The sequence below is a fragment of the Marmota flaviventris genome, chromosome 2 (assembly GCF_047511675.1).
Source record: "Marmota flaviventris isolate mMarFla1 chromosome 2, mMarFla1.hap1, whole genome shotgun sequence".
Lineage (NCBI taxonomy): Eukaryota > Metazoa > Chordata > Mammalia > Rodentia > Sciuridae > Marmota > Marmota flaviventris.
This window is the reverse complement of record NC_092499.1, coordinates 158,088,008-158,160,096: the sequence shown is the minus strand read 5'-3', so window position 1 is coordinate 158,160,096 and position 72,089 is coordinate 158,088,008. Positions and strand designations below refer to the sequence as shown.

At 40.2% G+C, this 72,089-nt stretch overlaps 1 pseudogene; it reads left to right on the top strand.

Annotated features, from left to right (window-relative positions):
* Positions 1 to 30,756: 30,756 nt before the first annotated feature.
* On the top strand, positions 30,757 to 71,885 carry LOC114107710 (E3 ubiquitin-protein ligase TRAIP-like; annotated as a pseudogene).
* The last annotated feature ends 204 nt before the right edge of the window (positions 71,886 to 72,089 follow it).

The following is a 72,089-nucleotide window of genomic DNA, read 5'->3' as shown; positions in this document are numbered from 1 at the left end:
TCCAATCACTCCTGCAAGGTAGGCGGGCCTGCGACCCACTGGCAGAAGAGGAGCAGCCGCCTGCTGAGAGGCTGAGCCGCCCCCTCCCCCTGCGCCGGCATAGTAGAGGGAACTGTGACCAAACACAGAGCAGGCCCAGCGGCCTGCTGAGGGGCAGAGCCGCCCCCCACCCGCCTCGCCTGCCAGGTAGGGGAAGGGTGACCACCGACAGAAAAGGCCCAGTGGCCCGCGGCGGGACAGAGCTTCCAATCACTCCTGCAAGGTAGGCGGGCCTGCGACCCACCGGCAGAAGAGGAGCAGCCGCCTGCTGAGAGGCTGAGCCGCCCCCTCCCACTGCGCCAGCATAGTAGAGGGAACTGTGACCAAACACAGAGCAGGCCCAGCGGCCTGCTGAGGGGCAGAGCCGCCCGCCACCCCCCTCGCCTGCCAGGTAGGGGAAGGGTGACCACCGACAGAAAAGGCCCAGTGGCCAGCGGCGGGACAGAGCTTCCAATCACTCCTGCAAGGTAGGCGGGCCTGCGACCCACTGGCAGAAGAGGAGCAGCCGCCTGCTGAGAGGCTGAGCCGCCCCCTCCCCCTGCGCCGGCATAGTAGAGGGAACTGTGACCAAACACAGAGCAGGCCCAGGGGCCGGCTGAGGGGCAGAGCCGCCCCCCACCCCCCGCGCCTGCCAGGTAGGGGAACTGTGACCACCGACAGAAAAGGCCCAGTGGCCCGCGGCGGGACAGAGCTTCTAATCACTCCTGCAAGGTAGGCGGGCCTGCGACCCACCGGCAGAAGAGGAGCAGCGGCCTGCTGAGAGGCAGAGCCGCCCCCTCCCCCCCGCGCCTGCAAGGTAGTCGGAACTGTGACCACTATCAGAACAGGTCAGACCTGCAACCGAGAGACAGAACAGGCCCAGTGGCCTGAGGAAGGGTAGAGCCGCCCCCCCCCCCACGCCTGCAAAGTAGGCAGACCTGCGACCCACTGGCAGTACAGCCCCAGAGGCCTGCAGAGGGGCAGTGCCGCTGCCTGCGCCTGCAAAGTAGGCAGAACTGCGACCACCGACAGAACAAGCCTAGCGGCCCGCAGAGGGACAGAGCCGCCGCCCGCGCCTGCAAGGTCGGCGGACTTGCTACCGACTGGCAGAGCAGGCCCAGCGGCCTGCCGGCGTGGTAGGCACATTGCCCCAATTGGAGGAGGGGCAGAGCCACCGCCCGCGCCTGCGAGGGAGACTTTGCAACTATACAAGACCAATATAAATATATAGGGGGAAAATTCAACAGCACAACAGTTTCACCAAGTAGAAAGGAACGCGAACAGTATGAAGAGACAAGGAAAGAAAGGACCACAAGCATTGCAGGTCAACTCAACGTTAGAAGAGGTAATAGCTGCAGCTGATGGAATGTCAGATAAAGAATTCAGGATATACATGCTTCAGATGATCTGGAGTCTCAAGGAAGACATCAGACAGCAAAATCAGACAATGAAAGATCACTTCAACAATGAATTACATAAACAAATCCAAGAAGCAAAAGATCAACTATACAGGGAGATAGAGGTTATAAAAAACAAACAAACAGAAATCCTAGAAATGCAGGAAGCAATAAGCCAACTTAAAAACTCAATTGAGAATACTACCAGCAGAGTAGAACACTTAGAAGACAGAACATCAGACAATGAAGATAAAGTATTTCAACTTGAAAAGAACATAGACAGCTCAGCAAGACTGTTAAGAAACCATGAGCAGAACATCCAAGAAATATGGGATAACATCAAGAGACCAAATTTAAGAGTCATTGGGATACAGGAAGGAACAGAGTTTCAAACCAAAGGAATGAGCAATCTATTCAATGAAATAATACGAGAAAACTTCCCAGACTTGAAGAATGAGACAGAACCCCAAATCCTAGAAGCCTACAGGACGCCGAATGTGCAAAATCATAAGAGACCCACACCTAGACACATTATAATGAAGATGCCCAACATACAGAATAAGGAGAGAATTTTAAAAGCTACAAGAGAAAGGAAGCAGATCACATTTAGGGGTAAGCCAATCAGGATAACAGCTGATCTTTCAACACAGACTCTGAAAGCTAGAAGATCCTGGAATAACATATTTCAAACATTGAAAGAAAATGGGTTCCAACCAAGAATTGTGTTTCCAGCGAAATTAAGCTTCAGGATGGAAGATGAAATTAAAACCTTCCACGATAAACAAAAGTTAAAAGAATTTGCAGCTAGAAAACCATCTCTTCAAAACATCCTTGGCAAAACATTACAGGAAGAGGAAATGGAAAATAACAATGAAAACCAACAGTGGGAGGTAGGACACTAAAGGGGGGAAAATAATCAAAGTGGAAAACAAACCATGTTTAGTAACATAAATAAACAAATATGGCTGGAAGAACAACCCATATCTCAATAATAACCCTAAATGTTAATGGCTTAAACTCACCAATCAAGAGACACAGGCTAGTAGAATGGATCACAAAACAAGACCCAACAATATGCTGCCTACAGGAGACGCATTTGATAGGAAAAGACATACATAGGCTGAAGGTGAAAGGTTGGGAAAAATCATATCACTCATATGGACTTCGGAAACAAGCAGGAGTATCCATACTCATATCAAATAAAATAGATTTTAAGCCAAAGTTAATCAAAAGGGATAAAGAGGGACACTACATACTGCTTAAGGGAACCATACACCAACAAGACATAACAATCATAAATATATATGCCCCAAACAATGGTGCAGCTATGTTCATCAAACAAACTCTTCTCAAGTTCAAGAGTCTAATAGACCACCATACAATAATCATGGGAGACTTCAACACACCTCTATCACCACTGGACAGATCTTCCAAACAAAAGTTGAATAAGGAAACTATAGAACTCAATAACACAATTAATAACCTAGACTTAATTGACATATATAGAATATACCACCCAACATCAAGCAGTTACACTTTTTTCTCAGCAGCACATGGATCCTTCTCAAAAATAGATCATATATTATGTCACAGGGAAACTCTTAGACAATACAAAGGAGTAGAGATAATACCATGCATCCTATCTGATCATAATGGAATGGAACTGAAAATCAACGATAAAAGAAGGAAGGAAAAAGAATACATCACTTGGAGAATGAACAATAGGTTACTGAATGATCAATGGGTTATAGAAGACATCAAGGAGGAAATTAAAAAATTCTTAGAGATTAATGAAAACACGGACACAACATATCGGAATCTATGGGACACATTGAAAGCAGTTCTAAGAGGAAAATTCATTGCTTGGAGTTCATTCCTTAAAAAAAGAAAAAACCAACAAATAAATGATCTCATACTTCATCTCAAAATCCTAGAAAAAGAAGAGCAAAACAACAGCAAAAGAAGTAGAAGGCAAGAAATAATTAAAATCAGAGCTGAAATTAATGAAATCGAAACAAAAGAAACAATTGAAAAAATTGACAAAACTAAAAGTTGGTTCTTTGAAAAAATAAACAAAATCGACAGACCCTTAGCCATGCTAGCGAAGAGAAGAAGAGAGAGAACTCAAATCACTAACATACGGGATGAAAGAGGCAATATCACAACAGACACTTCAGAAATACAGAAGATAATCAAAAATTATTTTGAATCCTTATACTCCAATAAATTAGAAGATAGTGAAGGCATAGATAAATTTCTTAAGTCATATGATCTGCCCAGATTGAGTCAGGAGGATATAGACAACCTAAACAGACCAATATCAATTGAGGAAATAGAAGAAACCATCAAAAGACTACCAACTAAGAAAAGCCCAGGACCGGATGGGTATACAGCAGAGTTTTACAAAACCTTTAAAGAGGAACTAATACCAATACTTTTCAAGCTACTTCGGGAAATAGAAAAAGAGGGAGAACTTCCAAATTCATTCTACGAGGCCAACATCACCCTGATACCTAAACCAGACAAAGACACTTCAAAGAAAGAAAACTACAGACCAATATCTCTAATGAACCTAGATGCAAAAATCCTCAATAAAATTCTGGCCACTCGGATACAAAAACATATCAAAAAAATTGTGCACCATGATCAAGTAGGATTCATCCCTGGGATGCAAGGCTGGTTCAATATACGGAAATCAATAAATGTTATTCACCACATCAATAGACTTAAAAATAAGAACCATATGATCATCTCAATAGATGCGGAAAAAGCATTCGACAAAGTACAGCATCCCTTTATGTTCAAAACTCTAGAAAAACTAGGGATAACAGGAACATACCTCAATATTGTAAAAGCAATCTATGCTAAGCCTCAGGCTAGCATCATTCTGAATGGAGAAAAATTGAAGGCATTCCCTCTAAAATCTGGAACAAGACAGGGATGCCCTCTCTCACCACTTCTGTTCAACATAGTTCTCGAAACACTGGCCAGAGCAATTAGACAGACGAAAGAAATTAAAGGCATCAAAATAGGAAAAGAAGAACTTAAATTATCACTATTTGCAGATGACATGATTCTATACCTAGCAGACCCAAAAGGGTCTACAAAGAAACTATTAGAGCTAATAAATGAATTCAGCAAAGTGGCAGGATATAAAATCAACACGCATAAATCAAAGGCATTCCTGTATATCAGCGACAAATCCTCTGAAATGGAAATGAGGACAACCACTCCATTCACAATATCTTCAAAAAAATAAAATACTTGGGAATCAACCTAACAAAAGAGGTGAAAGACTTATACAATGAAAACTACAGAACCCTAAAGAGAGAAATAGAAGAAGATCTTAGAAGATGGAAAAATATACCCTGTTCATGGATAGGCAGAACTAACATCATCAAAATGGCGATATTACCAAAAGTTCTCTATAGGTTTAATGCAATGCCAATCAAAATCCCAACGGCATTTCTTGTAGAAATAGATAAAGCAATCATGAAATTCATATGGAAAAATAAAAGACCCAGAATAGCAAAAACAATGCTAAGCAGGAAGTGTGAATCAGGTGGTATAGCGATACCAGACTTCAAACTATATTACAGAGCAATAGTAACAAAAACAGCATGGTACTGGTACCAAAACAGGCGGGTGGACCAATGGTACAGAATAGAGGACACAGAAACCAATCCACAAAACTACAACTATCTTATATTTGATAAAGGGTCTAAAAGCATGCAATGGAGGAAGGATAGCATCTTCAACAAATGGTGCTGGGAAAACTGGAAATCCATATGCAACAAAATGAAACTGAATCCCTTTCTCTCGCCATGTGCAAAAGTTAATTAAAAATGGATCAAGGAGCTTGATATCAAATCAGAGACACGCCGTCTGATAGAAGAAAAAGTTGGCTACGATCTACATACTGTGGGGTCGGGCTCCAAATTCCTCAATAGGACACCCATAGCACAAAAGTTAATAACTAGAATCAACAAATGGGACTTACTCAAACTAAAAAGTTTTTTCTCAGCAAAAGATACAATAAGAGAGGTAAATAGAGAGCCTACATCCTGGGAACAAATCTTTACTCCTCACACTTCAGATAGAGCCCTAATATCCAGAGTATACAAAGAACTCAAAAAATTAGACAATAAGAGAACAAACAACCCAATCAACAAATGGGCCAAGGACCTGAACAGACACTTCTCAGAGGAGGACATACAATCAATCAACAAGTACATGAAAAAATGCTCACCATCTCTAGCAGTCAGAGAAATGCAAATCAAAACCACCCTAAGATACCATCTCACTCCAGTTAGATTGGCAGCCATTATGAAGTCAAACAACAACAAGTGCTGGCGAGGATGTGGGGAAAAGGGTACACTTGTACATTGCTGGTGGGACTGCAAATTGGTGCAGCCAATTTGGAAAGCAGTATGGAGATTTCTTGGAAAGCTGGGAATGGAGCCACCATTTGACCCAGCTATTCCCCTTCTCGGTCTATTCCCTAAAGACCTAAATAGAGCATGCTACAGGGACACTGCTACATCGATGTTCATAGCAGCACAATTCACAATAGCTAGACTGTGGAACCAACCTAGATGCCCTTCAATGGATGAATGGATAAAAAAAATGTGGCATTTATACACAATGGAGTATTACTCTGCATTAAGAAATGACAAAATCATAGAATTTACAGGGAAATGGATGGCATTAGAGCAGATTATGCTAAGTGAAGCTAGCCAATCCCTAAAAAACAAATGCCAAATGTCTTCTTTGATATAAGGAGAGTAACTAAGAACAGAGTAGGGTCGAAGAGCATGAGAAGAAGATTAACATTAAACAGGGATGAGAGGTGGGAGGGAAAGGGAGAGAGAAGGGAAAATGCATGGAAACGGAAGGAGACCCTCAGAGTTATACAAAAGTACATACAAGAGGAAGTGAGGGGAAGGGGAAAAATAATACAAGGGGGACAAACGAATGTCAGTAGAGGGGGCAGAGAGAGAAGAGGGGAGGGGAGGGGAGGGGAGGGGGGATAGTAGAGGATAGGAAAGGCAGCAGAATACAACAGACACTAGTATGGCAATATGTAAATCAATGGATGTGTAACTGATGTGATTCTGCAATCTGTATATGGGGTAAAAATGTGAGCTCATAACCCACTTGAATCAAATTGTGAAATATGATATATCAAGTACTATGTAATGTTTTGAACAGCCAACAATAAAAAATTAAAAAAAAAAATAAATAAAACCCAATTCCACTTAAAATAAATAAATAAATAAATAAATAAATAAATAAATACACCCAAACTTAGTGGCATGAAATGATCAATTATTTTGCTCATAGTTTCTAGGGGTTAGAGTATGAACAACTTGTCCCTGCTTCACAATGCTTAACATTTCAGCTACTCTTAATATTCCAAGGCTGGAGGCCTGAAATATCTTCAGACTTGTTCACTTGCACATTGATGTTTGATGCTAGCTATCAGCTAAGACCCTGGCTGGAACCATTGGCCAGAGAATCTCTATGTGGCCTATTCCTGTGTCTTGGGCTTCCTGACAATATGGCAGCCAAGTTCCAAAGGTTGAACCAGGGTTCCTTGGGTAGAACCAGATGGAAGCCCTAGGATCTTTTATGACCTGACTTTATAAATCACAGTGTCACTTCCCCCACACACACAATCTACTTGTGCCCAATTTCAAGAGGAGGAGAAAGGGATACCACCTCTTGGTGAGGGAAAACTTCCAGAAGGGTATGTAAGGCCAAAAATATGGCTTTGGTACGCTTTGGAAAATACAACTTTCCACATACTACTTTAGAAGAAATAAAGAAACAATAAGGTTTGGCTTAACAGGGAAACTGTAGGTTTACCAGCAAGGATACCAGAAAAAACTATGTAAACATCTGGATATAAAGGGGAAAAAATGGTGGAAATATACAGATAATATGAAGTATCCATATGTCTGTGACTGAGAAGTAAAACATTAAAGCAAGCTTGAAAACACCTAGACACTTGACTTTATGTAGATTACAGATTCCTAATTTGAATTATGGATGTAGCCTATGGAAGCAAATCACTCCGAGGAAGATACCATTCCCTGGCACAGCCTTTCCATTCAATCACAATGCTGTGTGAAAGAGGGAAATTTGGGGAGTATAAGGAAAATATTGTACTATGCCAATGGTAAAAGCCACACTTTCTCCTCATGGCAATAATGGTAGAGATGCACCAGCCATTCCCTCTGGGGCTAGAAACTGATGACATGTTTGTTTCTGCAGGAGAGACTCCCTGTGGCCACTCATATTGCCTCAGCACTCACCATTCCAGCAGGTGCTCTCCATATTGCTTCCTATTGTCAGCACTTAGGACTTTGATGACCAGTGAAAGCTATCAGCTAAAGCCCTCTCTGGCCCGGGAATTTGCTCATGGGGCAGGCCAGAAGTGTCAGGGAGTTAATGTCATGGGAGCAGCACTCAGTCCATTGGGATTTGGTGGGCCAACCTCTAGGACAAGTCTAAAGTGTGTTCCACAGAAAACCCCAGGGCTCCCAGCAAGATTGAGCAGCCCCCTTCCCTGGTTCACCTCTTCACTCCTCTCTCTGTCAGTACTATTCAGCATCATCTCCAGGTGAATGGCTTGCATTCAAATCCAAGGCTTAGGATGACCTTAGGCTTCCATGACCTTTTTGTTAACTGTCCTAAAACCTTTTCCATTCTATCCCTTGACTCCATTTCCATTGCTAATGTCTTTGTCTTGCCCAGACCAGCACAATGGCTTCAGTCTACAGTCAGAAGACATAAACTTCATCTGTTGTTTTAACAGAGAGAATTTAAACCCTTGTTAACTCTGCAACTAAAAAGGTTAAGTGTGAACTGTAATGGAATCACAAAAGTAGCCATTTCAGGAAGCAACTACCACTTCTAGGGCTTTTTATCCAGAAGCAAGAGGATGAAACTACTGAAACTAAAAAGCAGGGAGAAAAGGACCCCATGGAGCTGAAGCCCAGACCTCTACAGAAAAGCTCTGGCCAGCTTGGGCTGGTGTGTCCCATCAGAGGTATTAAGGTTAAGTCTAGGTGTGTTATAACACTGCAAATTGCTCTAGTGGAAGGAATTGCTGCTACTGTGGTGGTGGGAAAGTGAGGCTAGGGAGATGCTGCCAAGAACAGGAATAAAAATCAGGAAGCATGGCTCTGGTTGTTGGGAAAAGTATAACGGCAGCTGCACCCCAGAGAAAAACCCCAACATGGCGCCTAAAGGACCTCTTCTTCCTACCTTCTTCTTTTCTGCAGTGGCGCGAAAAGTCCCCGCCCGTGTGAACTCTCCCGCCGGCACCAATTTCAAATCTCGCTGGCGGGGAACCTTAGCCCCAATGAGAACTAATTCCTGGGCTCCGGAGCTGATATCTGAAAGAACTTGCCAATAAACGGGTTGCCTGCCATTTATCTAAGCCCTACCATCTCCCCCTTAGTTCTATATAAGCACACAGCTTTTTGCAATAAAATTGGAATTCTCCCGGCGAAGTGTCTTTGCGTAGGGAATTCTTTCACTGGTAATGTTCACGTGAACAGGAAACCAAAAGAAGGCATAAGTCCCTTCTCATTCCAGTCTTGAGGCCTCCTTCCGGGAACCTGTATTTTTAGAGCTCAGAAACAAGCAGGTGACAAAGCAGAAATGAGACTGCAGACTCCCGGAACTCAGATAACCAAGCAGAGTATAAGGGAATTAGTTTGGAGCTGAGACAAGATCTTAATCACTTGGTTCCTAAACAGTTCTGTTTTAGTCAGCTTTTTTGCAACTGTGACATAAAGATCTGACTATAAAATTTTAGGGGAGGAAAAGTTTATTTGGGGGCTCATGGTTTCAGAGGTCTCAGTCCATAAACAGAAGGCTCCATTCCTTGGAGCTCGAGATGAGGTTGAAAATCATGGTGGAAGAGTGTGGCAGAGGGAAGCAGTTCACATGATGATCAGTAAGCAGAGAGAAAAGGACCCCACTTGCAAATACAAAATATATACCCCAAAGCCATGCCTCAATGCCCCACCTCCTCCAGCCACACCCTGCCAGCCTTCAGTTACCACTCAGTTCATCCCAATCTGGGGATTAATTAAGTCACTGATTGAATTAAGACTCACAACCCAATCATTTCTCCTCTGAACCTTCTTGCATTGTCTCACATGTGAGCTTTTGAGGGATGCCTCACATCCAAACCATAAAAAGTTCCCACAATTCAATCCTCATTTTCCAATCTCTCTCCCATCCCTATGTCCCCCAAAATACCCAAATACATTTTGCCAACATCATTGGACCAATGAGGGACTGAGAGTTGTTCCAAAATGAAAAAGAGTGGGGTGGGGCGAGGATTTGGGTGTCTTGGAGTCCAGATTAGTTCAGTCATGCTGAAAAGGAAGATGATGTGCTGAATCATCTCTAAATAAAAAGGAGACAATAAAACACCATGTCTCTGAATATCCCCTTTCCAAACACCTAATAATCTCTGAATATTACCTTTCTCAAAACCTAGCCAAGTTAAAGGAACAATGAGAATAAGACTGGGCCAGAAAGTCCAGATATATATTATCTTGGAGGATACTGGCTTTCTCTTATGCATGCTGGGGCATATTAATATTATCTATTAAAAAAAAACTACTTTCTTGTATGTACAACAGGATATTTGCTCCTTGGGATGCTGGTCATATAAGCAAACTAAGCAAGCTAATGCTGATGACATCACTGCTCCTGCAACCCCATACATAAAACACCTCTCTGAGGTCAGGCATAAGACTGGGAGTGCTGTGAAATGGATATATGTCACTTGTTCAGCCAGCCACCACTGGGCAAAATTGTAAGGGAGAAGAGGCACTGCTGAGCCAAGCACCATGAGGAATGGAGTGCTCTCTATTCAGCCCCTGGCCACTTGGAGCAGTCACTGATCTCCTTAAGCTTTCCCCAATAAATCATCCGTCCTACATCTTGCCTCCAGGCACTTTCTTTCTTTCTTTCTTTCTTTTTCTTTCTTTCTTTCCTTCCTTCCTTCCTTCCTTCCTTCCTTCCTTCCTTCCTTCCTTCCTTCCTTCCTTCTTTCTTTCTTTCTTTCTTTCTTTCTTTTCTTTCTTTCTTTCCTTCCTTCGTTTTTTGGTACTGGGACTTGAACCCAAAGGGTGCTTACTCACTGAGCCACATCCCCAGCCCTTTTATATCTTTTTTTTTTATTTTGAGACAGGGTCTCACTAGGTTGCTTAAGGACTCACTAAATTGCTGAGGCTGGCTTTGAACTTGTGGTCCACAGGAGCCTCAACCTCCTGAGCTGCTGAGATTAGAGGTGTGCACTACTATGCCCTGCTTGATGTACTTTCTTTGGTTTTTCTGCAACTTACTCCACTGCCCTGGTACAACTGGGCTATGGATGTGGCATGCACCTAGTGGCCTGTATAATATTGATGTTGAGTGGAGATTTAGATTTTCCAAGACAATCCTTGATATTGAATTAACCTTAACAAGAGGTTGTTTTTGTATTTTTGTTGTTGTTTGTTTTGTTTTTGTTTTTTTTTGCTTCAATTTTTCAAAATCTTTAACACTTGCATAAGATTATAATCCTGAAAGGTTAATATTTGTACATTTTGCATTTGTACATCAGTAACAGTTTTATCATGTTAAAAATAAGTTATTATGGACGGGGTTGCTGCTCAGTGGTAGAGCACTTGCCTAGCATGTATGAGGACCTGGGTTCAATTCTCAGCACCACATATAAATAAATGAATAAAATAAAGGTCCATCAACATTTTAAAAATATTTTTTAAAATAAGGTTATCATAGGGATTCACAAGAATTTTTTTCCCTTTAGGACTAGGTCTGTGCGTTGCTCAAATGAATGAAAAGGAAAATGCCATTTGACTCCTAGCCAAGCAGTTTAGTAGCACCAATTTCATCATTCCCCAGCCTTATAAGGTAGAAAGATGAAAGAACCAGGAGCTGGTGTGAGGCAGGAAAATCAAATGTTGAGGCAACTGGATGACGGGCATGGATCCCTGAATCAGTGATTCAAGAAGGATAGAGGAGAAGTATATGACACTATTAGATATGACTCTGTGATTAGGAATGTGACTGCTATCTTCTGTCTGCATCTATTCAGTGAAGATACAGATGTACCCAGAGAACAGACAAAAATGATTAGGGACCATCAGAGAAGGGATACAATATGGCATTTGAGTTGAGCCTTCAAGATTGGAAAGAACTCAAGAAATGGAGAGCTGGGGTGAGGGTCTTCCACATTGAGGGGATGACATGAGCCAAAGATGAAGGAATGGCAGGGACCTGCCATCTGAAGGAGTAGGAGATGCCTGTTCTGTTACAGGGTGTGAATTTCAGGTAGAGGAATTGGAATTTTATTCTGAAATAGAGTTCGTCTTCTGTTTTCTCAAGGAGGAAGGGAGGACAAAAATCTGAATTTGCTATTATGGTTCTCTTTTGTTCATTGGAAAAAAATGAGAACCAGAGACACTGGTGGCACCCCAAGATCACTGGGCAATTTAAACAGGTGTGCAGAAGCTGCACCTGCCTTCTGATTCCTAGTCCACCCATGAACATCCCTTCTGTAACTATCTTACAAGCAGCTCAAGAAAACAGGGTTGGAGTTAATATTATGTGCCTGGCCCAACTCCCAAGCCAAATGCCTCATTTGCATATCTCTCTGCCCAACATGAGGGAATAGCCCACATGACCCCAGACACTGTTCTGGTAAAAACTGGGACTGGAGGTGTTCATAGGCCCCAGTTCATCTGGGAGATGTATAACCATGCAGCAATCCCCGGGCTGCCATTAGCGCTTTATCTGAAAAGGCCAAACAGCTCCTGCCCTGTAAATTATATCTCATTTCTTTAAAAAATGTGTATGGATGGAGAAGGGGCAGAGGGATGTAAGGGAGGGGAATAGGGAAGGAGGGCAGCCAGGAAGGGTAAATAGATAAAATAAATGGGCTTGGTGCATGCCTTTTGACCATTTTGCTTTAGTCTATTGATTTGGATTTTCCCCCCTACCCTGGGAGTAATCAGTTTTTCGGTGGATGGGCAGAATACAATAATTTCAAGCAAACTCTTCAAATGGGTTGTCATTAATTTGCCTTTTGCCGGTCCTTGTTCACTCGGAGTAAGACGTGTTCAGCTTTCTCCAAACACTATTGGAGGTAGACTCTGGGGATTTGCTGGGGCTGATTGGCACAGGGCAGGGAATGCAGACTGGGAGGGGCGAGGAGAGCTGGCGCGGACTAATGAAGGCACAGTGTTTGCTCATCTTTACAGAGTCACTTATTACTGCTAATTGGGAGGGACAGTTCAAATAAGCACAGAGGAGCAGTTGTCACACGAGCGTGACAAGGTTTTAAAGAGGCCTTCCTGACTCCCTGAACTCCCGCCACAGGCTGGCTGGACGCCTGGGCTTTGCAGCCTCCACAGAGTGAAGGCTTTGTCAGGTCACCCCCATAGAAGTCAGCAGTCTTAAGAAACCTGGGTTTGGCACATCATCGCAGAGAACCTCAGACAGACACGCAGCTGCCTGGGACACTTAGAAAGTCAACAGCTGACGGAAGGGGAGGACGCTGAGCTTGGCTGTAAATGGACTTGAAGATGTGATTGGAATTAATTTGCAGAACATAGTTAGAGGTTGTTTTCTTTAAAGGACCTAATTGGTTTTAAAGAACATTCATTTGTATGAGTGTTAAAATATTAATAACCCGACATACATCTCCTAGGGTTCTGCCACTTTATCTTTTGCTTATTTCCTTTATACGAAGACATTAATTTCCTCTCCATTCTATTAAATAGATATGAGTGACTGTACCATGCCCAGCCCACTGTATGGCCAATATTTCCAAATTATTTGGCTGCATGTGTGCCAACTACTTAGTCATTAGTCAATACTATCAAAAGTCACCTGGATTTCCCTGATCTTCAAAGGAAGGAATCACAACTATTATCAGTTCATTCATTCTTCAAAAATATTAAGTGCCTATAATGAGCCAGGAACCACTTTGGACACAGAGGACATAGCCATGAACCAAGTCCCTGTTGTTGTGTGCCGCAGTCTGTCTGGGCACAAAATAACCGAGCCACCACGAAAGCCTTGTAGATTCAAATAGCAACTCTTTATTCCCGAACTGTCACCGGCACTCTACACGCACGTTCTGGGAAAATTCCACCTCCACGGGGCTCTGCATCCCAAATACTCTCTGAATCCCGCGAGAACTCAACGGGAACTCAAGGAGCAGGCGCCTGAGGCAGCAGGATGTGCCCTATTCCCAGCAGGATCCACCCTAAACCTGGAACCACCCTATTCCCAGCAGGATCGACCCTAAACCCAGATCCACCCTAAACTTGGATCCGCCCTGGTCCTTGAGCAGGGTCACCTTTCTCAAACATTCATGCAATGTCACTGTAAATGACCTGGGTCCAAGGCAAGCCCATTTCCACAATGGAGAGTCCTCCCTCTAAGCAACATTGGGTAGGCTGACAAGGAAACTGCCATGCGTCATTCCTACTTGGCTATGGCTCTCAGCAGTTGTGAGTTTCCATTCCCATGGAAGGAAGGACACTGAGAGTGAGCAGTAATGACCAAGGTCATTTCAGAAAAGGACAAAAAAGCTGTGCTGTGTTCAGGCCAGTGTTTCCCTTGGCCTTTTAGACTCCTGCACTTATTGTTGTGGAAAACAAGATAAATCAATGCTGACAACAGGCCAGTGGTAGAGTTCATCCCCTCAAGGAATCTAACGTAAGTTCAGTTGCCTGGTTCTAGATAATGGGACTTTTTTTTTTTTTTACATTTATTCTAACTCCATCCTGGGGAATTATATGCAAGAGAGTCTAGTGACTTCTTGTGTAAATTGAGAAAATTTATCATAAGGCAATTTTTTGATGAAAGTAATTACACCTTTCCTTTTTATGACTCAGATTTTTTAAAATGTCACTGAAATGCATTTAAAACATTCTATTTAAAAGAAAAGTGTAAAAATCAAGGATCCAGACTAATAATTCTAAGAAACTTCAAGGCATATGGACTGTATCCATGGCTGGGAGTTTATAGATGGTTGAGATGGGAACCAAAAGGAGGCCTCGGTGGGACTCTGACTTCATCCTTGCTCTACCCTGGTTCATGGCTGTTCTTGTGGCAGGTGGCCTTGCCATCCTTCCACCCTTGCCTTGTGTCATCTCCTCAATTTGCAAAGCCCTCACCCCAGCTCTCCATTTCTTGAAATCTTTCCAATCTTTGAAGGTTCAACTCAAATGTCATATTGTTTTCCTCTCTGATGGTCTGTTCTCTGGGTGCATCTGCACCTTCACTGAATAGATGCAGATGGGAGATAGCCACATTTCTAAACACATAGGGTCATATCCAATGAGATCAAATGCTTCTTACCGGTTCTTTAAACATATGCATAGGAACATACATTAGCCTTACCATCTTCATCTCATACACACACAACCAAGTGGGAAATTGTAGCTAGAAGCACCTTGAAAGGAAATTTTTTAAAGTCCTTCCTTTTCTTCTGAGCACTGAAAATTGCATTATCTATTTGTGACACAGGGAATCTGGGCTTTCACTTTGAAAGTATTTTCAAGGAGGTGTCAGACCTTCCCCAGAAAAAAGAGCAGACCTAAAAAAGGAAAATCAGTTTTTGAAATTCATATAAAGCCATTCCTGCAAACCTTTGCATTTGTTTTGGAATTTAAATTGGAATGGTGAGCTGTTAAATCAGACTAGTGGGTAAGCAGTCAAATGCTTTTGTAGAGAATGTAAGCCTTGGTACTTAACAAGATATTAGGTTTGGTTTTCTCAGCATGGAAAATAGGAAATTATTTGCAGGGTGATACATTCCATTTTAGATTTCCTGTGATATATTAAGAATGAATTTGTTGTTCATTGATACCTTCCAAGAGACCCCAACATAGGGCAAACAATGCTCCCTTCACTTCTGCATGAATGCATTCAGTTCTTTTCTTCACATCTGGAAGTCATTTATTTTGCCCTGAGACATCTGCAGGGGCCATTGACATGTGATAGAGGCAGGGGAGCTGGCAAGCATGGCCACCCCTTGGACTGTCATCACTCTTGGTGAGGCCTGGCTTTGTTGGAGGCAAGAAGGGAACCCACTTCCCTACTGGGTGAAGAGTACAGGTTGACCAATTAAGAAACCAATTAAATAGCTTTAAGAAAAATTCTGGAAAAAAAGAATTTATGTTACTAATATGAATCCTTCATTTTGAGATCTAAAAGGAAAATGTCTGGCTCAGGTCTTTGTGGGATTTCATTCTTAATGGGCCTAAGCAGAAAATGTGTGTTTGCAAGCAGAAAGGTATATGTGTGCATGCATAGATGTATAACACTGAATATTCATTATTTTAAATACCTCCATGTGATGGCTCCTTGACCCCTTTGTATTCTCAGTGGTCAGAAGGTGTCCTTGAGAATCCACCACCAGAAAACACTTGAAAGTACATATCAGAAGCACCACACTGAGTGCTTTGGAAAGGCAAAGAACATTTGTTGATGAAGCCAACCAGAGATTCTTCCTCTGCTTTATCAAACAGAAATAAAGACTGAATGAAAGTAGCCCACACACCTATGTCACAGTTGGACCATAGGGCTGTAGAGGATGAGCACCAGGGCTCCAAAGTAAAATAAAGGATGCAGAAAGCCCTGTTGATCCCACACCAGCCTCTCACTCCCCAGCCTGAAAGGCCATTTTATGGGACTGGTCAGCACTGGCCTTTCCTGGCAGCCTTATTTAATATGCAAAGACCTGAGGGGCAACAGATATGAGGGGCAACAGGCTTGGAGTTGCAAAGAGTAGGTATCTCTAGTAATTAGGCAGCTTCACAGGAAGGAAGAAGGAGAGCATATAAAGGCTAGTTGGGGTGAGAGGTCAGTAAGGGATCACCACAGATTAGATTGATCAACTATGTAATTTTAACAAGGGCCTGCTCTGCTGAGGACCCAAGGAAGAACTTTGAGTGACTAAGGAGAAGGAACAGGAACATGACATGGGAGATCTGCCCAATAGAGCTGATCCTTGTAGGCTTTTATAGGGCATATTCAAGGAAGAAGGGCAAGGGGAAATGGTCCCTTGGAAAAGGCCAGGGAATACAATAATGGTGGTAGGATAGGGAAATAATTACAGCAGGGTCAAAGGAAGCCAGAGGGGAGAATATTGCACTTTGAGGAGCCAAGGGACGAGACATTGAGTTTGTTCTATGTGGTAAGAAGCATCCCATAGGCCTAAAGCTAATGTGATAAAAATAATAGTCCATAGTATTAATAATTTAAATCTTTTACTGGAAATCCAGGAGATTTTCTAGCCCCTAGAGAGGAATCATATACTTCTAAATCAGAAACCAGGTCTACAAATATTGCTTACTGGGGAATAGGAAGGGAAGGGGGCAAAAACCATGGCATGTGATGGAAAGACTCAGAGACAGAATTTGCAGAGTCTTTATGCTCTTTAAGAGAAGATACAGTCTCCATGATCTGAGAACACAGGGGAAGGGAGGGACACTATGGGAATGAGACAGGATAAGACTGAGAAATGGAGAGAATAGCAGATCAAGCTTGCCTTCCACAAACCATACTGGGGAGTTGCAAGGAACTTATTCATTTACTCATTCTAAAAACACTGATTGAATGTCTAGAATAAGCCAGCTTCTGTTTTGAACACTTAGGACATACCCATGAATCAAACGAAGATCCGTGCCCCCAGGGATCAGGGAAGAAAGACAACAAACAGAAATAAATACACAACCTCTTAAAGGGTAGTACATACCAAGAATAAAAGAAAAGGGTACAGGAGATTGGAGTGGGGAGGTATTGAGTGGGTGGTATGTGTTAGCATACAGACACATAACAGCCAACATGGCAAGAAGGTAGGGAGTGAGCAAGTGGGCTTGTGGCTCAAGTGACCCATCATGACTGCCAGTAATGCTCTTATTCCCAGGAGACAAGCTGTTCATGATCTATTTTGGAATGGAGTTTATTGGTGTTCCCAAGGTTCTTTTCAGCTCTCCAACTAATTCTGAGGGCCCAGCATGCACCCAGAATGGAGGGAGAGCATGGGGACCCTTCTAGGAGGTGGCATGAAGTTTGGAAAGCCTCAATGGTGACAAAAGCAGAAAGGGACAGAAACATGTTACAAACTTAATGAGCCAGCACAGTGGTGAGACCCTCAACCAGTGCTGATTCCTTCTATTTTAAGGAATAGAAATATGGGACTTTTAGATACTTAGCTGTTCTGCTTTTGGTTTTATTTATTTTTTCTTCCCGATTGGATGCAAACCTAATTTTGCACAGAATTTAATCTAGCTCTGTGATAACATCTAATCTTAATTTTTTTGGGGGGGAAGTCAATTTTATTTTGACCATTGGGACATTATCCTTTATATTCATTACACTGCTTATTAATATCTTTTTATTGGCAGAAGTTCTGTCAGTTACTCTACTTATGAGGTCACAAATTTACTAGAAATAGAATACAAATAAACCTCCAAATTGATAAGAAGTATGATGTCCACATATCCCTCATTTTCTAAAATTGCCTTGATTTGAAACTACTGATCCTCAAAAGCAGGGGAGATCTTTCCCAGTTCTTGCCTAAGAAATAAATTATATTTGGATATAGGACTATTCGACCCTTTTTTTTTTTTGATCCTATCTTAGTAATTCTAAGGATGTTTGATTTTGTATTTAATCAAAAGCAAAGACATGCCAGGTGCAGTGGCACAAACCTGTAATCCCATCTACTTGGGAGGTTGAGACAAGAAGATCCAAAGTTTGAGGCCAGCCTCAGCAACTTAAAAAGATGTGGGGTGAGACTCAGTCGTAAAGTACTTCAGAGTTCAATCCCTAGTACTGAAGAAGAAAAAAAGAAAGAAAGAAAGCCAAGACACAAATCAATTTGTAATGTGCATATTTTCTGAAACAAAAATCAAACAAAAAATGGTTCTCTTCAAAATATTACCACGTAGTAGAAATTTTAAACCATATCTCTCAGCCTGTCATTCACACTCAGAAGTAGAACAGAAATGGGTTACTGCCCAGGTGTGACCAGGTAACCTAATAATTTTTAGCTTAGAACATGTAACCATGGCAGAAGTATGTGGTAGGTGTGTCTTGTAGTTTGTCCTTTTCATAAGTCCTCAAGAATATTTGAGCCTTTCTACTTTCTTTATCTGGAAACAACCCTAAAGGATACTACACCAGGAGTTGAGATTTGATTCCCAGAGTCATGAATCCACAGCTCTTGTCCTTTGCTGCTATCAGCATTCAATGCCAGGATGTAGGGGGAAATGAGTATTCTTTTGGAACATGCAAGGGCTTATGGGTGGTGCTGAACAGATACTGATACTGAGACCACAAAAGAAGCAAAGCCAGGATTAGAATGCAGGCATCTTTCAGTGATCCCCATGTGTTCCCACTGCTGGTCATGCTATAATGATGAGTGAACGTGAGCGGAGGAAATCTTTCTTTTGGGTATAAATTGGAAGCTTTTCTTGGTAGTTTTTATGATGATTCATTTTATATCTATTCATACCTATCCAAAAGGCCATGGGTCAAGAGGGTAGGTTAGGATACTCAAGAGCTCAGAGTTATATTTCTAAATGGGCTCATACTCCATTTTTAACTTCTATTTTTATAGTCATTGCCCTTGTGGGGTACTTAAAAATAACAGAGAAAACAGAGACTAATCCTGTCAGAATTCCTTGTAGCATAGGGAATATGGATAGTTTAAGCCTAGTTTAAAGGAAGCACATTGTGTCAAAGTTTGTATAAGTCGACAACCCTCCCCCCATTACAAGTGTCACTGTCCCCACTCACGTTCACCCATCATTATAGGAACCCTTCCCCCATGACCAGCAGTGGGAACACATGGAGAACACTGGAAGATGCCGGCATTTCAATCCTAGCCTCTTCAGTGATCATAGTATCAGAATCTGTTCAGTACCACCCATAAACTCCTATAGGGTTCCAAATAAATACTGAATTCCCCCTACCTCCTGGCATCAAATGTATTATTTGAGACTTTACATTCAACACCAGCAAGTCTGACTGTACCATCAAATCTGCCTGCATATGGGGGGAGGAGGAGAGACAAGATGACTTAAGATGAAAGGAAATGAAAAATATCAACCCAAGGGGCTGAGGTTGTGGCTCAGTGGTAGAGCGCTTGCCTAGCACATTCGAGGCCCTGGGTTTGATCCTCAGCACCACATAAAGAGAGATAAATAAAATAAAGGTAGTGTGTCCAACTACAACTAAAAACAAATACTTTTAAAAAGTATATTAACCCAAGTAGATAACAGGATCCCTATTTCTGTTCAAAGTCCTCAAGTGCTGTTTGCCTAGATGTTAGTAGGGTGTTTCCTTGAGTCTCATCCCTTCCTCCTTACAACCTCTATTTCCTCAGGTACAAGCTTGGGAAAGCATTGTCTACCTTACAAGGACTACTGTCAGGAATAAATGAGAACATATGTATAAAACTCTCACTCGTGGCCCAGCACATGGTCAAATTTAGTAAATGGTGGTGATGCTGGTAATAATGAATGAATGGAAGCCAATTTTGATTATTTTTAATGTTATTGCCTAATTCAATTCAATGAAAGATTTACTAAGTGCCTCCCCAAAACGTTTGTGAGTACCCATGCTAGTTATGCTAGTTAGGAAAACTCTGGACTGAGAAAGATGGCGTGGACTCTATGATAGTCACCCCACAATGTTCTCCCCGAGAGCCTTCATTTCCCATCTAAACATGGAGTTGGCACTGTCTCCATAACCTAATTCATAAACCCTACATTGAGAGTGAACTGCATGGTCTTTCCTCATCTAAATAAATCAAAGCAAAACCATAAAGCATACATCTCCCTTCACTAATGGAACATATGAAATGATATACAACAACATGCTAAAAGCTCTCTGGTAAGCCATGTTTTCTTGTTCAAGGTACGCATGTGACATGTGGGAAAAGTTTCAGATATGTCTTATCCCTGGATATAGCCTTTTTTTAGTCCTTCAAATCCAATTTCAACAAATATTTATTAAGTGTCAGGCACTGTTAGACCAGTAGTGCCTAGTAGAATTTTCTGTGATAGTGGGAATATTCTATCTGTATTGTCCAATATGGCAGCCACTGGCCCATGTGGTTATTGAGCATTTGAAATGTGGCTAGTGACTGAGGAACTGAATTTTTAATTTTAATATTAATTTTCAATTAAATTTAAGTAGCCACATGTGACTAGTAACTACCAGATTTCGACAATGCCGGGACTAGACAGAGGATTCAGAATGGACCGGACAATTAAAAATCCTTGCTTTCATAAAATGTTTATCTTATTATAAAAGGGGTGGGGACAGACAACAAGATAAATGAGTAAAATACATGGTAGTGAGATAATGAAAAGCACTATGAAAAAAAGTAATGAAGTCAGAATGGAGTTAGGGAAGGTTAGAATTCAAAAGGGAGTAATATACTTAATTTTTTTTCATGCCCAATGAATGTCCTATAAAGGCAAACCTCTCAGAATTTATTTTAGTGCTGCCTGAAGCAAACTGTAGAGTCCAGCACACATAGTTTTAAAATACATCCACGAATCAGGTGTCTGATTTGGATGGTTGCTTTTATCCTTCTTAACTCTGTACTCAAAATGCACCACTTCTCACTTGGTATAATAATCAGGAATAATGTGTATCTTAATGGAGCTTCTCCATTAAAAGGTTTTGGAAATAATATATGAAATTAATGGTTTACAAGAATAGTTTTAGACACTTGAAAACATAGCTAACCTAAAGACCTTCAATGCACCATGAATACATTCATTCCCTGACTAAAAATGAATCCCAAAATTGGTTTTGATTTTTATTTAAAATTCAAATGTCTGATGTCCTTAAATTGAACAAATGATATTTAAAAATATCTATATCAGTCTCCAACATCTGCAGATTGCGATTTGCATTTTGAAATTGGCTGCTTGAAATGAACGAGGATGAGCGCTGTCATTCTTCTTTTTCCTCCCTCTGGTTATTTAATGAAATGCGAGAGGTCAACCCTTTGTCCTTAAATTAGTTCCCATAAAAATCTTTTTGTACTTTGCAGCTTGTTATGATGTCTTGAGGCTGAAGGAAACGCTGCCATTAATTACGTCTTTGTTGAATATGGATATCTATTCAGAGTTAGTTGAACAATTTCAAACAAAATTAGCATGGAGCGACACCAGGCCAGCTTTGGGTTGGTTATCAAGAATATTTTTCTCTTTTTTTTCCTCTTTCTTTTTTTCCTTTAAAAAAATTTTTTTAAATAGCTGAGAGAATGCTCTTCGGCAAGTGTGTATTATCTAATATATTCAGCTTTCAGTTGCTACTTTTTTTCCAGATGAAGATGAGCTTAATTGAGGTTGTCCTTTTAAGTTTGTAGAGCCCTTCAGCATCTCACACAAAAGCATCTAGAGGCTTTTCATTTGTCTTGAGTATGTTTCAGATGTACAAATATTATTTACTTTAAACTCCAAATCAAAAGGTGCACCGTAACTGTCTTAAATAAAACATTAGTCAAGACTGAAATATATATAAATTCAAAGAAAGCCTCTTTATTTTTTTTTTCATTATCAAATCATTTATGTAAAGGGAGCTTAGTGAACAAATTTTAGGATCCATATTGGAGGAACTGTTTAGCAACACACTTCAAGCAAGCAAGCACTTAATGAAGGAATTTATTCCCAGTCCTCCAAAGATAAATATTAAAGATCCACTCTACAGCTAAACTATAAAGTTAGTTTCCCATTGTAGACTCTCCTAAATGTTAGCATAAATAAAATGGGGTAAAACTTGATTCTGAAGAAGTGAAGTTCATGTTCATCTATGGGAACATTTTGAAAAAAAGAAAGACATTCAGGTCCAGGATCAGCTCTATTCAAACCTGTTTGCAGCATGAGGGTCATGAAGGCCGATGACAGGGACTCTAGCCCTGGAAGGAAAATCCTCTTCTTGTGTGTCTAAATCAGTACATTTGAGATTAGGGTATATCCTGTTGAACGTAAAATAAATTGTGAAAAGCGGATAGGATCGATCTCTTTTTGTTTTTAATAACAATAATAATATTATTAAAGAACTCCAAGAACTACACTAACAAAGTAGATTAATTGACTTAGGAATAAAATTCTCAAACAACCCAGCAAAAAGATAATTATTTCCTGCTGTAGGAAAGACAAAGGATATGAATGTTTTCTTTTCTCAAGCAGTCTTGCTTAATATCTTTAAAAATATTTTGGAGTGATTTTTTTTTCCTTTCATTTTTCCTCCAGCCTTTTTTCCTGAATATGGAACCCGAGTGTGTCTTGTTGTTAAGCATTTCCTGGGAAGAGGCGCTAACCTTGTATCGCTTTTAAGTGTAATATACATTTTTCATTTTAAATGGGAGCTCATAATGACATTGTGTAGAAGGGATTCCAGGCCCCCCTGATTATCACCATGTCTCCTTGAGCTGTGCCTCTGGAAAAAAAAAAATGTGAAGAAGGTAGCCCTCTGGAATGAATAAATTCTGTAGCCTGCCTGTAATTATTTATTAAAATAGATTAAAGAAATAGGCTAAAAAAGAACCCGCCACCCATGTTAGAGGTAGCATAATAAGAGTACATAGAAAGGGAAAATTAACACCAGGGAGGAAAGAATGTTAGATATGTGCGTTCAATAATACAGCCATCTCTGCATTGTCGCCACGCAGGCGGACACACTCCTGGGGTTTTCATTTGGCAGGGTGGGCTGTGCTAATGAAAACGTGGGTTACTAATACGGATGTGTGTGTCTCTAATTAACATTAGAATTGAGTGGTAAACATAACCAGGAGAGAATTCAAGAGAGAAATGGGCTAAAAGAGAAGCCAGTGTATGGGGGGCGGGGAGTCGGGTTTGCAAGAAGAATCGGTCAGCCCTTGTTCAGATGGGTTTAATTTTGTCACTTGAGTCAAAATGGAAAACCTGTTTTCTAGTACAATTGCTTCTGTGTTCAGTGGGGGTTGTACTTACAGCTTCCTTTTATTACAGGAGAATTTTATAAACTTAGCACATCATCATCAAACCATCTTGGGGGTCAACTTTCCACTTGTGCCTTTAGCTCTTACGCAAGTACTTTTATAGTGGCTTCTAATATATAGGATTTATCTTCAGTTCTGAGAAGAGCTTTTAAACTTAATCCCTCGCTGGAGTACTAATTTGTTTCTTCATCTTTAAACCAGTACTTTTGGTTAACTTTCATCAGATGCAGCAGATTTCTTTAGTATAGCCTCAAGATATGTCGGTTTGTGTTAATTTTTTGTTTTGTTTCTTGCTGTGGTGAGGGCTGACAGGATGGGTAGAGTGGGAGACAGACGGAAAAGGGATTTTGATTATGAATGCTGATATTATTCATATATTCCTTTTTTTTAATTCCAAAATATATATCTGGAAATGATATTTGTGGACAATTGCTTTAAAATATTTCAAATCGTATTTGCCTAAATTAAAAACAAATTATAAAAACTACCACCTTAAAAAAAAAATGCCAGAACTCTTTTTTTCCCCTAGGCTTTCCTATGATATTTCAGAGGGATAACATGCTATGCTGTTTATTTATGAAAAACAGAATACATGCACACAGATTACAGGGAGTAAAGCTTCTAGAAACATAAACATTTCTTCCTTTCTCTTATGTTTTTGGAAATGATTTAATCAAAATTTAAGATGACTGAGAAAGCTATGTTATCTATAAAAACAATCAGGATTCAACTTCCTTTCATATTTATAGGGCTAATGTAAGGATGATGTGGAGACAAAAATGTCTTAGAATTCCTTTAGCCACATGCAAACATATGAATTTTATCTAACTATTTTATTTAACCAAATATAATAAAGGGTGTGCTTTTTCTCAGTATTTAATTCTTAGTCCCCAAACTTGTGCCAAAGAAAATTTACATTTTCAGTGTAATATTGGCCTTTCCTTGTTAACTTGTTTAAAAATATGTATATACACACACACATTCGTGCACACGTGTGTGTGTGTGTGTGTGTGTGTGTGTGTGTATCCAGAGAAAAGCTTTACATTTGTTCTAAAGTAATTAGATGCATGTGTGGAGAGTAAGGAACTATATGCACATGAGAACAGAAAGAAAGTGGAGCTCTCCCGTGTCAGAGATCAGAAAAGAAGAGAACTTATAAAAATGTGTAGCTGGAAATGTCATTCCAGTGGGTCTCCCCACCCCAAAGTTATTACCGGGTGAACATTGTGTTCATTAGCTTCGCCAATATTGTACTTCTGTTTATCTGCCCATTACCATCTTAACAAAGTAAATCATTCCTGTCCTTCCCAAATTGCACCCCTTCCCCTGCCCGCCCCAAACCAACATTTGTTACCCATAAACAGGGGGAATGCTCCATGGTAAGTATAATAGCTTAAATTGAATTTTCCTCCGAATGATTTAGTGAATACTAGAACACATTTTACTTTGTTGTTTAGACTCAAGAAGGCATAAAATCTCCACCATCTATTTATCATGTAGTTATTTTAATGTAAACATGTGTCCATTTAGATGAAGTGTTTTCATTATTAAGCTAATTCCAACGTGTCTCAGATAGACCATGAGAAGGGGGCAGAGCTCTGGCTGACGGGGAACCGAAACCAGCCTCTACTCAGCCTGCTGTCAGATATGTCTTCATTAGTTTTTTGTCATTCACCGGTGGCAAATGCTGTATAAATGGAATGACGATCAGGCCCGCCTTGATAACTTGTCTTATCTCATTAGTTTTCACATCAAAGTTAATCAGCAATGTGAATTGTAATTGCTAGAGGAGACAATGTGTAGATCGCTGGTCGCTCTTTTTTTTTTTTTGTTTCCCCCTCCCTGTATGGCATCTTGAAACATCAGCGGGCTGGTTGGAGCAGATAGGCTCGGAAGGAAAATGATGTGGAAAGCATAATAAGCAAGCTGCTCAGAATTAATGAGCTAACCCAATAAGAAAAGAATGGCCAATCAATGTGAGTTGGGCAAATATAATTTAGAAATAATTGCTTGATTGGTTGCCTATAGTAGGCTGATTTGACCACACACAAGGATTAAGAATTAAGATGTCAAGGCAAAAAATAATTTGGCAACTGAGGGCATGTAATTTTTTGTGTCCTTGCCTTTATGATTGAAAGAGATGGGTTTTTGATACGCTGTTCGCCAGAATGAAAACATTAGACAGCCTCTCGTTCTCTTTCTGTTCCCTTCACAATACAGGCCCATTCAGAACACAATTGTGATACTCATGGACAGGACATGAAAAAAAAAAGGTGTGGACTGAGGGAGAAAGAGAGAATGTGGGTATTCTCATTTATCACAGTTATGCCCAAAGGATGAATGGGTTAGTGGGCTTGCATCTGTGTGGAGCTGCCACATCACTAGGGGGTATGGCAAAGAGGTAGATGTGGATATTTACAAAATAACATCAAATGTCTGTCCTAGGCCCAAAGAGTTCTCTTCACAGCCTACATGTTCCTAATGCAATTTCCCCTACAGCTATTCACCAATTAGCAAAGGGCCCTTGCTATATTCTTCTGTCTAAACTATTGGGAAGGTTCAGCCAGAAGGTAAATTTGCTTTGATCTACATTACACCTAATTGAGTCACCAGCAATGTCTCTATCCCAACATCAAGAAATGTGAAAATGTTAGATTATTTCACTGGGGATTAAACCTAATTTTCGCGTGTTCTGCATTAACCTATTAGGCTGGCTAATCTGCATTGCTAATGTGGCTGAGGCAGCTGTCACAGCTAAAGAAAAACATGATCATGCAATCCTTGAATGAATGATTCCCAGCCTGATTAGTCTTAGTGAAGTTAGCTGAGCCCTGGTGATAAGGAAGGAAAATTCCCAGGTTGCCAATAGCTTTGAAAATTATCAGACTGTAGGCAAAAATATACCTCATGATTCACAGGCTTCGGTCCAAATGCCGAGTTGAGTGACATTATTTAAGACTGACTAAGGCTAACTCGAATTGTCACTCGCATAAATGTTTGTGTTTATTTTAAGAGACTAATGTAATGGATGCAGATTTAAATGCTAATAGAAGCCAGCCAGACACATAAAAACCCCAGGCGTTGTTACTCTGTTGGTCTTTTATTAACACAGATTAAATTGTAATATTTTCTAGATAAATTGGCAAAATCAGAAAGATGCATCAACCCCCCGCCCCCCTGAATGCTCGATAAGACCGACTCTTGCAAGACTTCACGTTTTCTCAATCATGTTTACACTTCGACTATTCTCCTTCATTGTCGATGTTTTTTTTTTTTAAAGAGAGAAAATTGGGGGAAAGAATATATTTGTAAAAATGAAAGTCAGTTTTGGCAGCTCCCTGGTCAGAATGGCTTTCTCTGCCTGTCCACTTAATTGCAAGAAATCGGCCTGTTTTTCCTCATCTCCCTACTTTGTTCACGTGGGGATGTGTTTTGCTGCTATTTCCAGCCTTTTCTTGTGCCTCCCCATATGATTTCAACAGTAAGGGAGCCACCATGATGGAAAATGTTCAGGGAAGTTTGGTGGCTGCAAATAGAGCTGGGAGTCCATTTAATCCGATTAGCAGTTCTGCACAATGGGCCTGCCCAACCCATTGTGGACAGAAGCCTTTACTTTATTTGTTTCTATTAGCCAAGAATCAGTTATCAGAAAAGTGGAATTTTGTCCCATCAGATTGCCCAGGCAATCAACAGAAAATAAATGAGGAAATAGTCTAATGTGTCAATATTTATCCTCTGGCCCTAATTGTCCACAGAGAAGACTTGTTGAGTGTGAAAAGTTGGCAGCCCCGATTTATCTGTGTGCTCTTGATTGTTTTTCCCATTGTGTAGGCACTGTAGCAGTTACTCGCAGGGTAATGACATCTCAAAGCCCAAGAGCACTGGCTGGAGAATAAAGCCATTTTAAAGGTCTAAGAACAATGAACTGGAGAGGCAAGGAGAACCCTTGATGCACAGGAGGAAGGCAGAGCCCAGCAAATAACAAGGCATTTGGGACTAGGTTTCAAATGCTGGGGAAATGTAGAGCAAAAGGGTAGAAGAGACAGGAACCTCCTCTCCTGCCCAGGTGCCCAGTCTGTCTTCCTCCTTCTGTTTCCCAAGAAGGCCAGCTGGCTACCAACCTTTGGAGGCAAAATCTCCTCTTTTATTTTATTTTTTTAACCTCCTGTTGGTTGGCAAAGTTTATGCTATGTTCACATATGAATACCACAAACTGAAAAATAATAATACAAATAGTAGTAGTAGAGAGCTCAATAGAGTAGAGCAAGTGGATAGGGGTGGGAGGAGGAGAGGGAAAGGGAAGGAAGGCACTGGGGAATGAGATTGAACACATTATGTTATGTGCATGAACAAATATGCCATAATGAATTTCACTATTGTGCATTAGTATAATGCACCAATAAAAAACACAAAATAAAGTATCCTGAAATTGCCTTTCATGATAACAGTAATAAAAGTAATTTAGGCTGACAGTATCAGAGCACTCACTACACATAAGACATTGTTCTGGCATTTGATTGCCCCAGATCCCATGAGTTGGCTGCTATTCGTAGGCCCATTTTACAAATGAGTCATTGAGACCCAGAGAATAAATTGTCTAAATTCACTCAGCCAGAACTTGCATTTAGGAAGTGCAACAGACTCTTAATTACCACTGGATCCCAGAGTCCATGACCAGGCCTAAAAAGCCAGTGTCTTCTTAAATTTTGTGCCCTAAGAACCTCAATTGCCTAGCACTCCTCCCCTTCCCTGGACACCTTTATCCTTTTCTATGACTGATTCTCTCCTTCCCCTCCGTCCCCTCTGCTACCTGAAAAACCCAAATTCACTACAATGGTAGAAATGGTGTGTAAACCTGTAGCTCATAGTTCATTGACCATAGCATCTTGTCACAGAAGGTGGGACAGAGATTTCGATTATCCAAGTCTCCTTTTAGGCCTCTCAGACCACAGCAACACTTGAGTCCCCAGTCAGTGAAGATCACTTGTACGCAGTAATGCCTCAGCAACTTATCTGAACCATGGACAATTGCAGGAAACTGACCCCCTTCCCCAGCTCAGCTGAAAGGCAGCCTCCCCTTTGGTTCCCCGAGATGAGCTATGGCTCCCAATTCATTCGCAGAAGATAGCAATTGGATCTAATCACAGAGCACTGCACAGGCTGGTTGGCCATCAACACAGAGCCATAATCTCTACCCAGAGTTCTTCTGTGACTCCAGCCCACTGCACAAAGTTAACAGGTTCTTTTCTTTCCAGCAGGATCTGATAGCATTTCAGGGAGTCTTTGTATGGCTTTATATCATAGGATCACTATACCTGTGTGGGAATGTTAACAAATCTATGGTTATGAAACCCTGATGCTATCTTTTAGTAAATTAAATCTGCCTTCCCTATGAATAGCAGAGTTAAGAAAGCTGACAAATTCTTTAAAAAATTTTTTTCTTTGAATTCTGTATTACTCACACATAGATTATTTTTCCTCCGTCTAGTAATTCTACTGGGCTCATTCCTTCTCTAATAATGGGATGTGTCATCGCAATGCCAAACCTATTTTTTTACCTCCAGTAATAGCTTCTCAGAGGGCCATTAACCTTAGCATCAATCTTAGGGCCAGGTGAATGCCCACATAATAGTTCAGTGATGTTTGACATGTGTATGCATTTTCTACTACTGTAACTAAAATTACCAAAACATGGTTACTCAAAATAATGCAAAGTAACTTTCTTACAGTTCTGGAGGTCAGAAGTTCAAAATGCATATTAGTGGAATAAACTCACAGGATCTACTGACTGATTCCTTCAGGAGGAACACAGAGTGTATGTCCCCTGCCTCTTCTAGTGTTACGAGGCGGTGGGCATTCCTTGGCTCATGGCTGCATCCCTCCAACCTCTGCTTCCATCCTCACATTGCCTTCTCTTCTTCTGATATCTCACATTCTTCTTAGAAGACCTTTGTGATTACATCAGGCCAACCAAGTAATCCAGGATAATCTTCTCATCTTAAGACTCTTGATCATATCTGAAAAGTCCTTTTTATTATATAAGTTAGCATTCACAGGTCTCAGGGATTAGGACATGGGCATGGCCAGGTGTGTAGAGGTGCAGGCAGAGGAGAGACATCATTCAGTTTATGACATGCAATGGATTCTGAGAAGAAAGCCAAAGTGCTTGTCAATCATTCACTCACTTTCTCAGAAGAGAGAGAGGCCTTGTGTTGTGTCTACTCCATTCATCTGCAGGAGTAAAGTTAGTAGGGTTACAGAGATTCCATGACCAAAATGTCCTACATGCAGGATATTTACCCAGCCTCAGGACAGCTCCCTGCAAAATACTTACAAATTACAAAGGAAAAATGTCTATTCAGGGTGAAGAAGTCTTGCAGGAACCATCCTAACCAAGTGATCAGAGCTAACATGACCAAAATGGGACAGCTTCATATTGTATGTGTGTGTATGTGTGTGTGTGTGTATGTGTGTGTGTGTGTGTGTGTCCAGGAATGAAGCCTAGGGATGCTCTACTAGTGAGCTACATCTTCAGCCCATTTTAAATTATTTTTTTATTTCAAACTAAGTTGCTCAGGCCGGCCTAGGACTTGTGATCCTCTTGCCTCAGCCTCCTGAGCTTCTGGGATTATAGTCATGTGCCACCACCCACAGCTTTACATGTCTCTTAATAGTATTCACTGAGAAAGATTCAACAGCCTTTCTGACATTTTGGAGTCTTCCTGCCCCAACCACTTCCCCTCCATATAGTCATGAGAAAACATCAGACAAACTCATATTGAAAAAGATTCTACAAAATACCTGAGCTGTACTCTTTAAAATTGCCAATGTCACAAAAGACAAATCTATTTTTGTCTCTATAGATTTTTCTATTCTGGATATTTAATATAAATGGAATCAAACAATATACTCTTTTGTGACTGCCTTCCATGTTTCAGGGTTTAGAGCATATATCAGTACTTCATTCATATTTATTGCTAAATCACATTCCATTGAACAGATATATCACATTTTGTTTAGCTCTTCATCAGTTTTTAGACATTTGAGTAGTCTTCGTGTTTTGGCTATTATGAATAATTCTGCTATGAATGTTTGCATACAAATTTCCATGGGGTCATATGTTTTCACTTCTCTGGGATACACACACACACACACACACACACACACACACACACCTAGGATTGAATTGCCATATCATATGGCAACTCTACTGTTTTAGTTAGCTTTTTGGCCAAAATACTTAACAAGAACAATTTTAGAGGAGGAATAGTTTATTTGGTGCTCATGGATTCAGAGATTCAGTCCAAAAATGGCCCACTCCACTGTTCTGGGTCCGAGGTGAGTCAGAACATCATGGCAGAAGGGTGTGATGGAAGAATACAGCTCAGGACATGGTACCAAGAAGCAGAGAGAAGTTCTCCTCACTATGGACAAAATATAAACTCCAAGACACACCCCCAGTAACCCACCTCCTTCAACCACACCCTATTTGCCTACAGTTACCACTCAGTTAATCCATATCAGTGGATTAATCCACCGATAGTTACATTACACATAACTAATCATTTCACCTCTAAACTTTGTTTCATTGTTTCACACACTAGCTTTTGTGGAACACCTCATATCTAAACCATAATATCTACCTTTAAATTTAGAGGAAGTATTGGGTCATCAACATCCCTACCAGCAGTGTATGAGAACTACACCATCTCCACATCCTCCTCAACACACGTTGTTTTTTGCCTTTTCTATTCTAGCCATCCAAGAGGATGTAAACTGGTACCTCTTTGTGGTTTGAGACTTTATACTATTTTTACAATTTCCTTAAGTCTGAAATCATGTTAAAATTTTAAAAATGAAAATAAAAGAATGTTCTGTGCTATAATTTCTCTGTGAGATGTCCTGTGCTGTAATTCCTCTGTCATTAAAGAACTTTGCAGAGAAGTCCTATCTTTCTCTTAAAATGAGCTGATGAATCAACATACAGATCCTGAGGACAAGAGCAGAGCTAGTAATCTGAGTTCTTGGGTTCAGTGATTTTATTCATTCATTCATTCAAAAACCATTTATCCAGCGTCAATTATAATGAAAGGAATAAGTCTCAGTTACAAAGAGAAATCCTCCATCTTGTGGGAGAAAATTTAAAACTAATTGCCTTTCCATTATTTATTGATCTCTAAGTTGCCATAGACCCTACCATTTTCTATTGTCTGAGGGCCTGTCTTATTTATCTATCACTCCTTTCTTGGCCCTGTAAATACTCAACTTTGCAGTCATGATATAGCAAACAACTGACCTTTCAATAGTGTCAGAGTTTCACAGTAGCCAAATACTGCCCAATTTCAGATGAATTCAGTTCATGCTGTAGGTACAGAATCCCCTGTCCTAACTTATTAAATCCTATAATAAAACAGAAAGTAGTATTTGCTAAGATGCTTGCACACCTAAACAGATTTTTGATAACTACAGTTCCTCCTTTAATTCTTTTTTAAATTTTTTATTTGTTCATGTTAGTTATACATGACAGTAGAATGTATTTTGTATCATGCATATATGGAGTATAACTTCCTATTTTTGTGGTTGTACATGATGTGAAGTATACACTAGTAGTGTATTCATATAAGACCATAGGAAAGTAGTGTCAGATTAATTCTACTGTCTTTCCTATTCTCCCCCCCATCCCTTCTCTTCATTCCTCTTTGTCTGATCCAGTAAACTCTATATTTTACTCCCTACTGCATATTGTGAGTTAGCATCTGCTTATAAGAGAGAACATTTGATCTTTGTTTTTTGGGAGGATTGGCTTATTTCAATTAACATGACAGTCTCCAGTTTCATCCATTTACTGACAAATGCCATAATTTCATTCTTTTTATGGCTGAGTAATATTACACTGTATATATGTATCACATTTTCTTTATCGATTCATCTTTTGAAGGGCACTTAGGTTGGTTTCATAGCCTAGCTACTGTGAATTGAGCTAATATAAACATTTATGTGTCTGCATTGCTATAGTATACTGATTTTACATTCTTTGTGTATTGCCAAGGAGTGGGGTAATTGGATCAAGTTGTGGTTCCATTCCAAGTTTTCTGAGAAATCTCCATACTGCTTTCCCGATTGGTTGCACCAATTTGCAGTCCCACCAGCAACACATGAGTGTAACTTTTTCCCCACAGCCTCACCAACATTTACTGTTACTGGTATTCTTAACAATTGCCATTCTGACTCCTCTCTTAATCTTCATAACTCATCTGTTTAATAATTCATTCAGTTGTTAGAATTTGACATGAATACTCATTGTCTTCAGCTGGTTGGAAATAAAGCACATTCACTCAAACAGGGTTAAGAAAAAGAGACCCAAGCATGTATTACCCCATGCGACAAAAGTAGCTTTGAACATGGCTGGATCCAGGCCCTTCCACAGGTCTACTCCAGTGGATTCTTTTTTGGTTTTATTCTTAGGAAATTCTTTTCATGGATTGAGCCCCCAAATTTCTAGGACTAAATTTCACTCACAGGTAGCAATCCAAATAGTTCCCAGAGTCTTAGAATCAAGTATCTCTATTCCTCCCTTACTTTCTCTCATCCCACTCAGTTGGTAAATCATATCAGCTTTCCTAAAGTTAGACCCTGAATCTGGTAAATTAGCACCATCTCTACTATCCAGCCTCTGCTCTCTAGGCTGTCTTTATTCCTCAACTAGAGACTTTCGCCTAGTCTTCTTATTTTTCCTTCTTGGTCTCTGTAGGCCATTATATATATATATATATATATATATATATATATATATATATATATATATACACACACACACACACACACACACACACACACACACACTTATATATACTTGAAGTGATCCTTTCAAACCTCATGTCAGTTCACATCACTCTTTTCTCTGAAATGTCCAGTGGCTGTCATCTTGGACAGAGTAAAATCCAAGCCCTTGCCAAGGCCAGGCCTGATCTGGCCGTCAGTTTCCCATGACCTCATCATCAGGCTTTGTCCTTTCTGACCCAGCTCTTAACTGTGGCCCTCCTGCCTATTCCTCCAAGTTGTAAAGCCCACCCCGCACTGGGAGACTTTGCACTTGCCATTCTTTCTGCCTGGAATAATTTCCCAGATATCCTGCTCTTGCTTACTCACTTCAGGTGTCTAGTCAAAAGTTTCCTTTGCAAATGTCCCTGAAAACTGTGTCCAAAATGGCTATGCCACTCCAGCCTCATCCCCCTAACCTAATCTTTAGCTTTCATTATTGCCCTTATCAGCACCTTATACCTGATGCGCTCGTTGTTTTTCTTAATTTATTATTTTCTCCCATCACTAGAATATAAGGGAAAGGATCTATTTTTGTTTTGCTCACTGTTGAATTCTTAGTGCCTATAATAGTACTTAGGTAATAGATACTTATTACCTAAGTAATAATAATAATGAAGAAATATCTGGAGTATTTCTCAAACAATTACTGTGTCTATGCAGAGGGAATACAGTGATTGACTGGGCCAGGGCTATACACTGTAAGGATGGTGGGACAGAGGAATCAGCTCATGGCATAATAAAGAGAGATGGGGGAAGGGGGTGGGGGGCAGGTATTTTCAGTCTTCAACTGTCTTTTTCTAGAAAGCAGAACCTGAAACAAGCATTTTGTACAGATAGTTCATGTTGAGAAGTGCACCCAGAGAATGGGGGAAGGGCTGAGAATAGTGGAACAGGAAAACCAGTACAGGTGTGCAATCAACAAAGGCTCCAGGCCACTTAGGCCATATCCCAATAGATTCTTTGAAAAGTTGCATTGAATGCATCTCTGAATTATCCCCATTATGGGGCCAAAGAGGGAAGCATTTATCCATGGGTTTACATCCCCCCTTGATGAATGTTTCCCTCATGAAATTTTAATGGCCCAGCACTTTCAAATTTTTCCAGGTTTGCTAATGTGCCATGTGCCCTAAGCAGAAAGTGAGACAGAAGCGGAGCTCTGGGACAACAGAGACATCACGTTTTCAGATTACTCCTAGATGAAGGTGGTTGTCACATCACTGGATGGAATAAAAGGAGGTCAAAGAGAATACAAACTGAGCACAAAGTCACCAATACAGCCCATCCCTTGGTCCACTTGGATCTGCTAATGCAGACCTCCCTAGGTCTCGAACAGTATGTGAGAAAGTCTATGTTCCTTTCTTGTGAGGTGTCCTAGAAATTATCCTTGTAGGAACCAAGTCTATGGTTGCTTTTCCCTTAATAAGCTACTACAATCACAGTTACATCTGGACATGGAAGCACAAGAGACATTTCAACATAACTCAATTCTTCATAGTATTAAGGGCAAGTAGGGTTTACCCCCACCAACTGCGATGTTTGCTTGCAGGTCCACCAGCACAAAGAGCCAAAGATGAGCAGGTATATAGCTTCAGGTTCAGTGAATCCCTTCCTTTGCTCCACTTTACAAACATTCTACTCTTCTAAATGCCAGAACTTCTAACTGAGCAGAGAAAAGAAGAAGCTGGAAGTACAACATCTCAAAGAGGATTAATGGGAGTGATAGCAAGAAGAGTCAATCATGTAAACAGTTCTTGGTTTTCTAACCCATGAATTTGCTTACAGGATCATAGCATCCTGACAGTGGCCATTTGCTTATGTTCTGTACTGCATCCTAGACAATAGCACCTGGATTTCACAGGATGCATCCCGAGCTTGTGAATGCGAGTTTTTAATAAACTATTCTGTCATTCCATTAGGCTGCGTGTTTCTGGTTAGACCAATGGATCCCATGGTCATTTGCCTATGATCACATCTCCTTGTTTACCATCTAGCCTCTTCTGTGAGACAACAGTGTTTAGGGTCCCCTGTAATAAATCAGGCATCCTGTACACCCTGAGAAAGCAGTGTTGACAGAGGCATGGAGTTCAAGGAGGGCAAACCTATATCCAGAGTAGTGTTGATTTAAGTAAAAAACAAATTGCTTCCCTGAACATTCAGGATGGAAGGAGTTTGATATAATCAACCTGCCATCTAATAGCTGGCTGATGTCCTTGAGGGATGCTGCCAAACTTACAGTGCAGCATCAGTCTCTTCTGCTGGCAGGATGGGAAATAAGTGACAGGAGCTAGACCTAGATTGCAAGACAGCACACACGAAACTTCCATCTCTGCCACCACGGTCATCCACCCAAGAACCCACGTCACAAGCAATGGAGTAGCCTTGAAAAGAAGTTAGGTGACATTCATAGGAAGAGTCAATCATTAGAAAGAGCCCCACCTCTAGGGAGTGGGGGGGTGGGGCACTAGGATAAGACACAAAGTACCATCTCCCATAGGTCAATGACATATTCCTTCCCAAACTGCTTTCTCTTTCTTTTTCCAATATTATTCCTTCAGGACCTCTGATCAACCAGACCACCACTATCAATGCATCTGTGCATATTTTACTTCGGATAATTTCTCCTTAAAATGGATCATTTCTCCATGAAGTGAATAAGCACTGCTTTTGGGTCTCCACACTGGGAAGTCCTCCCTTCATTGCCATCCTTCAGGGATAGCCCTAAAGGGGGGGGTTATGTTGCGGCAGCTGTCCAATTTGGCTAGCACCAACTTGTCAAGCTTTCTTTCCACCATATGTATGAATCAATCCCATGAATTTCCCTCCCCCATAATGGAGAGTTCCCCCTACCCCTGCCTCAGCATGAGGCAAAACATGTGATGTGAAACTGAGGTATCAGAGTTACAGTAGCAGTCCTCTTGGGGGTCAAGGTGTCTTAGTCCATTGTCTGTTGTTGTAACAAAATACCTGAGCCTGAGTAACTTACGAAGAAAAAAAAAGAATAGAGGTTTATTTAGCTCATGGTTACAGAGTCTAAGAAGTTCAAGAGTAAGATCAAGCACCTTCTTGCTGCATCATAACACAGCAGAGAGAATCAAAATTGCAAGATAGATTAAACATTGAGCTTAGGCCTTTCTATCTCTTCCTATAAGGCCACTCATGTAATTATGGACCCCACTCTCATTTCCTCATCTAATCTTAATTACCGCCCCCAAAGGTCATACCTCCAAGTACATTAACATATAACATAGGGGATTAAGTTTCCAACACATGAATTCCAGTGGACACATCCAAGACACATCACTGGGCCACCTATTTTTAAAGTTTGTGCTCTCTGGATCTACTCAGGCCCAATCCCAGTAGACCTTCTTTGTAACATAAATTAGAATGGTGCTGTGTCTACCCACCCTCCTTGCAACACCAGTTCATTCTGGGCAATTCCAGTTTCATAAGCACTTGATATCCATGGTCAGGTGATCTGTTTCTACTGATGACTAGAGACATACAGGTGATGCTGTTTAGGTGGCAAGTATTTCCTGGCTGCAGATGGCATATCACTGCCCCAAAGCCCCTCGGATATCTGCTGAAACTCTACTCTTAGGGCTTTCTTGAATTTTAGACAACATCCTGCTCTACCACAGATACCTCTAACATCATCTGGTCTGATGATTATATAACCTGAAAAAACTGGGTCTCCTCCAAAGTCCACTCTTGCTAGAAGTCTTTAGGGTTATATAATAAATTATCCAAAGTAGTATTCTCAAGCAGAATTTATGCTTCCTCCAAAAGCCAAGAAGACACCCAAATTTCATACCTCTCTCCTAAGAAAAGAGGTGTGAGATGCAGCAATTTAAGGTTCACCTGAAATGGGATATCTGCATGTTCACCTTAAAGGGGATCTCTCTGCATCTCCAGATCATTGTTTTAGTCAGTTTTTTTTTTTCACTTCTGTGACAGAAAAACCTGACAAGAACAATTAGAGGAGGGAAAGTTTATTTGGGGGCTCATGGTTTCAGAAGTTTTAGTACACAGATGTCTGGCTCCATTCTTTGGGGCCCAAGGTGAGGCAGAACATCATGGCAGAATATTGGGATGGAGGAAAGTGGTTCCAGACAAGGCACCCGGAAGCAGATAGAGTGATCCATTCACCAAGAAGAAAATATATACCCCCAAAGCATGCCCCCAATGACTCACCTCCTCTGGCTACACCCTATCTACCCAGAGTTACTACCTAGTTAATCCCTATCAGGGGATTAATGCACAAATTAGGTTAAAACTCTCATAACCCAATCATTTCACCTCTAAACTTTCTTGTATTTTCTCACACATGGGCTTTTGGGGGACACTTCATATCTAAATCATAACAATCAGTGAACCTCTGAAAACTTCATTGATGGTGCTATCCCCTAAATCTTTGTAAGGATTGTTGGTAATATGTGCTTCATATTAAGGCATTAAGAGTATTTTCAACAATAGAAGTTCCTGTAGCTTAGATGGGCTTGGTGGCACATGCCTATAATTCCAGTGCTCAGGAGGCTGAGGCCAGAGGATGCGAGTTCAAAGCTAGTCCCAGCAACTTAGCAGGGCCATAAGGAACTCAGCTGAGACAGGAGGATTGTGAGTTCAAAGCCAGCCCCAGCAATGGCAAGGCACTAAAAAACTCAGTGAGACCCTGTCTCTAAATAAAATACAAAATAGGGCTGGAGATGTGGCTCAGTGGTTGAGTGCCCCCAGTTCAATTCCCGGTATATACCCCCCTCAAAAAGAGAGAGAGAGAAGAAAAAGAAGAAGAAGAAGAAGAAGAAGAAGAAGAAGAAGAAGAAGAGGAGGAGGAGGAGGAGGAGGAGGAGGAGGAGGAGGAGGAGGAAGAAAAAGTTCCTTTGTGACTTAGAATAGGAAAGTTAGCATATCACAGGAGAGATGTATATTGTTGTCCTTGCTATGTAAAGGTAAACTGTTCTGATGTTCCTTTCAATTCTGAAAAGAACTCAGTATCAAGTGCCATAGGTACATATCAGGTTCCAGAAGCTATTTATCTGTTCCAGTAAGATACCACATTCAGCTTGAAACTATGATTAGAGCTATCATTTGGTTAAGTTTATGGTGGTTCAATATCATCTGCTAAAATTCATCTGATCTTTGCAAATGCTCATACAATAATTGGATGAGACTATAATAAGGACCACCACATTTCACTCTTAATGTCTTTGAAAGTGAGTGATGCACTTCTTCCTGGGATGTGTCCTTCTGATTTACTACCTTGTCCAGGACAGAGAAAGAACAGTTTTAGTAGCTTTCACTTGGCCCTTCCTTCCATAATACCTCTTAATCCTCATAACAGGGAATCAATGTGAGTATTCTGCCAGCTGCTGAGGATGTTATTCTGATTATGCACATGAGAACTGGGAAAATAACTATAATATTGGTGTAAGGACTCAGAACACACTGTGTGATGGACTTCAGCCAGAATTCCATTTGCTACCTGATTTCCACAACCCCCACTCTAATAGAAGTCCATAACTCTGTTTTAGGTTCCTGAGAATCAGTGTTAGCTAACATCTACATCAAATAGCTCTCAAAAAAAGACTGGGTATGTCCTTTTCCCTAGTGCACAATTAGTATGGCAAGTGGCCAAGGTATTCTAATTGACTGAAAACCAAACAAAAAACAGGGAAATTTTGTGGAAGAATGGGGGAAAACACAAAAATTCTAGATCCATATAAAGTACATAGTGTTTGAATCTTTGCATATCTAGGTTGAATTCCGGTTCTACCACTCTTTGACTGGGAAAGGTTTAACATCATCTGTAAAGTGGGACTGTTGATGTCTATTGCAGGGACTCTCCAGATAAGCATATGAGGCAGAAGTTTTTATTATATTTTCATTGCAATGTCCCACTCTGGGGTCCCTGCAACACAGTCTTAGTCAAAGAAATCTTGAAAGTTTTGTGACTATGAAAACAGTTCACCTAGTGACTCCAAGTTCAAAGAATAATAAACATTTGCATATTATAAAGAACTTGTCTTTGGGGCAACCAGATTTTACCAAAAAACAGGAACTGAGTCTAAAATGAATAATAAGATGGTGAAAACAAAACAAGGAGCTAGATTAATACTCTCAGTTTGGAGCCCACAAAAACAGCTCTAGTTAAGGACTTGGGTGCTAGTAGTTTATCTTGGAGGAGGTACCAGGAAAAGAATGAGAAGAATTCTATAAAGAGAAAAATCCAGTAAAATACTGTAATCCTTCATTATCCACAAGGGATTGGTTCCAGGATCTACTGCTGACACCAAAATTCACAGAGGCTCAAGTCCCTTATATATGGCACAGTATTCCATATAACCTATACATATCCTCAAATACATTTCAAATACATCTGGATTACTTATTACATACTCGCAGCCAAGCCAGAAAAATGCCTGTGTCCCAACTGATCAGAATCGGATTCCTATCCACATAAAAAAGAGGCAAACAATGTAAAAAGAGAAAATGAATTTAATGCAATTTGAACAAACTTGGGAGAAGCAGCTAGACTGCTTCTCCACTGGTCCTACAGAAGCAGCTATCATTTATAGAAACAAAAACTAGGTGATAGATACATGTAAATTTAGCTAGGCTATGCTTAGCCAGAGAATAAGTCAGTCTTAGCTTTCTTGGCTAGTTGCATAGGCCAGAGGATAGTTTTTATTCTCAGCATGAAGAAGTTTGGAACTCTCAAAAATACCTAACACAGTATAAATATTAAGTACAGTTGTTACGCTATACTGTTTGGAAAATAATGATAACAAAAATATATATATGTGTCCAGTATAGAGGCATTTTTTTCCCAAATATTCCAAATATTTTCTGTCCACAGTTGGTTGAGTCAGCAAATGTGGAACCCATTTCTATAGAAGCCAAATCTGTATGTTACTGATGTGGGCAACAAAGGCTCAGTTCTGCTGGCAAATCATATAGAATGCAGTTCACTGTTGTCTCTTCAAAAGACAAGAAGTTGGGAAATTCATCTTTTAACTATCAGCCATTGTTTGAGAGTCACCCCTAGAAGCATTGCTTCCAGCCTACCCGGGGCTCCTGTGGCCAAATGAACTTCCATGGCTCCTGAGAATCCTAACAAGGCAAGCAGAACTTTGGGACAGGTCCTTGAAGTAGGACACTAAAACAGGCTTAGGAGATAGCTACCATGGTTAAAACCAGAGGTGAACCACGGGTCAGCTTTTCATCACTATGACCAAAATACACTATGTCAAGAACAACTTTAGAGGAAGGGAGATTTATTTGGGGCTCACAGTTGCAGAGCTTTCAGTCTTGATCAGCTGGCTCCTTTGCAGAAATCATAGTGGAAGGGCATAGCAGAGGAAGGGCACTCAGCTCATGGCAGCCAGAAGCAGAGAAAGAGACAGGAAGGGGCAATGAACAGATATAGGTCCTGAAGGCCACACATTTCCATTGCAATGTCCCACCCTGGGGTCCCTGCAACACAGTCTTAGTCATTACCTACCATTACCGTCAGTAGTGCATTCAAATGATTAGTCCATCAAATCGAATATCCACTGAGGAGGTTACAGCCCTTATGATTTAATCATTTCACCTCTGAACTTTGCTACGTTATGTAACACAAGAACTCTCTGCAGAACATTCCAGATCCAAACCATAACAGGGCATGTTGCACAGGGCACAGAAAAGGTTCCTGCATAGGCTCTGACATCTGCAGATTTTCTTATCATTCCTTACCTAAGCCACTGAGGTGTTTGGCTTGGTTTTGAATGAACCTCACTTTACCCATCTGCAGCGAGATCAAGGAAGACTACAATGACTTTGCATTTGTTATGTGGCATTCTGGCATTTAATTCCTAGAATTCCTAACTTAAAGCAAGAAATGGCTTGAGAAATTTTTAAACATCAAGGCCTCTTCCAACGTACAGTCACTGAACATGGCAGGAACCAGAGAGGATACGATAATAAGTCCAACACAAATATCAGAAGCAAAACATAGCTCTTGGATTTGGAAGAATGGCTAAAGGATTTGGGCTCTATAAACATAGCATTTTTGGCAGCTTGGAACAGCTCTAATCTTGTGTCCCTAAATTTCATTTTACTTTAAGAGGAGCTGTGCCTATTTTCCTTTAGCTGATAAGAAGTCTCCTCACACTGTGAATAAAACTCCAAAGCTTATGTGAAAATTCATTTGGCTCTACCTCAGAAATTTCCCAATTTGGATGTTTAAACAATAGAAATTGCTTTCTTTTAATTGATTCTGGAGAGAATTATAATCAGTGTTTGGCCTTGGCCTTGCAGTTCTGGGAGGTAAAAGAGGTGTTGTGGTAATCGGGTTTTGACTTCTTGGTGGCCCCACAAGGGGTGTATGCAATGCCAGAGGTCCAGCCTCTCCATCAGAACTAGGGTCTGGGAGGCAACAAATGGGGAAATGGAGGAAGAAAAACAGCCTGAAGCCTCTATGTCAGCCCAGTTTGTCCACAGTTCCCAGCCCCTGAACTCCCACAAAGACAAAAATAATAGAATTTCTCTGAATGAAATTTTTATCACAAAGTCTTTGAAGAATAACATGCACCATATTCAATATACTTTCATAATCTGGAAGTTGCTCTTTGTTTTCAGGACAGTATATACATTGAACATCAGATGTTGAAATACATCTTTTGTCTTCAGCATCATTTCTCCCATCTTTAAAACCTGGAGCCTACTTGTTAAGACAGTTTTGACTTCATATGACAGAAACCCAACTGGAACTGGCTTAAACACAAAAGGGATCCTATCACAATGGTCCTAAGTTGTTTCAGGGAACAAGGACAGCAACTTAGAGCTGTGGGAGGAACATACCTGTGTTATTCTGCTCACTGTGGCCAAAAGACCTGACAAGAACCACTTAGAAGAGGAAAGATTTATTTTGGCTCATGGTTCCAGAGGCCTCAGTTCACAATCAGCCAATTTCATTGCCGAAATATTGCCGGTGAAGAACATGGTGGAGAAAAGCTGTTCAACTCATGGCAGCCAGGAAGCAGAGAGAGAAGAAGAGACTGGAAGGGACTAGGGACAGATAGAGTCCCCAAAGTCATGCCCCAGTGACCTACTTCCTCCAGCCATGCCCCACCAATCTATAATTACTACCTAGTACTCTATTCAAAATATTAATCTATCAAGTGAATTAATCTACTTATGAAGTTACAGTCCTCACGATCCAATCATTTCACCCCTGAACATTGCTCCATTGCCTCACTTGAGGTTTTGAGGGGACATTCCAAATCCAAATCATAACTATCTCGGACCTGTAGAACTGTTGGATTCAGGGACATACTCAGACCCAGAGCAGCTCCTGCTCCATCTCTTGGATATGTACCTTTTTGTCTATCTGCATTATTTATCTCTATTATGAATTTTTTTCTTCTGTCTCTCCCATAAGGTAAAAAATACAGCTCTGGATAATTTCCAAGATTTATTTCATAAAGCTCAGTCACCAAGAGAAAGTTAGATGCTTCAACTCCAAAATTTCCAGAGACTCTAATTGGGTCATCTTGTACCAATAAACTATGGTCAGGATTACTGTCACGGAATATCTTAACAGAACCCTCTATAACCACAGTGAGGGTAGGGAGAAGTCCCTTGAGAAAAGGGTCATCATATTTGGCCAAACCTTCATTCTCTTATGTTATAGTTAAAGCTTCATCCCAGGGTTTCATAAACTGACTTCCAGACCACATCGAAACAAGCCTTTAATGAAGCACACCGGTGGCGGCTGACCAGAACATAAAGCTGTTCCCCTGATCAGCCCCGAACAATTGCAAGGGCACTCCTTATAAGCTTGAAAACCGTAAAAAGGATGTTCGCGGGTGGGAGGGTGGGGTCTAGCCAATGCAAGCAAGCCAGGTTACAGAAGCCGGAGAGTGCAGTCAAGCGGAGGGAAGCCTAACCAATCACAGTTAGCCCAGTCACCCCAGTTACAGAAACAGAGCCCTGTTACCCTAGTTACAGAAACAATACCCCATTAGGTAGTTCCATGTTCTTAAAGGTTTCTATAGCAAAAGGAAAAGAACATCTTGTCCCAGTCATGACTCTTCTACTTGGCATGGTTGTTTTATAGGATGAAGTCATAAAACAAAATGGAGTCACATTTGCTCCTACTCTCACATTACACAAGGGGTGGACCCACTGACCACTAAGGTTCCTTCCAGCTTCTACAGCCCACCTTTCATTCTCTGCTTTCCTGAGGCTCAATCTCAGTTCAAGAAACCCAGAAATTACATATTTCCCAAGCACAGGTGAATATCTATTCCAACCAATGGTTGAGCCTGCCATAAAGGAACCTGAAGCATCCCCAGTTACCAATGCTGCCAAGTCCCTTCTATCCCAGGGTTTTTCATTCAATGAGTCATTACATATTTAAGCTTACAAACAACTCCCTTGGGCACATTGCAATACCCAGCTGAAAATCCTGCCAGTTGGGGTTGCCTTTGTTCTGAGTCAGAAATCATTGCCTCTGCAAGATGGGAACCATGGGGATCATGAGTATTTAAAATTCCAAATCAGTACTATAGAATGATCCTCTTTACCTTTTGTTTTTTATTAAATCAATAAATCTTTAGCAATATGGAATCCATTCACTCATTCGTTCATGCATTCATTCACACTACAGGCTTTATTATATTTCTACTATGAGCAAACACCATCTAGAGCCAAGTGGTACAAAATTAACACTCGGTCATCCCTGTATTCATGGAATTCAGTTCTCTGTTTACATCTGCTGGAGACACAGATGCAAGCAAGTAGACTATATAAAAATGCAAAAATAGAACTCCTTGGCACAATGGCACAAAGAAGGGAATTATTAACTGTGTTTAAAAGGGGGGAGGGTAGAAAACTCAGAGAAGAATTCATAAGGGAGATGGTGTTTGAAACAGTTCTGTAGAAAGAGAAGAAGTTTTCCAGGGCAACAAAGAGTTCTAAACAGAACATATGAATGGGATTTTCTAGAAATCAGAGGCATTAAACAAGGTCAATATCAAACCAGTTGGTGAGGGATCCTGCTATAAGGAATTATGAATTCTTATGTCAGATTTTTATTATTCTAGCAAGTTTCTTTATTAGTTAGAATAAATTAAGCTGTTGTAATAATAAACATGTTCCCAAATATATGTTAAGGTTAAAATATAAGAGAAAATTTTTCTCATTACATGAAAATTGGCTGACACCTTCATACTATGCCATAATTTGGGGCTCTGGGTTATTTTCTTCAGTAATTTCACCGGGTTCTAAGACTTCAGCTCTGGTTTTATTTAGTTGATGGCAAGAGAAGAAAAGAATTTCTCTAGTCTTTTTTTTTAAGGAGAGGTAGTTTTTTAATTAATTTTTTAAAATTTATATCTAATAGCAGAATGAATACAATTCATATTATACATATAGAGCACAATTTTTCATATCTCTGGTTGTATACATAGTATATTCACACCAATTCATGTCATCATACATGTACTTTGGATAATGATGACCATCACATTCTACCATCATTTCTAACCCCATGTCACCTCCCTTTCCCTCCCACCCATCTGCCCTATGTAGAGTTCATCTGTCTATTCCTCCCATGCTCTCCCTCCCTTCCCCACTATGAATCATCCTCCTTATATCAGAGAAAATATTTGACATTTATTTTTTTGGGACTCGCAAACTTCACGTAGCATTATCTCCTCCAATTCCATCCATTTACCTGCAAATATCATGATAGTATTCTATTTCATTGCTGAGTAATACTCCACTATGTATAAATGCCACATTTTTTTTTATCCATTCATTTATCGAAGGGCATCTAGGTTGGTTTCACAGTTTAGCTATTGTGAATTGTGGTGCTATGAACATTGAAGTGGCTGTGTCCCTATAGTATGCTGTTTTTAAGTGCTTTGGGTATAGACTGAGGAGAGGGATAATTGGGTCAAGTAGTGGTTCCATTCCTAATTTTCCAAGAAATCTCCATACCACTTTCCATATTGGCTGCACCAGTTTACAGTCCTACCAGCAGTGTATGAGTGTACCTTTTCCCCCACATCCTAGCCGATACTTATTGTGGTTTGTATTCATGATTGCTGCCATTCTGATTGGAGTGAGATGAAATCTTTGAGTAGTTTTGATTTGCATTTCTCTAATTGCTAGAGATAAAGAGCATTTTTCCGTATATTTGTTGATTGATTGTATATCCTCTTCTCACTGAGAAGTGTCTGTTCAGGTCCTTGTCCCACTTATTGATTGGGTTATTTGTTTGGTGCTTAGCTTTTTGAGTTCTTTACATACCTTAGAGATTAGTGCTCTATCTGATATGTTGGGGGTAAAAATTTGCTCCAAAGATGTAGGCTCTCTATTCACCTCACGGATTGTTTCTTTTGCTGAGAAGAAACTTTTTAGTTTTCAGTTCCACTCATTTATTAATTCTTGATTTTAATTCTTGTGCTATAGGAGTCTTATTAAGGAAGTTGGGGCCTAATCCCACATGATGGAGATTAGGGCCTACTTTTTCTTCTATTAGACTCAGGGTCTCTGGTTTTATTCCTAGGTCCTTGATCCATTTTGAGTTGAGTTTTGTGCATGGTGAGAGATAGGTGTTTAATTTTATTTTGTTGCATATAAATTACATATACAACAATTACATGATGAATTATATTTATTGATTGTCATATGTTGAACCACCCTTGTATCCCTGGGATGAATCCCACTTGATCATGGTGCGCAATCTTTTTGATATGCTTTTGTATTCAATTTGCCAGAATTCTATTGAGAATTTTTGCATTTATGTTCACTAGAGATATTGGTCTGAAGTGTTCTTTCTTTGATGTATTTTTGCCTGGTTTTTAAATCAGAGCAATATTGGCCTCATAGAATGAGTTTGGAAATGCTGCCTCTTTTTCTATTTCCTGAAATAAATTGAAGAGTATTGGTATTAGTTATTTAAAGATCTTGTAGAACTCTGCTGTGTATTAATTCAGTCCTGGGCTTTTCTTAGTTGGTAGGTTTCTGATGACATCTTCTATTTCATTGTGCTTGAAATTGATATGTTTAAATTGTATATACCATCCTGATTCAATTTGGGCAAATCATATGACTTTAGAAATCTGTTGATACCTTCAATATTTTCTATTTTAATGGAGTACAGGTTTTCAAAATAGTTTCTAATCAACTTCTGTATTTCTGTAGTGTCTGTTGTGGTATTTCCTTTTTCATCAGTTTTCTCTCTCCTTCCCTTCATTAGCCTGGCTAAGGGCTTGTCAATTTCATTTATTTTTTTCAAAGAACCAACTTTTTGTTCTGTCAATTTTTTCAATTGTTTCTTTTGTTTCAATTTCATCAATTCCAGCTCTGATTTTAATTATTTCCTGTGTTCTACCCCTTCTGTGTTGATTTGTTCTTCTTTTTCTAGGGCTTTGAGATGTAGTGTTAAGTTACTTATTTGTTGACTTTTTCTTCTTTTAAGGAATGAACTTCATGCAATAAACTTTCCTCTTAGAATTGCCTTCATAGTGTCCCAGAGATTTCTATATGTTGTATCTGTGTTTTCATTCACCTCTAAAAATTTTTCAATCTCCTCCTTGATGTCTTCTACAACCCATTGTTCATTCAGTAGCATATTATTTAGTCTCCAGGTGTTGGAGTACCTTTTATTTCTTATTTTATCATTGATTTCTAATTTCATTTCATTATGATCTGATAGAATTCAGGGTAGTATCTCTACTTTTTTTTATTTGCTAAGAGTTGCTTTGTGACATAATATGTGTTCTATTTTAGAGAATGACCCATGTGCTGCTGAGAAGAAAGAGTACTCACTTGATGAAGAATGAAATATTCTATATATGTCAGTTAAGTCTAAATTATTGATTGAGTTATTGAGTTCTATAGTTTCTTTGTTCAGCTTTTGTTTGGAAGATCTATCTAGTGATGAAAGATATGTGTTAAAGTCACCCAAAATTATTGTGTTGTGGTCTATTTGATTCTTGAACTTGAGAAGAGTTTGTTTGATGGACGTAGATGCTCCATTGTTTGGGGCAAAAATATTTATAATTGTCAAGTCTTGTTGGTGTATGGTTTCTTTGAGCAGTATGTAGTGTCCTTCTTTATCCCTTTTGATTAACTTTAGCTTGAAGTCTACTTTATTTGATATGAGGATGGAAACCCCTGCTTGCTTGCACAGTCCATGTGAGTGGTATGATTTTTTTCCAACCCTTCACTTTCAGTCTGTGGATGTTTTCCTATGAAATGAGTCTCTTGAAGGCAACATATTTTGGGGTCTTTTTCTTTGATCCAATCTGCTAGTCTAAGTCTTTTGATTGATGAGTTTGGGCCATTAACATTCAGGGTTAAGATTGAGACATGATTTGTATTTGCAGTCATTTTGTTTATTTTTGTGACTTGGTTTCTCCTATGATTAGGTTTTCCTTTAGTGTAATACTTCCCTCTGCTGATTTTCATCCTTGTTTTTCATTTCCTTTGCTGAGGATGTTCTGTAGTGCAGGCTTTCTAGTTGTAAGTTCTTTTAACTTTTGTTTATTGTGGAAGGTTTTTATTTCATCATCAAATCTAAAGCTTAGTCTTGCTGGATATAAGATTCTTGGTTGGTGTCCATTTTCTTTCAGAGCTTGGTAGATGTTGTTCCATGATCTCCTGGCTTTGAGGATCTGGGTTGAAAATTTGCTGAGATAAGAACTGGTCTCCTCCTATATGTGATTGATTCCTCTCTCTTGCAGCTTTTAAGATTCTGTCCTTATTCTGTATGCAAGGCACTTTCATTATAATGTGCCTTGGTGTAGATCTGTTGTAATTTTGTACATTTGGTATTTGGTTTTCCAATTCATTTTTCATACTTGGGAAATTTTCTGATATTATCTCATTGAAGAGATTGTGCATTCCTTTGGTTTGAAATTCTGTGCCTTCCTCTATCCCAATAACTCTTAGATTTGGGCTTTTGATGCTGTCCCATAATTCTTGAATGTTCTGTTCATGGTTCCTTACTTTCTTCACTGTGTGATCAACTTTATTTTCCAGATTGTATACTTTGTCTTCGTTATCTGACGTTCTTTCTTCCAAGTGATCTAGTCTGTTGGTTATGCTTTCTATTGAGATTTTTATTTGGTTTATTGTATCCTTCATTTCAAGGATTTCTGACTGTTTTTTTTTTTTCCAGAGTCTCTATCCCTCTCTTGAAGTAATCTTTTGCTACCTGTATTTCCTCTCTTATTTCCTTGTTGGAGTAATCAATTTTTGCCTGTATTTGCTCATTTAGGTCATTCTTTAATTCATTTTAATTATGAACCTTCTAAACTCCTCTGACATTTCACCAACTTGCTGTTCATGGGTTCTGTTGTTGTAGTATCCTGGTTTGTTGGGGGCACTTTCCTCCCTTGTTTTTTCATGTTGTCTATGTGTCTTCCTTTCTTGGGTCCTGGACCTGGGTCCTGTGCAAGTCAGTGAGGGAGATCTGGTCCAGGCCTGAGCTCCCAAGGTAGTCTGCTGGTGGAAAGGGATGGTCCCGTGACAGAAGCTGGGCTCAGGTGGGTGTCTTCTGGTGGGGGGATGGACCAAGGCCTACTGTGATCCTCAGTTTGAGCAGGCCAAGCAGGCTGGTGTGGGTGGCCTGCCCTCCCACAGTAGTCTGAAGGTCAGAAGGGCGAGTTTCTCTAGTCTTAATGCAGAAGTGGCAGGCATATACTGGACTAGGATATAACTCAATGGTAGAGCACTTTTTTAGCATATGTGAGGCCCTGTGTTCAATACCCACCATGAAGAAGAAAGAGAAATGTATCCCTTCTTTTTGGCACCTTTGTCAAAGGTGACTGTAACTATCCAGGTTTGTCTCTGTGTCTTCTATTCCTTTGATGCCAGTACCAAGCTATTTTTGTTATTATAGTTCTATAGTGTAATTTGAGATCAAGTGTTGTGATGCCTCCAACATTTATATTAATCCTCTGGGTCTTTTATTCTTCCAAATAAATTTTAGGACTGTTTTTTTTCTATTTCTTTGAAGAATGCCATTCGTATTTTGATGGGGATTGCATTGACTCTGTATAATAGTTGGTAATAAGACCATTTTTATAATATAAATACTGCTTATCCAAGAACATGGGAGGTCTTTCCATCTTCTAAACTTTTCTTTGATTTCTTTATTCAATGTTCTATAGTTTTCACTGTAGAGCTCTTTTACTACCTTTGTTAGATTTATTCCCAAGGCTTTTGTTTTTTGAGGTTATTGTGTACAGAATAATTTCCCTGATTTCTTTCTCAGCAGATTTAGTAGTACAGGAAATATTGTAGTACAGGAAAGACTAATTTATGAATGTTGATCTTTATATCCTGCTACTTTGCTGACTTTATCAGTTCTAGAAGTCTTATGGCATAATTTTTGGGGGTTCTAAATATAAAATTATGTCATCAACAGAGATAATCTGACATCTTTCCCCCCTCCCCCATTTGTATGCCTTTTCTATTTCCTTCCCTTGCCTGATAGCTCTGGCTAGAGTTTCAAGAACTATAATGAATAGGGGCAGTGAGAGTGATGTCCTTGTCTTATTCCTTATTAAAGAAAAAATACTTTCAGTTTTTCCCCATTCAGCATGATATTGGATTAGAGTTTGTCATAGACAGCTTTTGTAAAGTTGAGGTAAGTTCCTTTTATCCATAGTTTCTTCAGTGTTTTTAATATGAGTGGGTGCTGGATTTTGTCAAAGGCCTTTTCTGCATCTATAGAAATGATTGTGTGTTTTTGTCCATAACTCTGTTTATGTGGTGAATTACATTTATTGATTTGTGTATGTTGAACCAACCTTGCATCCCTAATGAAACCCACTTGATCATGGTCCACTATCTTCTTAATGTGTTTTTTAATGTAGTTTTCTAATATTTTGTTAAGGATTTTTTCATCTATGATATCGAGCTGTAGTTTTCTTTCCTTGATGTGTTTTTGTCTGGTTTTGGTAGCAGGGTTATACTGGCTTCACAGAATATATTTTGTTGTGTTCCCTCAATTTCTATTTCACGGAATAATTTGAAGAATATTGGTATTAATTCTTCTTTAAAAATCTGGTAGAACTCAGCTGAGAATCCATCTAGCCCTAGGCTTTTCTTTTTTGGAAGGCTTTTAGTTACTGTTTCAATCTCATCCCATGATAGTTTAGGTTTTCCATATCTTCCTGATTCAATTTAGGCAAGTCATATGTACCTAGAAATTTGCTAATGTCTTCTAGCTTTCCCAATTTATTGGAGTATATGTTTTTAAAATAGTTTTTAATGATCCTCTTGATTTCAGAAGTGTCTGAGGTAATATCTTCATTTTCATCTCTAATTTTGTTGATTTGGGTCTTCCTTTTATTTTGGTTACTTTGTCAAAGGGTTTATCAATCTTGTTTATCTTTACAAAGAACCAACTCTTTGTTGCATTGATCCTGTGTATTTTTTAATTCTCAACTTCAGCTCTGATCTAAATTTTTTCCTGTCTTGGTGATATGTTTTTTAATGCTTCAGTCTCCCTTTTTTTTCTTGTAATGTAACCAAGTTCAATGTAGTCTTAAAATAAGAGAGACAAAAATATCAACTTGTTCTTTAAAGAATAACAAGAAAATGCCATTGTATTCTTAGAAGTTCAATAGATGTTTTATGTGTGTGTGTGTGTGTGTGTGTATACATATGTATATATGTTAGAGTTGAGGATAAGAGGTATTGAAAAGATAAAAAATAAAAAAACATCTTGCAAGTTTGAGACCAGCCCCAACAACTTTGTGAGACTCTCAGCAACTTAGTGAAAGCCTGCCTCAAAATAAAAATGGGGGTGTAGTTCAGTAACAAAACATCCCTGAATTCAATCCCCAGTACCAAAATAAATAAATACATAAAAATAATATGTGCTGGTAAAATGTGGAGGAAAGGAAACCCTTGAACACTGTTGGAAGGAATGTAAATTAGTTCAGCTATTATAAAAAACTTATGATAGTTCCTCAGAAAACTGAAAGTAGAAGTACCATATGATCCAGAAATCCCACTTCTGAGAATTTACCCTAAAAATTGGGCCTTGCTTGTTGAAGATATTTCTTGTATAGTCAGCTTTTTCACTGCTGTGACTAGAGGATCTGACCAGAACAACTATAGAGGAGGAAAAGTTTATTTGAGTGCTCACAGTTTCAGAGGTACATAGAAGCTGGACTTCATTCTTTGTGACTTAAAGTGAGACAGAATATCATGGAGGAGGAGTGTGGCAGAGGGAAGCAGCTCGTATGATGATCAAGAAGCAGAGACAGAGATTCCACTGGCCAAATACAAATACCCCATAGCCATGGCTTCAATGAACCACTCTCTCCAGCAACACCTCACCTGCCTCCAGTCACCACTCCATTAATCCCATCAGGAATTGATTCACTGATTGGGTTAAAGCTCTTGTGACTCAATCATTCCTCCTCCAAACCTTCTTGCATTATCTCTCATGTGAGCGATCGGGGGATACCTCACATCTAAACCATAACATTCCACTCAGGCTCCCAAAAGCTCACATTCATCTGACAATATAAAATACATATAGTCCATTCTCAAGAGTCCCCCATAGTCTCAACAGTTCTGAAATTGCTCAAAATTCAAGTCCAGGGGCTGGGGCTGTAGCTCAGTGATACAGCGCTTGCCTAGCATGTGTGAGGCCCTGGGTTCAATCCTCAGCACCACATAAAGAGAAATAAATAAAACAAAGGTATTGTGTCCATCTAGAACTAAAAAAAGAAAAGTTCAACTCCAAAGTCTTCTCTGAGGCTCAAGGCAATCTCACATTGTGAACTCCTTTAAATTAAAAGCGATTTACAAGTATCCAACATATAAAGGTACAGAGAAAACATTTCCATTCATAAAATTAGGCACATAGAAAGAAGGCATATAGGACCAGAGCAAGACTGAAATCCAGCTGGGCAAACAAGTCCTGTAGCTCCATGTCTGGCATCTGAGGCACATGGCATCATGATGTTCTCTCCAAAGGGCTTGTGTAGCTCCACCCCTGTGGCCTTGTTGGTTGCAGCCCATGTGGCCTTTCTGTTGGCTTGTCTCTGCTTGATTCCTGCAGCTTTCCTAGGATGATGTCCCAAGTTACTGGCATTTCTTAATACAGGGTGGAGGGGTGGCGGTGGTCTCCATTGCAGCTCCAGCTTCCTCCTGGCATCTCTACACTTTGACTTCTCAGTGGGTGCCTGCAGGGACCTCCACCCTATTGCATTTTTCCTATCTTCCCAGGCCTTCCTTCAAAATTTGGTGGCCTTCATGAACCCCTAACTCCAGCATCCTGAAATCCTGCAGAACCAGCACCATGTAGTTGATGCCAAGATCTGCCACCATCTCGAGCAGTAGCCAAGCCGCTGAGGACTGTGGCTGCAGAAGCCTCTGAGTGTATGAGTGGCTGAGCACATTGAAAAAAAAAAAAAAACTTCTTAGGCCCCCTTGTGCAAGAAGGATTCCCCACCAGTCTCTTCTCAAGGGAATTTTTACTTTTACTCCCTTGAGCTTGAGAAGGATGCTGTCTTACCAGCTCCTGATATGCCCTCAAGCCATCTTTCTTACTGTGTCTAGGCAAAGTCTTTAGCATTTCTTTAGTGGCACTAATGTCTTTTAAAACTACAGCTTCCTTAGCCCCAGTTTTATTCCTGTCTTTCAAGTTCAAGTTTTTGAAATATTTTTATTCTGCTTTCTGTTCCTGAATATCACAATAAACTTGGCTAAAAGGCACCAGCAATATCCATGCCACTACCTGAATGCTCTACTGTCTAGAAATTTCTTCCACCAGATTAAGAAGTCCATCACTTTTAAAATCAACCTCACAGAAAGTCTCAGGACATGGGCAAAATGCAGACACTTCTCAGCCAAAACAACAGAGTGGCTTCCATACCAATTACTGATAGTGTCCTCCTTTTCCTCTAAACGTTCTCAAGCCCTGTCTTTAACATCCATGATCCTTTTGGCATTCTGGTCTTCTGAACTCCCACCAGAATTGGCCATTAATCTCCCTTTACAACAACCTAAAGCATTTCCAGCTTGCACTACTAAACATCTTGAAATTCCTCCCACCAATACCAAAAACTCAAAAAGCTTCTGAACCACATGATCAGGTTAGTCACAGCAATGACCTCACTCCTGGTACCAATTTCTGTTTTAGTCACTTTTTCATTGCTGCCACTAAAATACCCAACCAGAACAAATATAAAGGAGGAAAGGTTTATTTAGGGGCTCTTGGTTTCTGAGGTCTTAGTCCATAGAAGGCTGGCTCCATTTATCAAGGCTTGAGGTAAGGATGAATATCATGGCAGAAGAGTTTGGCAGAAGGAAGCAATTCACATACTGATCAGAAAGCAGAGAGAAAGAGAGAGAGAGAGAGAGAGAGAGAGAGAGAGAGAGAGAGAGAGAGACTCACTCCACTGGCCAGATACAAAATATATACCCTGTAACCATGCCCCCAATGAAGCACTTCCTCCAGCCACATTCTACCTACCTTCAGTTACCACTCAATTAATCCCAACAGGGATCAATTCACTGATCATGTTAAGGCTCATAACGCAATTATTTCTCCTCCAAACCTTCTTTCATTGTCTCACATGTGAACTTTCGGGGGACACCTCACATCTAAACCATAACATACCACTATGCCAAATTTACTATTGACAACAGCCAAATTATGAGGTCAACCTAAATATCCAACAGTGAATGAATGGAAAAAGAAAATCTGGTATATAACACAATTGAATACTATTCAGCCATAAAAAATAGCAAAACTCTCTTATTTGCAACATATTTGGAATTGGAAAACATTATGTAAGTGAAGTAAGCCTGGCACAGAAAGACATATACCACATAATCCCACTCATGTAAAGTCCAGAACAATTGAACTCATAGAAGCATAGTGTTAAAACTCATAGAAGCAATGGTTAAAGAGGCTAAAATTGGGGGGGGGGGGTGTGGAATGGGGAGATAGTGGTCCCAGGGGGCAAAGTCTCAGACGGGAGAAATAAGTTTTGTGATATTTTAAACATTCTATTGTACAGCATGGTGAATATAGTTAATAGAGTATTATATTTTTCAAAATTGCTAAGAGAACAAATTTCAAATGTTCTCATCACAAAAAATGCTAAGTATTTGAAGTGATAGATGTGTTAACTAGCTTAATTTAAATATTCCACATTGTATTCATAAGTCATAAATCACTTTTATCTCATAAATTTATATAATTATAAACTATTGACTTATAAGAATAGGTAAACAAAAATAGTTTTATGCAGCATTATTGTATAATCTCATATTTGTTAAAATATATGTGACAATAGAACTTTGGAAGGAATTTAGAAAATACAAATCAAAATATGAATAGTTATCTTGGCACAATAGAATTATAATTTCTAATTTTTAATATGTATGACTTTAGTTTGTAAATACATATTAAAGAGAGAGTGATTTTTCTTGGTTGCTGTTTTGTTGTATTTTGTTTTTTGCCTTGAGAATCAGATTCTTTTTTTTTTTTTTTTTTAATTTTTTATTGTTGGCTGTTCAAAACATTACATAGTTCTTGATATATCATATTTCACAATTTGATTCAAGTGGGTTATGAGCTCCCATTTTTACCCCATATACAGATTGCAGAATCACGTCAGTTACACATCCATTGATTTACATATTGCCATACTAGTGTCTGTTGTATTCTGCTGTCTTTCCTATCCTCTACTATCCCCCCTCCCCTCCCCTCCCCTCCCCTCCCCTCTTCTCTCTCTGCCCCCTTTACTGACATTCGTTTGTCCCCCTTGTATTATTTTTCCCCTTCCCCTCACTTCCTCTTGTATGTACTTTTGTATACCTCTGAGGGTCTCCTTCCATTTCCATGCATTTTCCCTTCTCTCTCCCTTTCCCTCCCACCTCTCATCCCTGTTTAATGTTAATCTTCTTCTCATGCTCTTCGACCCTACTCTGTTCTTAGCTACTCTCCTTATATCAAAGAAGACATTTGACATTTGTTTTTTAGGGATTGGCTAGCTTCACTTAGCATAATCTGCTCTAATGCCATCCATTTCCCTGTAAATTCTATGATTTTGTCATTTTTTAATGCAGAGTAATACTCCATTGTGTATAAATGCCACATTTTTTTTATCCATTCATCCATTGAAGGGCATCTAGGTTGGTTCCACAGTTTAGCTATTGTGAATTGTGCTGCTATGAACATCGATGTAGCAGTGTCCCTGTAGCATGCTCTTTTTAGGTCTTTAGGGAATAGACCGAGAAGGGGAATAGCTGGGTCAAATGGTGGCTCCATTCCCAGCTTTCCAAGAAATCTCCATACTGCTTTCCAAATTGGCTGCACCAATTTGCAGTCCCACCAGCAATGTACAAGTGTACCCTTTTCCCCACATCCTCGCCAGCACTTGTTGTTGTTTGACTTCATAATGGCTGCCAATCTAACTGGAGTGAGATGGTATCTTAGGGTGGTTTTGATTTGCATTTCTCTGACTGCTAGAGATGGTGAGCATTTTTTCATGTACTTGTTGATTGACTGTATGTCCTCCTCTGAGAAGTGTCTGTTCAGGTCCTTGGCCCATTTGTTGATTGGGTTGTTTGTTCTCTTATTGTCTAATTTTTTGAGCTCTTTGTATACTCTGGATATTAGGGCTCTATCTGAAGTGTGAGGAGTAAAGATTTGTTCCCAGGATGTAGGCTCTCTATTTACCTCTCTTATTGTATCTTTTGCTGAGAAAAAACTTTTTAGTTTGAGTAAGTCCCATTTGTTGATTCTAGTTATTAACTTTTGTGCTATGGGTGTCCTATTGAGGAATTTGGAGCCCGACCCCACCGACTGTAGATCGTAGCCAACTTTTTCTTCTATCAGACGGCGCGTCTCTGATTTGATATCAAGCTCCTTGATCCATTTTGAATTAACTTTTGTGCATGGCGAGAGAAAGGGATTCAGTTTCATTTTGTTGCATATGGATTTCCAGTTTTCCCAGCACCATTTGTTGAAGATGCTATCCTTCCTCCAATGCATGCTTTTAGACCCTTTATCAAATATAAGATAGTTGTAGTTTTGTGGTCTACAAAGAAACTATTAGAGCTAATAAATGAATTCAGCAAAGTGGCAGGATATAAAATCAACACGCATAAATCAAAGGCATTCCTGTATATCAGCGACAAATCCTCTGAAATGGAAATGAGGACAACCACTCCATTCACAATATCTTCAAAAAAAATAAAATACTTGGGAATCAACCTAACAAAAGAGGTGAAAGACTTATACAATGAAAACTACAGAACCCTAAAGAGAGAAATAGAAGAAGATCTTAGAAGATGGAAAAATATACCCTGTTCATGGATAGGCAGAACTAACATCATCAAAATGGCGATATTACCAAAAGTTCTCTATAGGTTTAATGCAATGCCAATCAAAATCCCAACGGCATTTCTTGTAGAAATAGAGAAAGCAATCATGAAATTCATATGGAAAAATAAAAGACCCAGAATAGCAAAAACAATGCTAAGCAGGAAGTGTGAATCAGGCGGTATAGCGATACCAGACTTCAAACTATATTACAGAGCAATAGTAACAAAAACAGCATGGTACTGGTACCAAAACAGGCGGGTGGACCAATGGTACAGAATAGAGGACACAGAAACCAGATTCTTGACTCAAATCCCTAAATGTCAAGGGTGACTCTCACTAATGTGGGCATACCATGTCCCAGGAATTTTTACATGCAGTAGCTGATTGCATTCCCAAAATGTAGGTCCTTTGTGCCCATTTTACAGATGCAAAAACTGAGGCATTAATTACCTTATTTGATGTTCAAATGTCCCCATAATATTCAGAAGGACAGATCATGCACATTTTTCTGTTTGGTGCCACTGTAGACAATTTTAGAAGAAAGTGTTTACCCATCTTCCACAAGTGTGTAGCTTTGTGTATAGCACTTTCATTACCAAACCATAGAGTTCTTGACCTCAACTATAAGAGAAGAGCCATTTCATCTCCCAACCCAATATTAATGTTCTTCTATGATGCAATGGAAGATTGAATATGTGTCATATGATAAGAGTGGAAAATCAAGTTAAATTAGTCTAAGCACTTAACAGAACTCTGTTTTCTAAGATTATAAAGGCCAAGTCCTTTTTCTAAAGAAATACCCCAGCCATGCTTCAGGAGCAGCATATTCTAGTTTCCTATTTCTCATGTATTTGCAGGTAGAGTGGCCTCATAGCTAACATGTCTTCAAAGGAGAAGGTGAAAATTGCTTTTGTGTTGCTCTTTGCTTCCTTGTATGTGGTCTCTGTCAGGGAAAAATGGGTTGGTTTTGTTTTTTTAAATTATTCACACACAGACTGATAAATATTTCACATCTATTTTGATAAGATTGTTACTTATAAAAGTGGCATACTGGTGTGATTCTAGAGAAACATTACGGTTTAGATATGAGACGTTTGCCTAAAGTTTATGTGTGAGACATTGCAAGAATGGTTCCAGATAAAATGATTAGATTATGAGAAGTGCAATCTAATCAGTGTATTAATCCACTTGCATGGATTAACTGGGCAGTAACTGTAGGCAGGTAGGATGTGTCTGGAAGACGTAGGTCACTGAGGGTGTGCCTTTGGGATTTATATTTTGTCCTTGGTGAGTGGAATTCTCTCTCTTCTGATGGTTGGGTTCTGAGCAGCTTTCCTCTCCCATGCTCTTCCACCATGATATTCTACTCACCTCAGGCCCAGAGTAGTAGATTCAGCCACTGTGGACTAAATCTCTGAAATCAGGGACCAAAATAAACTTTTCCTCCTCTAAATTGTTCTTGTCAGATATTTTGGTCACAGCAACATAAAACTGACTACAACAAGAAGCATATGGAATTTTCCATTTCTTGAGGTCACACTACAGACCGTGTACCTTGAAACACTGCCTTAGAAGGATTCTCCCAGAAACAAATTTTGAGACCCAAACTCAAATGTGTTTTAGTCAACTCAGGCTGCTGTAACAGACTATAATAGATTAGATGACAACAGGAATTTATTTCTCAATTCTGGAGACTGGGAACTCCACAATTAAGGTTCAGGTAGACTCAGGTTCCGGTGAGGATGCATTACCTGGACCCTTGGACATCTAGCTTCTGGCTGTGTCTTCACATAGCACAGAGGACAGGGGAGCTCTCTCCAGGGCCTCTTTTATAAGGGTACAATCCTACTCATGAAGGCACAGCCCTCTCGACCTATCACTAATCAAAGGCTCCACCTCTTAATTCCATTGCACTTGGGGATTAGGTTTCAATATAAGAATCTGGAGGGTCAGGGAGATGGCACATGCCTGTAATCCCATCAGCTTGGAAGGCAGAGGCAGTAGGATTTCAAGTTCAAAGCCAGCTTTAGCAACTTAGTGAGACCCTCAGCAATTTAGTGAGACCCTGAATCTAAATAAAATACAAAAAAGGGCTGGGGATGTGGCTCAGTGGTTAAGTGCCCCTGGGTTCAACCCCTGGTAGAAGAAGAGGAAGAGGAAGAGGAGGAGGAGGAGGAGGAGGAAGAAGAAGAAGAAGAAGAAGAAGAAGAAGAAGAAGAAGAAGAAGAAGAAGAAGAATTATTTATTATTATTATTACTATTATTATTTGGAGGAACAAAAACATTTGGTCCACAACAAAGTGAAAGCAGTTTGCTTGGCAGGTGATCTTGGGAAACACCAGCAGGGGATTGAGGCAGTTAGGCTGGGAAAGAAATAAACCAATTCAGGTGTACTAGCAATAAAGCTTGTTGCCGCCTAGCATCTGATTGTGTCACTCCGAATTCAGAATCTGATGTACTCTGGACATAGCAAAGGGCTGGTGACTACCAGACCAGGCTGAGGGTCAGCCATCTCTCTCTCTCTCTTTTGCTGGACTCCCTCCTTATCTCTTAGTTTGACTTCCCTCAGAAGTAGACCTTGAGACTAGGAGAGCCCAGATAGTTTATATGGAAGTGATAACAGAAAGTACTTGTGGGAAGGGGTAAAGTAAAATAGACAGGAGCAGCAGTCGATAGGGTGTATTGAGCCCACCTGAGCCCTCTGGAGGATTTATTCATCAAACCACTATCAGTCCCTTTTGGTGAGGTGCAGTTAGACTGCCATAATGAGGCCCTGGAAAATCAAAAGGAACTCAGTAGCATCTGGGGACTCCCCTGTTCCCAGAGAAGATGATTTGTACCTTTGGGAAAGCACAGTGAGGCACAATTGGTGTGCACATCCTTCTACGTCACAGGGGTGCTGCTGTGCATTGTGCTTGCAGGGAAGGCTTGGTGCCCCATCAGGACACAGACCTGTGTCCAGAGACCTTTAAACAAAGTCCAGAAAGTTTGGAAAAGAAAATCTTCCTTGTCCACATTGCCTCTTCTTCCTACACAAAATAGAGATGGGAACCAGGCCATACCCACCCTGTCATCCCCTGTTGGTCTCCTTTGGTAAACTTGGGCTATTGAATTCTTAAATTCAGAATGGTGGCCCTTGTGAGTGGCACCTACTTCACCCTAACAATGTTCCCTGCTTCTCTACAATGTGTAATCAAAGACTCTGAGACCCAACCCTGAGCCTTGGGGATCATCCAGGTTGTTCATTGATAGGTGTGGCTTTCTGAACCAAATACTGTTATTTAACCACCAGTACTGATGAGAGAGAGAGAGAGAGAGAGAGAGAGAGAGAGAGAGAGAATGGCCAATTTAAGGCTCTTTTTATAACGGAGGGGAGGAGAAAAGACAGATTTAAAAATTTATTAACATCTAATCCTGTTAAGATTTTCTCCGACATATGCCAGCGCAACAGCACATTCAAAATGTGTACTAATTACCCCTGTTGTATCCTGTGTGTACGCTTTATACACAGCCCCTGACCTTTTCGTTAATAACTTTGCATTCTATTCATTGACCTGAAACAAATTGAATTCAGTGGCACTCACTCAAGAATTGAATTACATAGTCTTCTTAATTGGTCTCTTATTTAAATGTGAGAAAGTAACAGCTTGCCACCTGTAATGTTTCCAACAAAGTAAAATTGGAATTTACATATATTTTTCCCAAGCTAGGTGATCATTTTCAAGGTTTACCTATGAAAATATCATTCTGGTATTATTTCCATTTAAAAAAAAAAAACTCTGAATTTTTTGTTGTTGTCCTGAGCAATGCCCTGAAAACATACTCATTAAGGGAGTTTCCTGCAAGTCAGGTGGGCTAGGAAGGCTTTTCTGGGAAGAGGCCCTCAGAGTAGGTGACACTCCATCTGTGTCTCCAACAGTTACAGTGCCTTACCCTCCCCAGCTCTTTGGATTTGGCATTATGTGATTTAATATACCTCTGGCTGACAAAATAGGGAGCATTAGGACAGGAATACGTTAAGCATGCAAAGATATTTTCCGCTGCATTTGTTAGTTTTAAGTCCTTGAGCCGCATTGTCTGTTGGCTGGAGGGGGGCAGAAATCTAATTTCAGGAGTTTAGTGATGTTCTCCTATCGACAGTTTCACAGGCAATAGATACTGCGGTAACATTGTTCTTTATACCGTTCACTCATCTCTTTCCTTGGAGGATTCTTGCAAGCGATCAAAGAGATAGGAGCCGCTGGAAATTTTTGGCTTTGCTTTCTAATTCCAGTGTGAAATTAATTGTCCCAACTGCAAAGAACTACTTACTCCTTTACTCACTATATTTAACTTAAAAATGCAAATGTTATTAGTGGTCTGATCACTGATAAGGGTGTCTTTGTGCCCGGCTTTAACCTCTATTAGTGAGGATTATGAGGACGTAGCCACATTGGCATTTTCTAAGTGTCACTGTGACAGCACTTGCTGCACAAATGCCTAGCTGTCACCGTGAGTTTTATCACTCGGTTTTTCCCTCCGAATGTAGACTAATAAGCCCAGAAATTACAATTGCCTCCCTGCCGAATCTGTGATAGGCGGAAATAATGATATCAGTGCCCTGCTAATCTTCTTGCCTCCGCGCTTGGCACTGTCCTATTGAGTCACCTGTCACACTCCGCTTTGATGAGGCGAATTCAATCTCCCTGCTGTAATGACAATGGGGCCATTTTAATGTTTGGAAATGATTATGTGGAAGCTTCACGGTGCTCTGTCTTGGCAAGCCAGCCAAGGCGCTGTGCACGCCAGGAGAGCAGGCTCTGGCTGCCGGGCAGGCAGTGGAGATGCTGTGTTATTAGGAAACAGACGTGGAAGTCGGCCTCATTGTGAGCCTTCTATGGTGGCCTTGCAGAAGGGAAGGATGGGGAGGGGAAGAGGTGGGATCACTCTTGCAGAAGCACGGTCATTGGCTAATCTCTTCATTCTCTGCACACATTTGCCTCTTGAAGGATTTCCCAGAACATCTGTGTTGTTCAAGGAGGCATGGGTGGCTGGAGCTTATAAATAATTACTGTGACACTACCAACATCATTTGCTGGGGCTGCAGGCACCACAGTGGTATATGGATTGTAGATTTCTTCTCCTGGACATGAACCAAATCTGATTACTCTTACTCCAGACTTACTCTTGCCTTGTTCTTTGAGAGCAAATACTGCTGCAGAACCAAAAATAAATAAATAAATAAAATTTAAAAAAAATACCAGGTGTGGATGAAGATCTCAAGCAACCAGAACCCAAAGTCAGTATTGACTTTTAAAATCACTTTGGAAAACTAGCAATCTCTCCTAAAGCCAGATACATACAAGCCCAGCAATTTGGCTTCAAGGCAGTTATCCAAGAGAGATGCAAGTATGTGTTTGACAAAAGACATGAACTAGAATGTCCATAGCAGCATCCTTCATGGAAGTGCCTAAAACAAAATCCATCCAAATGCCCACCGATAGTAGAATGGATAAATGATTGGAAATTGGTTTACATTGGGATACTACACAGCCATCAGAATGAATGAACTACATCTACATATATGATTCTCATGAACCTGTTGTTGAACAAAAGAAACAAAGGTAAAAATGTGCATACAGAAAGAATTACCATTTATGAAAATTCAGAGGTAGGTAAAGTTCTGGTGGAAAAAGCTGAGATTGTGGTTATGCTTGGTGGACAGGAAGAAGACACATGAGGAAGTTCCTGGGGCTGATAGGGCTCTTGCCCTTGGTTACGAGTTGCTGGTTACAGTGTTGTATTTCATTTCAGGAAATTCAGTATCTTTGTACTCTTCTTTATATACATCATATTTTAACAAAGGTTAAAATTATATTTCAAATTATATTTGATTAAACATCTTTAAGGTAATGTATGAAGCATCCATGCTTTCTCCCAGTCTCAATAGTAAAGGGGACTATAGACAGAAAAACCACTTTGTAGCTGGACCTCATCAATAACCCACTCTATTTAGAAGGGACTTGAGGGGTATGGGCTACTATTGAGGAATAACTATATTCCTCTCTCAAGAATAGTCACTGAGGGGGTGGTGGTATAACTCAATGGTAGAGTACTTGCCTAGCAGTTATGAAGCCCTGGGTTCAATCCCCAGCACTAAAAATAAAAATAATAAAAGTTGATCACTGAAAACTAGAGGGAGGAAGAGCTGAGCCATCTGAATCTTAGCATTCATAGCATCTGGCCAATGTGGTCCCCAATAGAATTGCTTGTTTGTTGTTGAGAGAACCAAGAAGGTGTTAGAAGCCACTGAAAGCAGGCTTGGTGGAATGCTGTGCTCTTCAGGAGTGCATCAAGTACCACTGTCCGTAAGAGTGAAGAATCAGGTGCCCCAGGGTTGCTTACCAAACTCTTACAAATGTTTATAATTTTTTCCTGCTTTAAAACATAGCTTTTCTGATGTATTTGTCAAATAAAGACTTGTGAATGAAAGTGTTCCCCTTTGGATCTAGATCTACTACTTGTAAGTAGCTTCCCTATTTGAACAATAAAGCTCAGGGAAAGAATTGTTTTATCCTGGGTAATCACATCCCAGAGGAATAGCAGCTCACGAAACATATAACCCACAGCCTCTGATCCTTGTAGAAGGGCAACTCCCAAGCTCCCTGTTAACATGAAAAAAAGTATGCAGAAACCAGCCATAATTTGGTAGGCAGAGTCACATGCAATGGGACTCCGCTCTGTAATGTAAATTGCTTGGCTTGTTTCCAAAGCAAAATGGAGATGCCCCTGGCCGATTAAAAAGTCTTCAGACTTACTCTCTACCTTCATCTGTTCCTTGTAGCAGTTTGTTTTGTTCATCTTATCTGTCCAGACATGAAATTCATTGAAGTTGGTGTTTACTGGTTTATAGTTACAATAAAAGTCAACAGCATACACATTTTAATCTTATCTCACAAGACCCTTGCAGATTCTTGGTCTTCCTTAAAATGATGCTAGAACAGCGTTTATGTTTTTAATAATACCAGTAACAAAGAATCCACCCAAGTCTAAATTATGTCTGAGTAAATAGGGTTTTCTCCACCATCCGCTAGCAATACAATCTTGGAAAACTTCTTTAACCTCTCTGAATTTTCATTTCCTCATCTGTATAGTAGGGATAAGAAAAGTACCTGTCCCAAAGACTTATTAGGAGGACAAAATGAAATATTGGACACACTCAGTACCTGGTGGCTCCTGGAATGATGGCAACGATGATTATTTCCCTGAGTCAAACTCATCAATATGATTCCATTGCCTAGAAAGCAAACTTGTATATCACAGCTAAAGCCTTTCCTGACCCCAGCCCCATCTGCTACACAACTCTGATAACTAACGGATTGGCCCTCTCCCCATTTTCTAAATCTGCTCTGTCTCTTCTTTCTCTCTACCCCTTTTTCATAAGCATCTGTGATAGAATTTTCTCCTTTCCCTCCATCTATTTATTCCAGTTGAGAGCCGCTATTTCTTCAAGGTGCTCTTTCCTTCCTAAACCCTTTGCTTCCTTGGGTGGGTATCCAGAGGCAGATACACAGCAGGACTTCATGAGTCTTAGTTTGGAGGCAGAGCAGGGGACACTTGTTTACCTTCAGTTTATTTAAATCCATTACACTAGTCTCCTTGTGCACAAAAATAGTCACCCATAAAGATGGCCAGGATTATATTTAAATTTCAAAAAATTTCAGGAAGAATGTTTCAGGTTGTTATTGTTTGGATATGAGGTGTCCCCTAAAAGCTCCTGTGTTAATGCAAGAATGTTTGGAGGTGAAATGATTATATTATGAGAGTTGTGACCTCATCAGTCCATCCTAGTTTCAATCGACTGAGTGGTAACTGTAGGCATGCGGGGCATGGCTGGAGGAGGTGGGTCTTGATGGTAAGCCCTGGAAGGTCCCTTTCCTGTGAATACTTCCCTCTTTCTCTCTGTTTCCTCCTGCCATAATGGAGCAGTGTTCCTCTGCCACACCTTCTACCATAATGTTTTGCCTCACCTTTGGCCTAGAGCAATAGAGTTGGCCAACCATTGACTGAACCTCTGAAATCATGAGCCAAAATAAACTTTTTTCCCTCTAAGTTGCTCTTGTGAGGTATTTTGCTCACAGTGATGGAAAAATTAATACGCAGGGTCTTTAGTCCAACTTATCATGGTCTGGTTGTTGTGTTTGGCTTGACAATAGAAAACAAATGGAAAATTGAAAAGAAAAAGCCCTAGTTTTTTAAAAAATTTTTATTTTATTTATTCTAATTTGTTTTATATGACAGCAGAATGCAATTCAGTTCATATTACACAAATAGAGCACATTTTTTCATGTCTCTGGTTGAACACAAAGTAGAGTCACACCATTCGTGTTTTCATACACGTATTTGGGGTAATGATGTCCATCTCGTTCCACCATCTTTCCTACCCCCATTCCCCCTTCCTCCCCTTTGCCCTATCTAAAGTTCATCTATTCTTCCCATGCTCCACAAGCTCTAGTTGTTTTTTTTTTTTTTAATTGACTATCTGGAATTTGTTTTATGGACAAACTAGATTTAGCCGTATTGGGGGGCTTAGATCCCTGAAGGAAACAAAACACCAAATTTGGCTAAGTTCAAAGAGCTTTGGTTTAAACAAGACACTAAGAAAATGTCATTCAGAACTAATTAGAACAAATTTAAAAAATACAGTTTAGAGTTCTAAAGATACTACATATTAAAGTAGAAGGGTGGCGGAAATTATGAGCTTAGAAAATAATAGTTTCAGTGCTGTTTGTTTAGAATAACCACATTTAAATTAAGCTGTCAGGCCCTGTATTTGTATATGGACATCTATAATGTATATTACGGCATAGAAAAGTTCTTAAATGGTCTCCAAACCATTAAGAGTGATTATAGGGGGAAGAGGAAAGAAGGGGAATTAGTTATAAGAACTCACATTTTACTGTTTATATTTCTGTATTATTTGAACTTTTGACAATGAAAACTTGTCTATAGTTAAGAAAAAATATATCAGAACAATTAAAAAAAGATTTACACACAAAAGAGAGAAAGAAAGTAAATATATTACGTATATTAGGAAGAAAGGAGGTAAAACAAACAAGGATGCTCTGCATGGGAATGCAAATTTTCAGATACCATTAAAACCATCAAAACAGAAGAAACAAGGTTTGTCAAAGATGATTACATTCGAGTTCTCACCATGCAAAATTTGATTTGGTTGGAGGGAGAGAGGACAACAGTGCAGAGTCAATTCTGAAGGAGAAAGGGAGTCTCCTACTACGTCTGAATTAAAACTTTCCAGTCTTCTAGACACACAGAAACCTTTGTAGAAAACAGCTATAGTGGGCATAAAGAATGTCAACTGTGCTCTTTAAAATGTGTATGCTTCTGGGCTGGGGTTGTGGCTCAGTGATAGAGCAGTTGCCTCACATATGTGAAGCACTGGGTTTGATTCTCAGCACCACATACAAATAAATGAATAAAATAAAGGTCTGTCAACAATTTAAAAATATTTTTTTAAAAAGTCTATGCTTCTGAAATGAATAATGTAGATAGGTTGTCTCTAACATAAACAGAAGTTTATTCCAGGTGAATATGTGTTGCAGCATACTGATGGATGCATCCTAGTTTGGGGTTTGTAAATTTATCCAAAAGGAAGTTCTTTAGAATATAGGAAGAAAATATGGCTCTCGAGACAAACTGCAAATAGGCACCAAAGTTTCAACATTCAAGTCTTCGCAGACTGGAGACTGCCATAAGCCAATCAGCATGATCCAATTAGTAGGTTTCTTTAAACAGAGAGTCTATGAACTTTCTATTCATTAAAAGAAGTTCACAAGTGATCTATGAATATTAGAATAGAAATTGCAGGTATCTGAGAAGGCAAGCAAGTTCACTTATACTCTGTTCAAAAACTAGAGAAGACTTCTTTTAAGTCTTACCTTGCACATCATATGAGAATCTCGTATAATAACAATATGCAGGTTATCATGGATCATGTGATCAAGGATTCTGTCACCAACCAAATACAAGCCTATTTTTGGAGGTAGTGATTTGATCTCCCTCTTCATATTTACAGAGATGTGGGAGCAGTCAAGAGGGCTCCTGGAGAAAGGTTTTCAGGGTGCTTAGTAGGTCCTTACTGCAGAATAGGTTTGGCACATGCCCTCAAAAGTTAATGACCCTACTAATGTGTTATCAGCACATGATGTCTTGCCTTCTGACCTTCTTTATATGCTCAGGATACTCAGAGTTTAAGCAGAGGAGATGGTGAGAAGTTGTTCAGCAGATAAATAAATACTCAGCACAATTTTTCTATTATTTGGACACAATTATTAGTTTGATATATGTTGGTATGTCTATTTTAAATGTTCCATAGTTTATTTTAAAATCTTAAGAAATCTTAAAAGGAAATATTCTTTTGTTCCTTTTCAGAGTAATTTTTCAAACACAGATGAATAGCTTATTAAACAAGGACAATATTCTAAGAACAACAGCTGTCCTAGGGCAGGTTCTCCAGAAGCCAACCTTAGACTAGAACTCCTAAACTAATGCCTTGATAAGGAAGTATTCTCAGGGAAGAAAGGGAGGATAAAGGAGAAGTTAGGAAGGAAAGGAAAGCAAGCCAAGAAAGAGTGTGGCTGGAGACAAAATGCCTGCAAAAGAATAGCATGAGCCTGATCTTGCAGGAGAAGTCTGGGATGAGGGTTACATGTCACAGGGTTACATGTACCTGAGACAAAGCTTCAGAACATTTCACATCCAGGGGAGACCCACAACAGAAAAGTTTAAAAGTATCTGAGAGGAACTTTGTATTGTGCAGAGGGGAGTAAGGGGAGGAGAGGAGGTATGGGGATTGGAAGGACGGTGGAATGAGATGAACATTATTACCCTATATCCATATATGATTACACTATTGATGTGACTCTGCACCATGTACAGTCAGAGGAAGGAGAAGTTGAGCTCCATTTGTGTACAATGTGTCCAAATGCATTCTACTGTCATATATAACTAATTAGAACAAATTAAAATATTTTAAAAATTAAAAAAAAAACTTTGTAAGTATCTGAGAGGATATAGGCAAAGTACTAGCTGCATTTTCTAGTAGTAGGAACATTTAAAGGGCACATGACATGGAGAGAGATGAAGCAAATTTGTTTAAAAGTAAAAGAAAGTGTGGAGGGGGGTAAAATAAAATATATATTTTTTAAAATCAGAACAAAAGTTCAAACCAGCACAAGGTCCTGGCAGACTATAAAACTCATTATAGAGAATGGTAACCAGCCTTCAAGATGGCCCCAAAAGATTCTCCCCTCCTGGTATTCATGACTTTGAGTAGTCTGCTCCCACACCAGGTAATGGCTGGTCTGTGTGGCCAATAGACTATGGAAGAAGTGATTGTAGGTCACTTCTGCTAGGTTAGGTTCAGAAAGGCATTGGCATTTGCCTCTCTTGGATCATTTGATCTACAGGAAGCTGGCTGCCATATTGAAGATCTGTGGAAAGATCAGAAAGCCCTGTGGAAAGACAAGATACTAAGGCCTCCAGTCAACAGCCATGTGAGTGAGCTGTTGGAAGCAGATCATGGAGTTCCCATTAAGCCTTAAGGTAACTGCAACTGCTGTCAATATCTTAACTGCAATATAAGAGAGGCCCTGTTTCAGAACCACCCAATTAAGCCACTCTCAATTTCATGGCCCTCAGAAATTATGTGATATAAAAAAATATTTCCTGTTTTAAGCTGCTAATTTGGAGAGTAATTTGTTATGCAGCATTAGACAACTAATTTAAAAATCATGCATTCAAAGCATGATTTTGTATGGATATTGGTGGTACCAAATGCTGTGAGTCAACTACATCTGAACGTTAAAGTGAGAAGGAAGTCCAGAATCAGCTCAGGGTGAAAATGAAGGGGTTACCATAGATGGTAATGTCAACAGTGAAGCAAACCTCAAGGAATTTTGGTATTTCCCAAACAGTTGAATAGATTATATACCCCAAAAGAGGTCAGAACATATTCTAGGTGGTTAAAGGACTAAAAGGAAATGTAAAGCAGGAACTATCTTAGGAATATTTTCATAATAAATGATTACAATGAAACTTTCCCACTTGACAAGGTAACTTCAATTATCTGCAAACTCATTTTTAGAGAACATTATTTGTTGTCTATTCAACAATTATCCCCAACTCTCTTTTCCATTTGGCAGAGCCAAGCTCCTACTTTAGAAAATTATAATGAGAGATATTTACTTTCCCAGCCCTCCTGACCAACAGGATCTAAGGGGCAGCTGCAAAAGAGATTTTTGGAAAGGTCGTGAAAAGGAGAGACACATAGCATGCAATCCCTCTTCCTGACACCATTGGAGCTTATGTGATGATGTGTTGCTTGGATTGCAGCAGCCATCTTGCTCCCACAAGGAGAAAGCCAAAATGTTCACAAGATAACTGACTTGGGACCCTGAAGTTGCTAAGCAGCTGAATTAGTGAACCTGAGAAAAACCTACTTCTAGACTTGATGTCTGTGAGAACACTAAGCTCCATATATTTTAATTGTATATTCAGTCACTTGCCATCAAATGAATTGGTTGCTATATGAAAAGTCATTCCATAATTATAACTTAAAGGAAAAACAAGCATTAGGGCTGGAGTATAACTCTGGGGTAGAGTGCTTGCCTAGGATGTGCAAAATCAGGATTTGATCCTCAGTACTACAAGGAGGAGGAAAAGGGGGAGAAGGGGGAGAGGAAGAGGGATATAAAGAAGAAGGAGAAGGAGGAAAAGAAAGGAAGGAAAGAAAGAAGGAGGGAAAGAAGGAAGAAAGGAAGGATGGAAGAAGGATAGGAGTAAGAAGGCAGGCAGGCAAGCATTTATTTTGCTCATAAATCTGGTGATAAGCTGGGTGGTACTTGCTTGGGTTTCTCATATGGTTGCAGTCAGATGGTAGCTGTGGCTTGGGTCATCTAAAGGTGTTTTCTTTCAAATGCCTGGCACCTGGGCTGAGAAAACTCAAAGATGGCAGAACGTAGGGCAGGGCTCCTCAATTCATTCATTCACTCTATCTATCTATCTATCTATCTATCTATCTATCTATCTATCTACCTACCTACCTACCTATCTATCTGCCTCAGGAAAATCAAGTCAGACTTCCATGGCAGCTAAAGGCTTCCAGATAGAATGTTCCAAGAGAACGATAAGGTCTATTCTAAGCCAGTCATGCAGGTCACACAGTGTCACTGTCATCCCATTGTATTTGTCATGTAGTCACAAAGGTGGGTCCTTAACTCAAGGGGGATTAACTCCTCTTGATGGAAAGAATTTCAAATAAATTTTGGATACATTTTTAAATCACCAAAAGCAACCTAACTGGTACATTTGGGTTCTACTGACAACTCAAGTAAATACAGTATTTTTGTTTATCCCGCCATATAATGAAGCCTCACATCATCCTTATTGGGAAATCTAGTCTTGTCATCAGAACTTTTATAAAATCTTTCATTCCCTGAGAAAATCCTCTGAGGTCCAAGATGGTCCAAGATGGTTCATTCCAGTTAGCAGAAGGGCTTCCCAGACAGTGACCTAAAGGAAGCAAAGCTGTCCCTGTAATATCAAGGTGATTCACTGAAAAGGGAGAATATTAGAATAACTAATGAGGACTTCTTTGACCACTCCCGCGACGTGGCGGCCATCCACTGTGGACACATCTTCCACCTTCAGTGGTGAGTGACGTTGGTGTACAGGCCCACACTCGGCCTGGTACTGCTTCGGGGCCATAGAGTGTTGGACCTTCAGGCAACCCATACTTGAAGCCCAGATGGGTGGTAAGGACCTCAATAGACTGAGCTCCTCAGGAGCTTCCAGACCTGGGCTGAAGTGGCCTAATTCAGCGGTTTGAGACAGCACCAAGTCGGACTTGCCCACAATGCCGAATCCAGGTTGGCAAAAGAACCATTATCAATAAGGTCTTCTTTGACTTTGCCCAGGAGGACGAGAGTGTCTTGGATGCAGAATTCTTAAAGAATGAACTGGACAATATCAGAGCCCGGCTTTCCCAGAAAGAAAGAGAGAAACAGGACAGCCAGCTTATTATCGACACTCTGCAAGACACTCTGGAAGAGCACAACACCACTGTGGAATCTCTGCAAAAGGCCTTAGGCAAGGCTGAGATGCTATGCTCTATACTCAAAAAGCAGATGAAGTTCTTAGAGCAGCAACAAGATGAGACAGAACAAGCACGGGAGGAAGCCTGCAGACTTAGGAGCAAGATGAAGACCATGGAGCAGATTGAGATCCTACTCCAGAGTCAGTGGCCTGAGGTGGAGGAGATGATTCGAGACATGGGTATGGGACAATCAGCGGTGGAGCAACTGGCTGTGTATTGTGTGTCGCTCAAGAAAGAGTATGAGAATCTAAAAAAGACATGGACTGCCTCGGGGGAGTTGGCTGACAAGCTGAGAAAGGACTTGGTCTCCTCCAAAAGCAAGTTGCAGACAGTCTACTCTGAATTGGATCAGGCCAAGTGGGAGCTGAGAGTGGCCCAAAAGGACTTACAGAATGCTGACAAGGAAATCACGAGCCTGAAAAAGAAGCTTAATGATGTTGTAGGAAACCTTGAACCTTCCACCAGTGGCCAGTGAGACTGTCAACTGCCTGGTTTTAGAGAGCCCAGCTCCTGTGGAGATGCTGAACCTGAAGCTCCACCGGCCATCATTCGGTGATGATGTTGACCTCGATGCTTCCTTCAATGTGGATACCCCACAAGCCCAGCCCTCCAACTCCCAGCATGGCCACTCCAAGAGGCTATGCCTTGAGAAGGCACACTCTCCTGTTCAGGACATTCTCAAGAAGATGCCCAGAGGTCCCAAGCAGAAGTCCCAGCTCTCTTTGGGTGGCTAGCACTGTGCAAGAGAGCCAGATGAGGACCTGGCTGGTGCCTTCCCTGTCTTTATCCGGAATGCTGTTCTGGGTCAGAAACAGCCAAAGAGGGCCATAAGCAGAGTCCTGTCGCAGCACAGATGTGATAAGAACAGGTTTTGATGGCCTTGGAGGCCAGACAAAATTCATACAGCCTACTAACACAGCCATGATTCACCCACTGCCTGTTAAACCCAAGACGAAGGCTAAGAAGAGAGTGAGGGTGAGGACTATAAACCCTTCCTTCCTCCCAGGCCAAGTTGCCATTCCTGTGGCAATGAGAACAGTGAATCTGAGCAGTGGCCAGACACATGCCTCCAACTAGAAGACTGGTCAGCAGTGTTTGGAGGGATGGTCCCTCTTCCAGGATGAGCCCTGAGGGCAAGGGCAGAAAAGCAGATGAATGGTAGAGTGACAGAGATTGTGCACTTCCTTTGTTCACCTTGCCCTGTTCTGCAACGTAGAGCTGACACTACCAGCTTACTGTTTCCATCAGCAAGGGCCTGCTCTTGGTTGCAGCCTCTTGTTT